Source organism: Lolium perenne, chromosome 6 (genome assembly GCF_019359855.2).
Source record: "Lolium perenne isolate Kyuss_39 chromosome 6, Kyuss_2.0, whole genome shotgun sequence".
Classification (NCBI taxonomy): domain Eukaryota; kingdom Viridiplantae; phylum Streptophyta; class Magnoliopsida; order Poales; family Poaceae; genus Lolium; species Lolium perenne.
In genome coordinates this window covers 140675963-140746077 of record NC_067249.2, presented here as the reverse complement: position 1 = coordinate 140746077, position 70115 = coordinate 140675963, and the positions used below count along the sequence as shown (strand labels likewise).

Genomic DNA, 70115 nt, shown 5'->3' with positions numbered 1-70115 from the left:
CCGCTTATCCGATAATTTTGCAAAAAGAGCTGGCAATGGGATTCCCAGTCCCAAATTAATTAACCTAAATAGACACTCCTCCATGGTATGCGATTGTTGGACGGCACCCGAAGGATTCGGTTAGCCATGGCTTGTGTAAGCAAAGGTTGGGGGGTGTCATCATAATAAAACTAAAATAAAAAGGCACTCCTTCATGGTATGAGATTGTTGGCAGGCACCCGAGGATTCGGTTAGCCATGGTTTGTGAAAGAAAGGTTGGAAGGAGTGCCACATAAACATAAAAATAATTCATGGGAGCCGCTCTTGGAAGTCCGGTTGGCGAGGTAGTTGGTGTACCCATTACCATTCGTTGACAACAACAAACACCTCTCAAAATAATTTTACTCCTGTTTTAAAAATGAAAAGCTCTAGCGCATGTTAATCCCTGCTCCCCTCTGCGAAGGGTCAATCTTTTACTTTTGTGTTGTGTCTCCATTCTTTCTTTGAGCACTATCTTGAGAGCACAACTGTCATTCTTAGTATAATATGCTTGTCTCAAAATATGATTGATTGTGGTATAACTTTGATGCTTTTATCTTTGACAATCACTACTTCTATTCTGTCTATGAACTTTAGAGGTGCCTGAGCATTTATGTTTTGCTGATCAAACATGGGCAAGCGAGATACCACTTCATCATACTCTCTTATGAACATTGCAATCCTGCTTATATACATGATTCATGATGCTTATTATTAATTGTTGGTACCTCTCCATGATTGACATAGCTCTTAGATGATCTTATCTGTATGCATCTCATTATGAACTGCCTAAGTGTTAGCCATATTATGAGAATATATACATCATATGAACAAATGTGTTCGTGAAATTTCTTTTATCGCTCAGTTGTTAACTGAATTGCTTGAGGACAAGCAATAAGCTAAGCTTGGGGGGAGTTGATACGTCCAAAACGTATCTACTTTCCCGAACACTTTTGCTATTGTTTTGCCTCTAATTTGTGTATTTTGGATGCAACTAACACGGACTAACGCTGTTTCAGCAGAAGCGATACAGTGTCTCGTTTTTGTGCGTAAATCCAACTTTCGGGAAAATCCTCGGAATTTATGCGAAGGTCCTATTTTCCCAGAATATTGGCGGAGCCGAAGGGCAAGCCGGGTGGGGGCCCGAGGGCCCCACACACTAGGCCGGCGCGGCCCGGGGAGGGGCCCGCGCGGCCCTAGTGTGTGGCGGCCTCGGTCGGCCCCTCGACGCTCTCCTTCGGACTACTTATTGCCTTCGACCTAAAAACGCACGGGGAGAAGTCGAAGTCGCCAGAAAGCCTCCAGAACGCCGCCACATCGCGAAACTCCGTCTCGGGAGCCAGAAGTCTCCGTTCTGGCACTCCGCCGGGACGGGGAATTGGAGGAGATCATCGCCATCATCATCACCGACGCCTCTCCATCAACCAGCCATGTTTCCCCCATCCACGAGTGAGTAATTCCCCCGCTGTAGGCCAAAGGGGATGGTAGGGATTGGATGAGATTGGTCATATAATAGCATAAGATTGTTAGGGCATAGTGCCTAGTGTCCGTAATTGGTACTTTGATGATATTGTTGCAACTTGTTATGCTTAATGCTTGTCACTAGGGCCCGAGTGCCATGATCTCAGATCTGAACATGTTATTATTTCATCATGATATTCATTGTTTATGATCTTACCTGCAAGTTGTATACACATGTCGCTGTCCGGAACTAATGGCCCCGAAGTGACAAGAATCGGGACAACCGGAGGGGATGGTAGTGATGTGAGGATCACATGTGTTCACGGAGTGTTAATGCTTTGCTCCGGTACTCTATTAAAAGGAGTACCTTAATATCCAGTAGATTCCCTTGAGGCCCGGCTGCCACCGGCTGGTAGGACAAAAGATGTTGTGCAAGTTTCTCATTGCGAGCACGTACGACTATATATGGAGCACATGTCTATTGATTGCTTTGTACTTGGACACCGTTTTATTATTATATGCAAATGCCCTGCTATGATTGTTACATGAGTTTCTCTCATCCATGCAACGCCCGTTATCCGTCCCCGTGCCTACAGTATTTTAATCCTGCTGTTTACTATAATCACTACTGCTGTCTCTGTTACTCTGCTGCTGTTATTTCACTACTACTACTGCTATAAAACTGTTACTACCGATAAACTCTTGCGAGCAAGTCTGTTTCCAGGTGTAGCTGAAGTGACAACTCCGCTGTTAAGGCTTTCAAGTATTCTTTGTCTCCCCTTGTGTCGAATCAATAAATTGGGATTTACTTCCCGCGAAGACTGCTGCGATCCCCTATACTTGTGGGTCATCAATTGGTTCTCCCCAGATCCTCGACAAAATCTCCTCGCCTGATTCCTGCGACAAATGCATCTATCGCTCTCTCGTCAGATATATTCTCTGCCGAGTTTTTGATGATATTCCACCTCTGGATATATTTTCTCATTGATTCGTCTGGCTTCTGTCGACATGCCCGCAATTCCTCTAGAGAAGCGGGTTTTTTGCAGGTGGATCGGAAATTCTTGACGAATATGTCCTCGAAGCTATCCCAGCTGTCGATAGACCCTGGAGGAAGCTTCTTGATCCAAGATCGCGCGGCTCCACTTAAATGCACTTGGATGCTTTGCATAGCTGTTGCTCTGGTTCCTCCAGTTAGCTTCACCGTCTCGAGGTAATCAACTAGCCAATCCTCTGGATCTTGCAGGCCGTCGAATTTCTTGAAGTTATCAGGCAACTTAAATCCCGAAGGGAATAGGGTTTTTCGTACTCTCCTTGTGAAACATGGCAAACTGCACATATCCTCGTCGTTTAGCTCTGGGGAGTGCCGATGTTCCCTTCTGCTTTGCCGTGCTCTGTCCACCCTGGCTTGTGCTGCCGTGTCTCTTGCTCCACTTGTTCCTTCGGGAGTCGCTGCTGTTGCTGCCGCAGGTCGTGGACTATTTTGCCTTGCTGTTCCTTCGGGAGGTGTTGATGCAAACGCCGTTCCCATGGCTCCAACTCCTGCCATTGCCATGTTGTACAATGCCTCCCTTGGATCTCCTGGAGGTGGCCTGTACGCAAGGATAAAGGCTTGTGTCGCTGTATACCCAGCTTCTGGTGTCTTGGGAATAATATTCCCTCTTGTGTCTATCGACATAAAAGACATGTCGAGGTTTTGAACCAAGTGCTCTCTTTCTCCTTCGGGTATATGTTGCAACCTTGACCTTGCTCTGTTTCGAGCTTCCCTGTGGCTATCTCCCGAGGTTCCAGATTGTCGACTCAACTCTGCCCTTCGCCTGCTTGACGCAGAGGCTGCCTCCTTTCTTCTGTTCAGGGCAGCTGTCTGTTTTTCCAATTCCCTCGCGGCCCTTGCGAGCCTATATTGATATGCTTGCAATTCTTCTGGCGTGGCTGTTGTAGCCATTGGTTCTGAGCCATCCATAGCTCTTGCGGCTCTGTCCCATGCTGCTTGCGGGAGTTGAACTCTATCACGAGGCTCAGACCCGATATATTTGTTGCCTAGACCTCGTCGTAAATCAGAGGGATCGACGTATGGATTTCCCAAATCGTCGAAAGCCTCAGATGTTTCCTCCTGATCGCGGCTTGGCTCTCTGATGGCATAAATCTGATGGTATTTTGTATTCAGGTCTGTGCTGGGTTTGGTGACACCATCATAAAGATTGGTGAAGACCTTGCCCGCTGTAGTGGATTTGTCGATGAAGTTGAAGCTGTCGACACTGCTCGAGCCATCGCTTATATAGGAGTCCGCAGATGACTCGAAGGACATGTCACTGAAGATCTTGGCGAGCTTTTCGCTTGCCCTGGTGCTGATGAAGCGTGGCGATGAAGTCTCCTCTTCGCCTGACTCAGTCGACGATGTTGAGTTCGAAAAATCGGAATCGACCGCCGAAAATCCCGACGAGATCGGAACTTCGAGACGATACGCTCCCTCTTTCTCGACGCGAGTGGAATCTTCCGAACGTCATCTCCATAGGCTCCTCCAGATATGCATATGCATCCAAACGGGAGGGTGGGTGAGGCACAAAATCGACAAGACCAGTTGCGATCTGTTTACCTCGATCCATTGCGTTGCTTGCAGTTGATGAAGTCGACGATCTTGAACGTGCCATCGAGACCAGGTCCTTGACACCTCTAATCCCCACAGACGGCGCCAATTGACAAGGGATTAACTTGTCAATGCCTACGGGTTGTAGACTAGGGTTTAGTTGGAAGTAGAGGGCAAGTAGATCTCGAAGGTTTCGGCCGAAAAGTACTCAACGATTATGAAAACTAGGGTTTGAGAGACAATGATTTGATGATCTCTTTGTCCCTCGACTCCCCCTTATATAGGAGGCGGAGCCGAGGGATTCGTGTTGTACTAGTTACAGAATCCGAGAGGGTTTACAACTCATCCCGCAAGATTACAAACATCATCTCTACTACAATTCTAACTTTCCTTAATATCAACTTGGGCTTCCGAATCTTCATATTCTTCGGGTCGTGGGCCTTCAGTAAACCCAGGGTACTATCTTCGGCAGGCCCATTGGGGATGCCTATGTCACTAGGCACTATGCCATAACAATCTTATGCTATTACATGACCAATCTCATCCAATCCCTACCATCCCCTTCAGCCTACAGCGGGGGAATTACTCACACGTGGATGGGGGAAACATGGCTGGCCGATGGAGAGGCTTTGGTGGTGATGATGGCGATGTTCTCCTCCAATTCCCCGTCCCGGCGGAGTGCCAGAACGGAGTTTCTGGTCCCGAGACGGAGTTTCGCGATGGCGGCGGTGTTCTGGATGTCTTCTGGCGATTTCGTCTAACCCCCCGTGTGTTTTTAGGTCGAAACCCTTAAGTAGTCCAGAGGGGGGCACCTAGGGCTGCCCGAGGCGCCGCCACCATAGGCCGGCGTGGCCCAGGGGCCTGCCGCGTCGCCTGGTGGGGTGCCTGCCTTGTGGCCCACTCCTTCCGGTCTTCTGGCTCCGTTATTCTTCTGTGAAAATAGGCCCATTGGAATTAATCCCGGGGATTTTCCTGAAAGTTGAGTTTCTGCACAAAAACGAGACACTAGGGCAATTCTGCTGAAAACAACGTTAGTCCGTGTTAGTTGTATCCAAAATACACAAATTAAAGGCAAAACAATAGCAAAAGTGTTCGGGAAAGTATATACGTTTTGGACGTATCAATCCCTTAATTGTTCATGATGTAGTCAAGTCTCCAATGCCCTCCAACAAGCACCTATTATCAAGTTTTGGATTGTTGGTCCCCAACTAAGTTGGGTCCTAAGAGGTTAGTCACAATAGGCTTGGCAACGCAAATGGTTCTTTTCTTGACACCACTTTGAGCACCAAAAAAATTGGCAAACACATTTCCACCCTCATCCTTACGAAGAGAACAAACATCATCAATGGTTATAGAGTTGGATGAGGTAGCAATAGTGAAAAAGGAGGAGATGTGGCCCTTCTCACGGCATACGTAGCAAGTTTTTTTATTCTCCTTCTTCTCACTAGATTTCTCCACAATGGGAGCGTTGTCTTGATTCTTCTTAGGAAGTGGCATTTATTTAACTTGAGGTTGAATACGAGTTTGATCTTGAGGCCGCTTCCCTTTTTTGCTTCTTCTTCAAAGGGTAAGATCTAACATGGTGCCCTTCAATATTGCACTTGAAGCAAACAATCTTGGCCGGGTATTTGACTAGTACTTGCCCCTTCTTCTTGTTGTTGTTCTTGGAATTTTTCTTATTGTTGGATTTTAATCCAAGTCCACTCTTATCATTGGGGGATTGTTGCACACTCAACATCGTGTCAAGTTTGCATTTCCCTTCATAACTCTTTACCAAGTCGTTCTTCAAAGAAGTGACTTGGGACTTGAGATCTTTGATTTCCTCTACATGGTTAGTAACAACACAAGTACTAGAGGAAGTAGAACCTTCATTGTTAGAGAAACAAGGCAAGGAAGATAATTCATCACAAGATTTCGCAGTATTATGAGTGGATGAATTACTAGGACTAGCACATGGCAATATAGCATTTTGAGTACTAGTGCTAGTATCTACATGAGGCTCACAAGGTGTTGCCTTTGATATGATAGCCTCATGAGCTAACTTTAGCCTATCATGGGAGGCTAGAAGATCCTCATGGGAGCTAGAAAGCTTTCCATGATTTTCTTCTAATTTCCCATAATTGCTAGTTAGCAATTCAAGTTGAGCCCTTAGCTCAACATTCTCCTTCAAGGTAGATGCTTCACAAGAAGTAGAGTTAGTAGCACAAGCATCATCACAAGACATATCAAGAAGAGAGGGTAACATAGCATGCTCTTTTAAATATGAAGCTTGTAGTTTCTCATGTGGCTTGGTGAGGATAGAGTGTTTGCTCTCCAAGGCCTTGTGGGCCTTGTCTAGATGATCTATATCCTTAACAAGTTTATCATGACCAACACCAACTTTGGACTTTTCATTTTTAAGTATTTTTAATTGAGCAATAGCATGGTCTTTTAAGTATTTCATTTTGAGACACCTCAAGTGTTTCAAGTTTCTCCTCAAGAGAGGCTACGGTCTCTTGTTCTTTTTTAAGATCATTCTTTAGGGATGCTACATCATTGGCATACTCTCATTCAAGAGCACCCATTTTATCAATGGTGTTCTCACGCATCCAAATAAGTTTTTGGCTCTCAATAACGGTAGTCAAGATTCCAAAGAAGTGAGAGATAGTAATTTTATCTTTGCAGAGAACCTTGAATACACTCTTACCCTTATCGCGTAGAGAGACAACCCAATCCTCTTCTTCATACTCATCCTCATCCGTATCACCACGAGAAATATCAGGTTCCATGGTAGGAGATACCGTGGAACCCTTGGCCATAAGGCATATATGAGAATCGTGAGATAAAGATGAGGAGTTCCTTGAGGCTCCTTTCAAGATCTTGTCTTGACCAATAGAACCCTAGATTTCCTCTACATTGTTAGTCACACAACAACTAGAGGAAATAGAAGCATTTTTATCATGGCCACAAGACAAAGCAAGCATATCGTCATGAGATTTATTCAACCAACTTACACATGATATGCAAGTACTATCAACACAAGCATGTAGATGATTTATAGTGCTAGATGTGTTTATGTCCATAGATGAAGCATTGCAATGAGATAGAGATGAAAAATCATCAATAGTAAGATCAATATGAACATTGCAATTTCCATCACCACTCACCATATCATTACCTTGTATCTTGCCATACATTGGTGAAGTGGATGAAGATGAGAACTCATCACGGCCAGAAGTGGAAGCAATGCAATCATCCTTAATAATATTGGACACATCATATTTATCTTGAATCTTTGTCCATAACTCATGAGCGTTCCAAAAAGGCAAGTATGCAAAAAGACCTACTTCTCTCAAAGCATTCATAAGAACATTAGAAGCTTGAGAATTGAGATATAAATTTTTCTCATCCTCTAAGGATAGATTTGTGAATCCATACGAGGAGAAAAACCTATATCTACAATTTTCTCCATATGAGGGTCAATATCCCGAAAATTACTAAGCGTGCAAATTTTCCAAACATCATAATTTGTGTGCATCTAATATAAGAGTGTCATAGTGCACTAAACCTCTAGCCGACATCTTTACTCTCAAGGCGGTGAAGCCTAAAATGAGATATCGGGCTCTGATACCAATTGAAAGGACATGGATGTCGCCTAGAGGGGGGGGGGGGTGAATAGGAGGTTTAAAACTTTTATGAGATGGGCTTAACAAATGCAGAATAAAATTGCGTTTACTTTGTAAAGCACAAAGCCTATATACTATGGTTCACCTATGTGCACCAACAACTTATGCTAAGCAATACAAGCAACTATGTGATAGCAAGATATATAACTTCAAGCATGATTGCTATCCCAAAGTAAAGTGCATAAGTAAAGAGCTCGGGTATAGAGATAACCGAGTAACGAGGGAGACGATGATTTATCCCGAAGTTCACACTCTTGCGAGTGCTAATCTTCATTGGAGAGGTGCGGTGGCTTAGTGCTCCCGAATGCCACAAATGGACTCACCTTGAGGTGTGGTTGCTCGATGCACACCAACGCCACAAAGGCCTCACCCAAGATGCGGTAGTCACACCACACACCGAGCGCCACGAAGGCGCCTCACCTTATTCTCCGGTGACCCTCACCACAAAGGCCTAGGTCACAGTTCCATTAAGGGATTTCCTTCGAGGCGGAAACCGGGCCTTACACAAAGATTGGGGAACACATTCACAACTTAAGTGGAGGCTCCCAAAAATTCACCACAAAGGCCTAGAATCCGTCTAGGGTTCCAAGAACCCAAGAGTAAAAGGTCCTCACTTTCACTTCCATGAATCTTCGTGGAAAGCTCAAACTGATGCACCAAATGTAATGGGAAATCCTTCACTCCCAACTTCCACCAAAGCTACAAAAGCTTGTGGGGGAAGAAGAGAGGAAGACCAAAGGAAATTTACAAACAACTCCAATATCAAGATCTAGAGGATTCCACTCACAAAGAGAGGAATTTGATTGGTAGAAAAGTAGATCAAGATCTCCTCTCTCTTTTCCCTCAAATGGGGGCAAGAATCATGGAGGGATAGAGAGATAGAGAAAGCTTCTCAAGTTCACCAATGGAGGAGAGAGAGATTAAGAGAAGCAACACCCCAAGGAGGAAGAAGGGGGTATTTATACCCCCCATAAAAATCGAGCCGTTGGGGCATAACAGGCCGGAATTTCCGGCCTAAGTGAGGGCCGGAAATTCCGCACCCACCGGAATTTTCGGCCTAGAAAGTGAAATTTCCGCGAGGGGGGGGGGGGGGTCCAGGGGCTCATTTTCGTAGGTCCTTAGCCTTTTTTCGTAGGCCGGAAATTCCGCCCTGGAGAATACTGGCAGCAATAGCAAAACGAGAAAGACCATAACTTGAGCATCTGGATTCCGATTTTGATTATCTTGGGCTTGTTTCGAAACTAGTAATAAGATCTACAAGATCATACAGGGAACCATCATAGCACATCAAGGGAGGATATAAATAAATGATGAAAGGTTTGACCTATCCAAAAAAGACATATCGGTAAAACCTCCAACCTCGGAAATGCAATAAGTTGCCCATGCAAAAACCATTCTCGATGAACTAGAGATTGTCATTATAATAAGCACAAGATCTAAACCATCACATGGATAAGATCCAAATAACAACCAAGAAATATGATATAAGGTTGCAAAGGTTTGAGCTCTCTCCAAATGATATGATCGAGTTACTCACTCGAGAGCCCTCTTGATAGTACGACAACTAAACTATAAACCGGTCTCCAACTAAACCATGATACCGGTGAGAAAGAAACCCTACCAAGAGCAAACCTTAATCTCGCATTCCACTTGAGCTCGATGATGACGGTCTTGACTGCAACAAGATGGAATGCCTTTCTTGATTGTGCTTGCTTGACGAAGTCTTGTGGATTGCTCTCCCCCATAATCCATCATGTGAGAGCTTCTTCTTCGGTGTATATTCTCATATCCATGATCACCATATGGATGGCAAGATTCAAGCAAATAATCTCTTCGAGATGGCTCGTCTTGAACTTGCACTTCATTTCTTCATTCTTCATCGTTGGTGTCTTGAAGTTAAACTTGAGGGCTCACTTCATCTTCATCTTCAAGACATACTTGACACTTGATCTTCTTCATTTTCTTCTTATTGCAATCTTCAAGCCAACATATGGTTCAAACATTGCCTATGGATAACTCCTACAAATATAACTCAATGCGAACATGAGTCCATAGGAATTGTCATTAATTATCAAAACCACACATGGGGGCTCCATGCACTTTCAAACATCCCCCAAAACTAGGTTCCTCTAAGATTGTTAAATGTCCATCCCCTATATTGCACCTTGTTATGGATTTGTAGAAGTACATCAGTTTTAAATGCGCTTTCCGTAAAAATGGACTTCTATATATGAGTTCTAGGAATTATGGCATTCTAGTGTAATATGTGTTCCAAACAAGACTAACCCATGGAATGTCCAGCCTCTTATAAAACTTAACTATGGACATTATTCTAAACCAGGGCTTTATTTTAAACTCCAATGTTTAGAACGTCAAAACGTCCTTTATTTTGTAGCCTATAGATAGTGGGACATTGTATCGAAGTTGGCCTTTTATCATTTGTATATATCACATTCTCCCGATGCAGAGCCTTAAATATTTGATCTCGTGATGTTTGATAGTACCTTGCACATCTAAAGAAGCACATGCAGGATATAGTGATGGAGGACATGACAGATTCAACCATTTCCAATTTTCCCCAATTACACAAGTTCTTGTTTCCCTCTTTGATGTTCAGGAAATTTATAGGGATTGATTTAATAACAGGAAGCTTCATGTGGTTGAATTCGGAATTGATCCAAAATTATCTCTGCGGGGTTAGTTCATAGAGTTTTTCAATTTGAACCATGACGGTAGAGTCAAAACATGGTAGTTGTTTCACATGTCCATATATTTAAACCACATGTTTACATTTATAAACGAACATCATATGTATCTTGATATCCAAGCTGTCACCAAGAGAGTCCGAAAGTAGATGACGAGATTGACTACAACTCTTTCCATACTTAATTAGTTTGAGTATTATCGATTTGACTTGACACGATGAATTCGCGAGGATACGAGGAAGGATCTGTAAGGCCTGTATCAAATAGGTCCAGACTAGCTCAGTGTTGGAGTGAATATAATAAAGGGAAACCTAGTTTTGGGGGATCCACCTTTTGCATGAATTTTGTGTCACCATAGTCTTCATCTACATAGGGAAAACTTATCTACAACTAGCAAGGAAGAGCAATAAGGAAGAGAGGGGCGACGCCCAAAGATTCGTTCGGCTGCCAATGGGCCTCCCCGCCATGGCCACCCCCGTTGGTGCCACAACTCTTTTTGCCCGAAATGCCGCATCTCCATATCAATCTCCATTACCAACCCCAAAACATGAGCTCTTGTGTTGTAAATTATTTCTCACATGCGTTGTGAGATTACATAAATTATATGCTCAAAGATAAATATTTTGAATACATACATTATACACTCACAAAGATTGATTATGCTACATCTTTCAAAATAATTCTTTCCTCCTACAAAAGTTTTTCCAATATAAGCAAACAATCGGATTCACCATTACATGGAAAGGCATAAAGTAACTGCTCCTCCTGCACCTACCAGGATTGGCAAGCCTAGGCATTTATCATATTATGCAGTCTAAGTTTCAACATGAAATGTTAAAAAAAAGTACCAACTTAGAGGATGTTGCAGTTCTCATATAACCCTAATCGTTTGAACCAACAAAACATTGTTGACATCACCACACATAATCACCGTTTTACCCAAATTACCACAACAGATATCAAGAATGTGTTGCAAGGAAGTTTCATTAATTACCCAATGCTAAAAACTTCCTCATCCGTAAATAAAAGGTTAGAGGCTGGTGGTGTTGGTGTATTTATGCACACCCTAATTTCAAATGCTAGACGGTAGTAGATTGACCTTGTGCACATAACAAGAGAGAGTGAAGATTCTCACAATAGCATCTCCTGTATCGTGAGGCTTTCTGTCATTTGAGAAATATACCTCACGCGAAAGGTAATCAAAATGACATAAAGCCTTCATCAAATCAACACAACTATCACTAGAGCCTAATTTAGCATTATTATGTGAGAAGGATCACCTTAGGCATACCAAGTTTGACTGCACATAAGACAAACCTAACAACTCTCTTATTTTTGATCTTGTGTATACTCATAGGCAATTAGGATATTTTCTGCGATTATAGTCTTCTAATTAGATCCTAGCTCTTGGCGTATCTTTTAGAAGAGCATGAACGGCAACGATCTTATCAACTGGACGGCTCAGATCTGCTCACAACTTCCGAAACGACCCCTTCTCTGGCATCTTCCATCCCCTCGTGCTCCGAGCCGGAGGGTAGTTTCGTCAATTTCGTCCTCCTTCGTCCTCCGGCTCTCATTAAAACAGCAGAAAACATTTTCCATTGTTCCATTAACTCATTTTTCTCCGCATCAATATATTATCCTCACCCGTTTCCGCTCCGTCGCCTCCGTCGCCTCATCTAGGGTTTACTTTTCGTCGTCAGCGCCACGGTTGTTGCGGTCTCCGGCGAGCGAGTGGCGTGCTACACCGGCGAATCGGCTATCAGAGATATGGGATACGACGCCATGGCCAACGACGCGTCTTCCCCGGCGGTAGCCCGCGAGGCCAAGAAGAAGCGGGTAAGGGGGAGTTCGATTTGGATTGAGGTATTCCCGATTGGATGGGTTGGCGTGCTGATCCGTCTCTCTGGTGGTCATATCCTGCAGGGGAACCGGTCGGCGAAGCTGAAGCAGAGTAAGCTCGACGTGCGCCGGGAGCAGTGGCTGTCGCAAGGTCCGATCTCGCACCCGATTCCGAATTACCTTTTCTTATCTTGTCGATTTCAGCAGTTATTAGTCTATTCAGATGGTCTCGCTTGAAAAGATGGGATCTTGTTTTGAAGTTAGTTCCGTATTTTATTTTATGTTGCGCTTGCTCTTTTTAGTTGGTGTATTCTGCTTACGGGTTGTTTATACTAGTAATTTTTCCGTTTTAGGGATTTTAGGCGACCTTTTTCTGGCAAATTTTGTTGTCGAGTGAGTTTTCCTAGGTGCTTTGATCAGCACATATCGTTTTCCCATTTTCATGGGTGTTTCACTAGATTTTGTAACCGGGGTTTGAAAGTTCAGTCATGTGGTTATCAATATCATTCACTCGAAACCTTATCAATCTATGCCAAAAATATCTGATCAATGTGCTGTTTTACACTTTGTCTAGTGAAGGATGTGAAGGAGGTCAAGGCAGTGGCTTCCCCAGCAGCAGCAGCAGGGGCTAGCTCTGGGTCGCCGATCCTTGCTTCTCCGCACCCTCCCCTCCCTCGCCGGCGTGTCGAGACACCTACCAGGGCAGAGGAGCCAGAAGAGAACAAGGATGAGCATGATGTGGTTAACCAGGAGGCAGGCAGCAGCGATGTCGACTCTCCGGTGCACAGTCATGTTTCATACAATTCCCCTGGTTGTTCTTCTCAGCGGAAGCATTGTCGCATCTATAGCCCGAGCAGTGGCAGCAGTGCATGGTCCAGCTCCCGGAGTGTGAGTGATGCTGAAGACGAAGGAACTGGTGGTGGTGACAAGGATGATGATGATGATGTTTTAGATGATTGGGAGGCGGTTGCGGATGCATTAATTGATGACAACCATAACCACCAGAATTTAGGTCTAGAGAAACCACCGGTTGCACCCGTGGCTTCTGTAGAGCCTGCTCATGCAGCAACGAGGCCAGAGCCAATCAAGACCCAGAGAAGAGCTTGGAGCCCAGATGATGATACCCGTCCACACACTCTGCCCAGTCTCTCCAAGCAGGCAAGCTTCCCAACTAGCATGGGGAACTGCTGGGTAGGAATGGGAATAGGTGCTGCACAAAAGGGTATCCTCTCATTCCAGATGTCCTGCCCTATATGCTATGAGGATCTTGATCCAACAGACTCTAGATTCCTCCCATGTCCGTGTGGATTTCATCTCTGCCTATTTTGTCACAAGAGGATTCTTGAGGCGGATGCACGTTGCCCTGGTTGCAGGAAGCTGTACAAGTCTGCGCCTTTAAACGGAGAAGTTGGAAATGGACAGGAGACAGAGAAGTTAGCGCAGCTGCGCCTGTCCCGTTCTTGTAGTATGGGTCCGCGATACTAGATTTGCAGAGTTATTACATAGTTAAATGTCAATAGTTCCTTCTCTTTGCATGGTACTGTTGTGTATGCTACTTATGTTGTTTGTCTTCCCATATAAAGAAATGTGAATACCGGCATAGGTGTTGAATCTCATTAGTGTTTTCTAGATTTTTTAAGTCCTGTGCCTGTTTGTTTGTACGTGATGCATATGTTACTGAGAGAACACTTTGTTACTTCTGGCTTGAGAGTTCATAAGATCTATATAAGGTGTTTGCTATTTTACTCATTAATTTTGTAATTATTGCTTTGGTTCCTCTATCTTATGCACCAATGTGAAGTGTTTGATCAGTACCGACTCTTGAATTTGTCTGGCAGTGTGACATCTTGGGACAAATATATCTTTTTACGGATTACGTGTCGTTTTCTATAAGATATCTCCAAGCTAATGTTTCAGGTTGCTCAATAACCACCAGCAGTTTTTTTCTTATTGTGCCCTTTCAAGATATCTTAACAGCGGAAGAGCCGTGCGACTGTTATGGTATGTGATTATTTGAGTATGGTAACATTATTACGTATGGAAGTATGTAACCACAAACCTTGTTGTTTAAATCCATATATGTTCATTAAGCTTTGGTTGGAAATATGAGAAACCTTGTAAATAAGATTTATGTAAATGTGATGACATATAGGTATATAGCATGGGTGGTAGCCTGTTTCGGTATACTTTGTCTTATTTTTTTATAGCCTTGGTTCTTTATGTTGGTCTGGATTCTATAGAAAGCTTTTGCTCACCAAATTGCACTGTATTTTACATTTACATTTGAGATAACTATGTGATAAGGAGTTGATGGTTCTAATGAGTTTTAATTGGCATTTAAAGAAAACATCAGTTAAACTACACCATATTGAAGCTGATACTTTCCTTAGCATATCTAGTATACTATAAATTCTGTCTAGCATGGTTTTTGAGTCGCGATTCAAAAGTGAGTCGCCAAACCCTGTGACTCATGTATAGTCGACCAAAAAACATTGTATAGTTGCCATAAGTCGCTGTATAGTCGCGAGTCGCTGCCATTTTTGGAAAACGACTCGGCGACTATACAACTACTCAAAAACCATGCTGTCTAGCTAATATAATATCTTTGCTAGAGATTGAGAATAGCAAAAGGTGCTCTGCATAACCAACCGAATGCTGTAGATGGATATATTCAAATTACTCCACTATGCAATATTTGCAACTGAAGTCCATGCTTGCGTAAGCTGATTCAAGTATTCAACAGATTTTATTTCCTAATTGCATGTTCATGTGAAACTTAACAATTTTGAGTGTTGTTCGAATGCTATTGCAGTCTACCTGCACTTGGTTAGAAAGACCCATTGTAATGTCCCCAGTTTTATATATTTTACTATAAATTTTAAATGCTTAGACTCTGCTCATGTATATTTTGGTCAGGGGCCTCCTTTTTCAGTAGACATATTTGGTTGTCAGTGATTATAGTTCACTATAAATTTTAAAATGGTTAGGCACTGCTCATGTATATATGGTCAGCACCTCCTTTTTCCAGTAGACTTATTTGGTTGCCACTTGCTAGTGATCATAGTTTACTAGGAGTGCTACTTTCCGAGGAGACTTGTTTGGCTTCTCACCGAAATGGGGCTTCTCACCTGGCTTATTGGATATTATGTTAGTATGTTAACTGTAAGTGTAGAACCTACGGTTGGATTTGCATCATAGGGATATTCAGCAAAGCTTTGCCCCACATCACAGATCTTTCTCTATTTAGTAATGGCTTACAAAATAGTAAGTACACTTTGTAAGTTCTTGTCTTTGTCATCTCTGAAGCTCGGATGAATCTGTAGCCATGCTACTATGGTTGAGCTTTGTTCTTCCAATTTCTTGTGATAGACCCCTTCAGTAGCATGCAAAATCTGGCATAACTTGTATGCCGGATATTTAGGTTTATATGGCTTTACGGTCGGATTTTGTGCTTTTGCGGCCGGTCCTGCTCGCATGTGGTGACGGCTTTTAGGGCTTTTTTGCTGTATGTCGGGCCTGGCTGAAACCTTGCCTGGAACGGTGTATGATTAGTCACTCCAGACCCTTCGAAAGCCTGAAAAGTTGCATGCCTTTGTGGTTCAGAACTGGTGGTATATCTTCCTGTTCGATTACTGGCATGTTGGAACATTCTGTTTCGTAATTGGTTTACACTGAAAACTTAACTGTCAATGCCGGACACTTGGAATGCTGGTGGCTACAGTATGTGGCGCGTTGCAGGATGTCGTAACACACTAACATGTGTGGCATCCTCTTTGATCAGATGTTGTATGGATGCGCTTAACTGCTTGCTTATCTATCTTCTTTGAAACACGCTGCTCTTGAATCGAAGTATGGCCTGCATTCCTAATTTCAAGGCTGGATATGTTATGAAAGGCAGAGCCGGAAAGTAGTCGACATTATATCTGGATTCCTGTTGTAACTGCATGATTCGGGAAACCCCAGGCCTTGTATGTCTTGCAGATTTGCGTATTGTCAATCGTTAATTGACTCTTTAGCCTTCTTCATTTACCCAGCCGCGTCCCAGGATCAAACATTTTGATTAGTGTTTTGGTTGGGGTGCGCCGGGCCAGGGCAGTAGTGCAACGCCCAGGCGACGCGTGAGGGCCCCAGCAGCAAGCTACTGTGGTGGGCCCTCCCCCACAAAAAATAAATTTAATATCGTTGTGGGCACATGGCCCACATATCAGATATTAAACTGATAAGAACAGATACTACACTTGATCTTAGCCAAAAGGCCGAGAAAGGTATGAGTTGCAACTCCGTGCTGCCCCTCCTTTTATAGCCTCCTCGCCCTGCGCTGCTTCTCTCGCCAGGCGAGGTGGGACTAAACGTTGTTGCTGTGCTAGCTCGATTAGATCAGCGAATCGACCCGGCGTCCAGGATTTGGGCTCAAATGCTGCTCTCCTCAGCCGGGCCGGACGGCCCACGTAGATTATCGCCTAGCAGCGGATTGGTTCGACTGGTCAGGCTTCTTCTTTTCATTGTGAGGGATTCATGTTCGAGTCTTCGAGAGAATAGCCAGTTTTCATACTGTGCTTTTTACTCCATGAGGAACGAAATATGCTCTTTTCTACTTGGCAGCCTGCCGTACTTCTAAATGAACTAAGCGTGCGAGTGAAATTCACGCCGAAAAAATCTCTTTGTTTTGTCAATACAGAGAAATTACAACAGATCTTTTCTAGTTTTGTGTTTAACCACTGCTAGGGTAGAATTAGCATGCCGAATAAAGATGTGACAAGTTTATTCGAGATTCGACTTAAAAAACAAAGACTGACAGGTCAACACCGAAATCACGTCATCCAGTCTAGTCTAAGCTCTAGATCCGCCAAGATCATATTTCTCTGTCCATGTAGAACACAAGCTGATACAGCAAACCGGTGCCACTGCCACGGTATCTCCGGAGCATCGGGTTTGCCTGAATGCAAAGCGCCTAGCCGAGCCTCCGCTTATTCCATTTTGATTATTTGCCAGCTGAAAGACTACTTTCAAAAGACTGCACCTCCTCCTCGATATAGGCTTTCTTCCCGCTTTATAAATAAAGCTGTAACAGCCAAACCGATACAAGGTGGATTGATGGAGAAGAGAACCTCTTATAAAGTAGATCAAATAAGAAACAAAAAAGAACATAGAAAAACCCAAAGACAAAAGGAAAGAAAGAGCATACTGTGAATAGTGAATACGATTCCAAAGGAAGGAGTAATAACGAACAAAAGAAACAAAAGGCTATGAAATAGAGAGGCCCAATTTCAATTCCACATAACCACCTATTCGCTCCAGAGAGCAATTCTTTCCAACTGAGTTTTCGATTGCCTAATTAACATAATTATTTGATGTTTATCACCTGCTTAAAACAATTAATCCAAATCCATCCTCCACTATATAACAGCTCCAAAATTGCAGCCTAATTTATACATTCTACTAGAACAATAACTCTCAGGCTAAGGTATGTATTAAGTCACACTTTGTCGCATGCTAAACTAGGACCTAGATTTCTTCATCTCTGCTTGCTGCTGCCGCTGCCAGATGTACCTTCTCGTCCCTTGATGAACCCTACTGCTTATTGGGGGCACTCTTGTATATCATATCACCAAGCTGATCCTGCCTTTCAGCTTTTTTGTCTCTTCAGCCCTGACAATATAATGAGCTGCAAAACAAGATTAATTTGTCAACCACCGAGACACGTCTACTGTGAAGGCATAAGTGCACTCGTGCAGCACCGAATATATAAATAAAAGCACATACCTGTTGGGCAATATTGACTAGATGATTGTTGCCTCGAGGTGACTCTACCAAGATATTTTGTGTCCCAGGCTTTGTCCGAGACTCTTGTTTGTCAGCTAGACTGACCAGACTGCTGCTCTTCTCAGGGACGGCACCTTGAGAAGTGGTGTCTACAGACACATTCTTGCGTTTCCTGCGCTTGTTGCCTCGAGGCGACTCTACCAATTGATTTTGTGTCTCAGGCTTTGTCTGAAACTCTTGTTTGTCAGCTAGACTGACCAGACTGCTGCTCTTCTCAGGGACGGCACCTTGAGAAGTGCTATCTACAGACACATTCTTGCGTTTCCTGCGATTGAATGTGTATTTGATACACCTGCCGCCTTCAGCTTGCACAGAAACACCAGAGGATGACTTCACGCTTTGTTCTTTCTCCAAGGAGCTGGTGATTACAGGACCAACTCTGTCTGAAGCTAAATTGCAATTTTCATCTGCTTTCACTTCTTCCTGATTTCCTAAATTAAACTCTGATGTTCCACAGTTTGGGTGGTCCACACGTAATGCACCTGCATTACGTTAAGCATAGTTAGAGTACAGCCCACATAATAAGAGGTATAGCATGTAAATACAGAGGGTTTCTAAGAGGTACCTTCACCATCAACTTGACTTTTGGTTGACTGAAGAGCTAGCAGTGAGCTGTCCACAGCCAGAAATTGATCAGTATTGGCACCACTCGGGTTAATCAAGTTTTCAGTGGCATCACTTGGATGCATCAACTTGTCAGCGGCATCACTCAAACGCATCAACTTTTCAGCGGCATCACTCAAAAGGTAAACATTGTTTACCTTTGGTGTATCAGAGTGGCCTTCTATCCTTTCAGAGCGCTGCTCACTCTTAAAAGTGGTATCCTCACTGGTTGATCTTACCAGATTGTTACCTGGAGCACTTTTGGATTCCGAACAACCAGATTCAAAAACCCTAACAGTCTTAGATCTTTTTCTCCTTACTATTTGCAAGTTGCTGACCGCATGTACATCTATCGGTCCAGGGGAGGCCATAGAAAGATTAGATTCAGCATCCTTCCCACCCATCAGCAAGTCATCCTTGAAATTAGTTAACCCTTCACCACTATGTCCAGTAAACAATTGTGGAGGGGAAAGCTCCTGTTCGAGTGCCTGAATTAGCAGCAAACACCCGTTTACTTCAGGGGTATCAGATGGTTTATCTTCTGTTTTCACATGCACATCAGAACTATCATGCATATAACTAGGCCTGCTCCGTTGACCTCTCTTGCCCTTGCAGTTCCCCAGAAACTTTGTTTGAAGTATCTGTTCCATGATGGATCTTGTCTGTCCTGTGTTCTTAGCATTGTCGTTCTTTCCAGTTTTCGAACGGTTATTCGATGCGCTAGCCTGCTTCCTGTTTGTTTCAGAGGAATCTGCACTAGGACTTCGCTGTTTAAGAGCCCGAATACGCTGCGTACAACCATTACGATACAACTCAGATTTCTTATTTCTTGCTCTAAATGATGACATGTTTTCCTTAGCATCAGTGGGAACACTGCAAATGGCATCCAAGTCATTATTGTTCTTTGATGACACACTTCTGTTATGGAGATGCCTCTTAGAACGAGAGATCTTGCTTTTATTTGAATCAACCTTATCGCAAGTTGGAAGGATATTCATTCTTTCCTCTGCTAAAGTTTTCCGTGTCTCCTCCAATTCGGTATTTGCTCTCTGCAGCTCAACTTCAAGGGAGGCGGCGGTATTCTGAGCACCATGTAATTGCTCCTGAAGTTCATTGATCGTTCTAACATGTGCCAAAGATTGTGATTCTACTTGTTTAATCTGCACAAAAGCATAAAAGTTAACATCATGCATAACTTGAAAGCGAGACAAAAAAGAAGGCTACAGCTAGTTTAACGTGTAAACATATTCGAGCAAATAAGAACTTATAGGAAAATCTTAGAAGCAAAATAACTGGACAAGCATAGCTACACATGTCAGCATCAAGAGCTGATGGAATGTCAATCCAATCAACAGGTGTAAATCACTGTGTCACTTGTCAGTGTCAGTAAGAACTGATTTTAGAGAAAATGCGACATGTGGCCCATGTGCAACTGGCCAACCCAACCATGAATGTTGGGGAACAGATTAACCTTCTTTGTGCTCATTTTACAGGAAATGCTAAAAAAAAATATGGGAGATTTATTCGATTAGCTGAAGGTAGGTAGTGCAACACATGTATCACAGTCTTCTCCATCTGCTCAACAATGCGAATGATTTACTCACTATGCTGAAGAAAGAGCAGTTATTGGCATACGATATAAATGGAGTTATGGAAGATAACTAACTTGACAAACTTAATGATATTTTTGATAGGATTCATATCTTATATAATATATCCATCAATGAGTGGAGAAGATCAGTGGTAAATTTCAGGATATCATCCTTGTAAATGGCAATCGCTAGTAGGACAAGCACATCGACCTTAACGTGTGAAATCTCATTCTCCCACGTGATTGACACAGCCATATATTGCGTAATGCAACAGAAATAATTTATTCTCAAAGGACACCGCAAACATCAGCAAGCTCACCACAACTATCAATCAGGACTCATTGGTGACGACCACGATCAGTCATCAGCTCATGACATTTGTAAGTTGTAACTCTGACAGGCTTGGTTTGGCCAATTAACATGTGCCCTATATGTACCCTAGGCAAGACGGTTTGGGTTTTTATGACTTCTTAAATTTGTTAAAAAGTGAAAGCATAAATTTTGTTTACTATTACTGGCTGAATGTCCAAATAATCCTCCCGAAGTAATAAAAGAATGCAATCATGTGGCACAACAATCTTCATGCAACTTGGGTAGAAGATCAGGGTTAGTGCCCATGGACTTCAGGCTGCAGGCCTAGATTCCAGAATACCTTTTTACAACCATGATTGCATTCACATAGAACGAGATGGCACCTTTTCAAAGGTTCTATGCTACCAGGCAAGGATCAGGAAAAATAAAATTCAAATCGCAAAATCGCTTAGGTGGCCACTGAAGTTCCAGGTTATGTGAATACTATATTCACAAACTTTAAAGTGCCACCACCTATAAAATACTTCAGAGTTTCAAACAGATCAGGTAAATTGGTAGAAGATTTAACTTTCTCCATCTTTTCACGGTTTCGCCACAACAATCTGAACAGGTCACAAAATTACTACGTGAACCAGTAGAAAGGACTGGTAGATAGTCTATACAGCATATCACCAATATACATGTATGAGTTAAAAAGTTACTAAAACTGTCTCATGTCACAAACATTGTAACCACGGAGAAGTATGATTTTTTTTGTAACTCCCAAAACCATCGTAAAAAAAATATTGCCGCAACAGGATAATTAGCTTATAACATTAAATTTTAGTGAGTGGAGTAGATTATACAAATCCAATCAACTTATTTGGGTTTTATGGCCTGTAGACCTAGCTCCAGGCGGAAGTTTTCGAAGAAAGAGCCCTCCCATGGGCGGGCGGGCCAAATGGGGAACTGGAACATCAGCCCTTTCATTATGCATAAATCCTTGGTTGCGCCCGAAATCGCCATTGCAGACTAGATAGTACATTATAAATCAGTTACAACAACAGCTGACAGATATAGCACCTTAAAGCACAGCAACTACAACCCAGGGAGAATCTATGCTCAGGGAAAAAAAATAAAGTTCACCAGTTAAGACACAGATCAGAGGTACAATATGAACCTATGATCATTCAAGCTGGCTAGTAGTGGACCTGCCTCAGAAACAGACGTCTATAATTATCTAAACACATACAAGAACCTCCAACAACAATAAGAGCAGCATGCTCTTGAGGCTTGGACATTGTGTACCTGCTGATCAGTCAAAACTAAACCTTGACTGCTGCTCAGCGACCATATTCACTTTCTAAAGCGAAGCGCAGGAGGACTGAAGGAGAGGCGAGCAATGGGTGGAATTCAAACGGATTTGAATAAACTACTGCTACAACCCGACATGAAACCCGCTGATTGTCTGAAAGACTGCAGCCCCCCAGATTGCCTGGAAGGCCGCAGCAACCCTCTCAGAAAGAGAAAAATCGGCCCTCCAGATTGTCTGAAGATCGCAGCAACCCACTCAGATAGAGAGAAATCCCCTTTGGAGTTAAATTCTGCAAGAGGACCTTGACCCAAGATGCATAAAAACGAAATCGGGCCAGGCTCCAGCTTCCCTAATCTGTTCAACAGGGCGAGAAAATACCCTCCCACGGAAGCTCCGAAGCACAGGCACATCGGAGAAAACTTGGGCTGGGATTGGGAAACCGAAATTCCGAATGGCACCCAAACCCATGAACCAGAATTCCGAACGGCGAGCGCTCCCCCAAAACCTCCCCTAAAACGCGAAAACTCTGGCGGCGCACCCGAATTCCAAATTATCGGCGAAAACAACTGAACTCGAACGGAAGCAAGCACCGACCGACCCAACAAATCCATCCAACCAACGAGCAAGCAAGCAGACCAAAACAAGCGATTCGAAAAGGTGGGGGGAGGCGGCCGTACCTTGTCCTCCATGATGCCCTTGAGCCGGCAGAGCGTGGCGACGCCCTCCTCCTTGGCGGCCGCGACGTCTCCGGCGAGGGCCGCCGCGCGGCGCTCCGCCGCCAGCACCCGCGCCGCAGACTCCTTGGCCATGTTCAGCATGACCTCCGCGTACGCCTTCCGCAGGCCCTCCACCTGCGAACGCAAGAACAGCCCCGTCAGCGCCGGCGGCGGAAAGGTTTGGGTTTGGGGAGCGGGGAGCGGGAATTCACCTGCGAGTCCGCCATTTTTGGGGCGGAGGGGGAGGCAGAGGTGCTGGGGGCGGCGGTTGCCATAGGTGGGGAGTGAATGGGATGGGGCGGAGCGGTGGTGGCCGCGGCCGCTCTTCCCCGGCTTTTCAAGACTGGCGTTTGCTGCTGCTGGCGTTTGCTGGTTGGGCTGGTTTCCATTTTTGCGCCCCCCTTGAGTTTTTGGGGGCGGAGGCGGAAGCGGAATCCCAACTTCCCTAATGTTCTCCGGATGCCGGACAGGTCCCTCCGGTTTCGGTATATTGCTTTGCCTGGGCTGGTTGAGTGGTTCGTGTACAAGGGCATGGTTGCGATGATTGCAAAACACACCGAAAATGGGAAATATAATGCTACAACTGAAGAAAGGGCAGGTGAACAAGTAGAAATTGCAAGAAAAGCAAGGAAACTTATATTGGATTTCAAGATCTTGTTGGCTCCGGCCAAGATGGCGTCGTAATTCAGCTTCCATATTCATCTGACCAAGCAAGGCATGCGGCTTACACATTGGATGTATGGTTGCCACCCGAGATCGTCCTCTATGAGAGGAGGGGTGTCGAAAGTGAACGAGGTGATCCATGGGTGGATCAAGGTTTCGCTAACCCAATCCCGAAGTAACACATCGGCCACTTCCAACAAGGACCACACGCCGCCCATGAAGAAGGGAGGCGGTGGAGCCAGATCTGGACACGAAGTGTGGTAGGATCCATCGGAGCATGTGGCCCGCTGCTTACGGTCAGAGCGGCGTAGGGAAGAGCATAGTAGAAAGAACGGTGGATCTGGAAGGATGAGGGGAAAGAAGAGAGAAGGAGGAAGCTACACCAGGGAGGGAGCATTAGAAGAGGAGAAGGTAGTGGCGGCGGTACATGGAGAAGGAGTTTACGAGGTGGCTACCACCATGCCTCCTCGAATTGAACTTGGGCCGCAACAGGACATCGCCGCAAACAACACACGAACTTTGATCCGAGACAACATCTCATGATGGCGAGAGGACGGAGGAGGGGTGGCGGCGGTGTTGTGGATCTAGGGTTCCAGCCGTGCAACCCCACGCGAGGGACAAGTGGATGGGAGAAATAAGGGAGAAGGAGGAAACTACACCCGGAAGAGATCATAGGAAGAGGAAAAAATCAGTGGCGGCGATACACGGGGAAGGAGTTCACGAGGCTGGTGACACCATGCCCTCTAATGGAACTCGAGCCGCAACAGGACATCGCTGCAACCAGCACACGGGCTTTACCCTGCGGCAACCTCTGGCGATGGTGAGAAGATGGAGGAGGGGTGGCGGCGGTGTTGTGGATCTAGGGTTCCAGCCGCGCAACCCCAAGCGAGGGATAGGTGGAGGGGAGAAAGAAGGGAGAATGAGGAAACTACACCCGGGAGAGATCATAGGAAGAGGAAAAAATCTGTGGTGGCGATACATGGGGAAGGCATTTACGAGACCGGTGACCCCGTGCCCTCGAATGGAACTCGAGTTGCAATAGGACATCGCTGCAACCAGCACGCGGGCTTTGCCCTGCGGCAACCTCTGGCGACGGTGAGAAGATGGAGGAGGGGTGGCGGCGATGTTGTGGATCTAGGGTTCCAGCCGTGCAACCCCACGCGAGGGACAAGTGGAGGGGAGAAAGAAGGGAGAAGGAGGAAACTACACCCGGGAGAGATCATAGGAAGAGGAGAAATCAGTGGTGGCGATACATGGGGAAGGCATTTACGAGGCTGGTGACCCCATGCCCTCGAATGGAACTCGAGCTGCAACAGGACATCGCCGCAACCAGCACACGGGCTTTGCCCTGCGGTGACCTTTGGCGACGGTGAGAGGATGGAGGAGGGGTGGCGGCGGTGTTGTGGATCTAGGTTTCCAGTCGCACAACCCCACGGAAAGGACGGGGGAGGAGAGCAAAAAAGGGCATCTAGGACAAATTGCTTGAGTGGTAAAAGAAGGCGCCGATTGTTTCCACATCGTTTTACTCCTCTCACGCCCTTATATATAGTGGTGGATCGAAAACTCTTGATCCTGTTTGTACTCGTATTCCCATAGACCTCCTCATCAATCATCATGTTCTTGCCGAAATGGGTGAAAAGACCACCTCGGTTGGAATTCCTCATTAGTCATCGTGCCCTTTTATGCAATATTCGTGTGAATGTTAGGCAAATTTGAATATTCTACAAGAATTTTTTTGCTTTCACTTGTATGTGTGTTGGCATGTACTCCCTTGGCATGCCCTTATACATCAGCATAGAGTGCAGACCAATCTTATTTTCATGTGGGCTAGCACCATACCCTTGCACATAAGGCCATGTCCATTGAGAAACACCTACGCGGAGACTTGAAATTCAAATCCTCATCGTGCATAAGCATCCAGTGCTAGGGTAAATTTTTCTATGTGCTTTCTAAGGATCAGAATCCTAACAATGCATCAGTGGCAAAAACAAACGTCATGAGAACTATCAAACTTGTTAGGAATTTATTTTCCTAGAAACCTCCAACTAAGCGTCTAGGTTGTAGATGCCCAAAGGGTGAAATGAAAAGCTTGAAAATTATGCAAGACTAACAAGGCATGCCTGTGTTTGTGGAACAACTCAAGGACTTTTTTGCTTATAGTCAAACAAAAGTTATTTCTGTTTTTCTTTTTATATTTTGATATCTTAACGGGTTTCTTTCTAAAAATGCCATCTTAATGGGTTTTCATGGAAATCTAGTACGAGTTTCCATATGCTTTAGATGTTACCATATCTGCATTTAAGGAAAATGTAATCTTTTGGTATACTTCATAAATAGGCAGTAAGATTTTGGTGCCAAGACAATAACTGATTTCCAATTTCAAATCATTTTTATTTAGTACTATTATAATACTACTAGTAAGCGTGCCCGTGCAACGCACGGCTTAACAATGATTATCTCAACAAACACTTCCACGTGGATTTGTTAAGACAGTTATTGTTACACTTGTCTTAACACTCATGCAAGGACAATAGGAGCAGACTCCATCTGTTAGTGGTTATAAAGCTTCTCTCATTTTCAACAAATACAAATGAAAGTCCATAAAATGTTTCAAAATCTATAAGGTCTTGCCATTTGTTGTCATTCGCATCAAATACAAATGAAACCACATAAAAGATATCAAAATCATATTACTCATAACTACCATCCGAGTGAAGAAAATGCTTCTAAAAATATGTTCAACGCTTAATTACTAAGCTATAACGTTCAAAAATATAAAACCACTAAGGTACTTACATTTAGTGAAGCGCTTTGAAGATTGCATAAATCATTTTTTAGAACCTGAAATGCCCCTTTTCATGAATTTGTTTGATAACCACGACTTATTTAATAGACTGTTTAGAAATGTAACGCTACATATCATGCAGGACAGACATAATCTTACAACAGTTGCAAATACTGTGGTATTGCATCTCAATCTATTAATACTTGCACAGAAAGGAGCAACACACACGTAAGTAACCCAACACCAGGTCTGAAATTGACGTAGCCTAAAACTTCTCAAACCTACAATATACAAACACAATCATGTAAGTTCCAAGTAGAATCCATGGCTAAGATCTGTTCTAGGCAAAAAATAAAAAGATACTCTTCACGTTGTAATCTACCTCGCTAGTACTTCTTATCTCATTCAAAAAGAGTATTTACATAACAAGTTTGCTGACGCCTCCTTGTTGCTCTACTGGTGAAGCTTGTCCTATTGTCATATTGATTTCTTCAAGTTCTTTGAACCTGCACGAATTGGCATATACTTGCAATCAAATTCTCCTAATCTCTATGCCAGCTCCGCCACTGCAAGAAAGAGAAAAACATGTACAACACCACAGAACTGCAAAAACTACAGCTTTTGTTCACGCGCATCATAGTATCTAGAAACATTTAATTTGTTTGAGATGAACTTGCCATGCATATGCACACTGAAAACAAAAACGCTAATGAAAAAAGGGTTGTGCAAAAACTAAGTTTATTTAGCATATACAGTAAAGCAGAAATCTGTACTGCAACTCACAGTAAAGTCTGCTGACAGAAATCGGAAGGCAAATACTGATATGGTTCAAAACTTTTCAAGAAATCCTCTGTGGGAATTAACATGCACAAGAACTCGTACTATAATTGCTAGCAACAAGTTCACTTAAGATATAGCCAACTAAGCTTCAATGTGTCAAGAAGTATATACCTGGAACAACTTCCAATATGTTACGGTTCTTTGATGCCTCATCTCAAAACTGGCGGAACCTACCAGTCTGTAAGCAGATGAAATGAGGTTTAGCAATAAATACTCAATACACTCTAGCTCTTAGACATCTATATATTGGTCAATTAATTAGACGAAGTATGTACCTCTAGGTAGTGAGAAAGGACTATCAATGTCTTGAGCTGCTCCTCCATTTGCTGAAATAAAAGAGCATACAAGTCAACTCCACATAATGGCAGCTCATTCAGGAGATCCAACACAAATGCTACTAACAGATGCACAACCAGAAAGACACAGTATAGATATCTCATATATTATACATCTGTAAGACAAATTTGTGTTGTGTGAAATTTCAATATTTCAGAAATCAGAAGGAATACTTTAAAACCAAAAACATATTACTCTGGATGATATCTTTGATGTGCAAATGAGCATATATACTGAATATAAAGATGCTTATTCAATGAACTATAATCCTACAGTAATTTACAACATTTTGCACACTGATATTATATATGTTACAAGGTCAATGTAACAATCAGCTTTCAGATGAGATGAAGAATAAATGACCTACAACAAAAATTCAGAGGAAGGAAGCGGTGGATCCATATCCAGGACCAACTCATCTTAGCAGCCAGCTACAGCAATTTCAGCAAGAGCGAACTACACCCAAAGCACAGACACACGGTTAGTAATCAGCAGCCAAAAACACACGCACACACAGCTTAGTAATCAGCGGCAACAGCCAAACACACATCCGAGGCAGAGCACGCCATGCTCTCCCGTCGATCTCCTCTGATCCTCACTCCCCTCCCCCTCCTCACAGCTGGGCCCCTAGCTCCTCCTTCCCCTCCGGCTACATCGCCCCCACCTCCCTGTCCTACCTCCCCTGCTGGCGCTCGACGGCGCCCTGCGCGGCCTAGAGCTTCCGAGGGCCCTCTCCCCGCCGGAGGCTGGCGACGCGAGGCCTATGTCCATCTCCGCTTCCTCCATTAGATTCTCTGCTCGATCCAGCGAGGCTCTGGGTTAGATCGCTCAAGGCGGCGAGGGCAGGCGTGGAATGAGGAGATATAGAGGAAGGAGGGGAGAAGGAGCTTACCATGGAGGACCGTCGAGTGGGATGTACCGCCGGCCCTGTACCAGCTGTCGGGGAGGGGCGGCGGCGGCCGAAGCTGCGGTGTGGCGGCGGCGGCGAGATTCCCGTGCCCGAGGAACGGGGAAAGGACGTTTCTACGATTTGTGCTAGGGGCTGTGGATTTGGGGACGGGTAGTTTTCCTCTGCGGACGGAGTGTTCCGTGGAATATTCCTCTGGAGGTGGAGAATGGTCAGTCATTGTAAAATGCTAAGTGCACACAAGATTAACGCTGATGGTCTGATCGAAACTACGGGGGCTAATCGTGTGGTGGTAATCTTTCCGTGTACAATTGACGGGGTGGCTTTAGAAAAATTCTTGTTGGCTCTTTTATTAGTAGTGGAGATTAATACGGAGTAAGATAAATCCAGACTACCTGGCGCATCCAGCGGAGGTGCCAGCAAAGAGCAAGCACAGCCGTTTCGAAAAAAATGCGGCGCTAGGCTCCTGTGTGTTGACCGCCGTTGGTTGCTCCGTGTCACGCAATGCAGACTGGCGCTAAAACGGTGGACCCCACACATAGGGGAGGTAGTCAGGCAGGCCCTTCCGTGTGTGACGGGCTAGGCCAGCCCACGTAGTCCAATGCAGGCCAATGGGCTTCTTTAGCTGAAAAAGCCCGATGAGGCCCATCAACGTGCACGGCCCACACCCATGCATCTTCTTCTTTGCCAAGAAATGGTACCGCTTTAAACCACCAGCCCAGATCTCACGGCGAAGAAATCCCCCAAAACCCCCACCCAGAACAACCCCCAAATCCATCCCCAAAACTAGGTCAGCCATGGCCGGCGGCGGCGGGCAAGCGGCGGTCTCGTTCCTGACGAAGCTCGCCAAGGTAGCGGCTGGCGTGGGCGTGACGGCGTCGGCCGTCTCCACGTCCCTGTACACGGTGGACGGCGGGCAGCGGGCGGTCATCTTCGACCGCTTCCAGGGCGTGCTCCCCACGGTGGTCTCGGAGGGCACCCACTTCCTCATCCCCTGGCTCCAGAAGCCCTCCATCTTCGACATCCGCACGCGCCCGCACAGCTTCTCCTCCAACTCCGGCACCAAGGACCTGCAGATGGTCAGCCTCACGCTCCGCGTCCTCGCCCGCCCCGACGTCGACCGCCTCCCCGAGATCTTCACCTCCCTCGGCCTCGACTACGACGAGAAGGTGCTCCCCTCCATCGGCAACGAGGTGCTCAAGGCCGTCGTCGCCCAGTTCAACGCCGACCAGCTCCTCACCGACCGCCCCCACGTCTCGGCGCTCGTCCGTGAGGCCCTCATCCGCCGCGCCGCCGAGTTCAACATCGTCCTCGACGACGTCGCCATCACCCACCTCGCCTACGGCCATGACTTCGCCATGGCCGTCGAGAAGAAGCAGGTCGCGCAGCAGGAGGCCGAGCGCTCCAAGTTCGTCGTCGCCAAGGCGGAGCAGGAGAGGCGTGCTGCCGTCGTCCGTGCTGAGGGAGAGAGCGAGTCCGCACGCCTCATCTCGGAGGCTACCGCTATTGCCGGCAATGGCCTCATCGAGCTCAGGAGGATCGAGGCCGCCAAGGAGATCGCTGCGATGCTCGCACGCTCGCCCAACGTCTCCTACATCCCTTCCAGCGAGAATGGCCAGATGCTGCTTGGGCTCAACGCCGCCCGGTGAACATAATTGCCACTTATCCTTGAGTTGATTACAACTACCCTTTAGTATGCATCGACATTCGTTATCGTTTTATGATTTCATCGGAGACTTTTATGATGACATTGTGCTCACCAATGTCCACTTATGGAGGAGTTATTGAACAAATGCTGTAGTAGTATTTTGGTTGCCAAGTAGTATGCTATATTTGTTCTTATTGTAAGGTCTCGAATCATTAGGATCCTTTTAAATAGTATACATTGCAGCGTATGGCAATTGCTCAGAAGCTAGTTGGTCATTGAATTGTTGAATCCATATGTTGTGTTCTGTCTTGGTTTAACTTCTATGCTTTGTTCATGATATGCTTCTGGTTAAGTCTTACACCACTGTGTTCTACAGAGTTACTGTTTCTGCACTATGCTGTTTTATTTTTGCCTTGTCTTTGGTATAGTGTGCTTTGGGTCAAGCTGTGCAATGTACAGCCAAATATTGCACTCTGTTTTCGAAAATGGGGTGAGCATAAGCTGCATTGGTATTGATGACTACAATACCACAGCTAATTGCACTTAATCTTTTGTTTGGTGTGGGGTTCCTGGTTTTACTGTTCGTGAACCACTAGGAACTATGTACGGCAAGGGGTAGCTTGGTCTAAGTTTTCTCTTATTTGAGTCTACAGCTAATTGCAGTTAATCTTTTGTTTGGTGTGGGGTTTCTGGTTTTACTGTTTGTGAACCACTAGGAACTATGTAAGGCAAGGGGTAGATTGGTCTAAGCTTTCTCTTATTTGAGTATAAATGGCTAATGTTCATTATGGCAATACGATTAGTGCAAAATTGACAGTCTGACATCGGATACTAGCTATGTTCCATTTTATTCCCTATGCTTCCGGTGTGCCTGATATTTCCCATTTGTTTGAGTCCAAGTCACTAATATTCATTACGGCGATAGGATCTATGGAAATTTCATAGTCTGACATAGGAAGCTAGTTCCATTATGCTCATGCTTCTAGTATTTCTTAACCAGGTTAGGCTGAAGTACATTGTCCAATGGCTTAAATTTCGTGACCCATATCTTCTATTGTTGGTTCTAGAGTTCTGGAATGCTTCTTCTAGTTCCTGTGGGGTGTTAATTTAGAGAGCTGTACTGAATACTTCTGATGTTGTGGTTCTTCTTAACCTGATATAAATTTATAGAGTAATATGTTGACACTTGGTAATATTGTTTTGCCTTCTCTTTGGTATAGTGTGCTTTGGTTCAAGCAGTGCAATGTACAGAAATATATTGCACTCTAATTTCGAAAATGGGGTGAGCATAAGCTGCATTAGTTTTGAGTACTACAACACTACTGCTACTTGCAGCTAATATTTTGTTTGCTGTGCGTTTTCTGGTTTTACTGTTGGTGAGCCACTAGGAACTATATCCAGCAAGGGATAACTTGGTCCGAACTTTTCCTCTTACTAGTGTTCATTACAGCAATATGATTGTAAAAAATTGATAGTCTGAAATTGGGTGCTAGTTCCATTATGTTCCCTATGCTTTAGGTGTGTCCGAAATTTCCCTTTTATCTGAGTCCAAGTCACTAGTGTTCACTACGGTGATATGATCTAGTTCCATTATGTTCCTGATGCTTCAGGTGTATTTTCTTCTCTTTGGTATACTGTGCTTTGGTTCAAGCTATGCTATGTAGAGCAAAATATTGCACTCTAATTTGGAAATTGGGGTGAGCATGAGCTGCATTGGTATTGAGTACTGCAACACTAAATCTGCTTGCAGTTAATATAGTACTGTATGTTGTTTGGTGTTGGTTTTCTGGTTTTACTGTTTGCGAACCCATTATAAACTATGTCTAACAGGGGATAGCTTGTTCTATTGTTTTCCTCTTATATTAGTCTAAACCACTAATGTCCGTGGAAAATTGGTAGTCTGACGACATCCATTGCTCCCTTATGTTAACTATGCTTCAGGTGTGTCCGAAATTTTCTTTTTCTTTTTGTCCCAAGTAACTAATGTTGATCAGATAGATACGGCCGGTGTAAATTCGTTAGTCTGACATTACCTTCTCTGAAACAACGAAAGTGTGTCCGAAATTTCTCTTTTATTTGAGTCCAATTAACAATGTTCATTAAGGTGATATGTCTGATACTGAGTGCTAGTTCCCTATGCTTTAGTTCTGTCTGAAGTTTCCATTTTATTTGAGTCCAAGTCACTAATTTTCATTATGGTGGTATGATCTGTGGGAATTAGATAGTCTGACATCAAAGGTGTGTCTGAAATTTTCTTATTGTTTGAGTCTGTCACTAGAGGTTCATTAGGGCTATATGATCAATGGGAATTAGATAGTCTAACATCAAAGGTGTGTCTGAAGTTTTCTTTTTATTTGATCTATGCCACTGAGGTTCATTATGGCGATATGATCAGTGAAAAATAGATAGTCTGACATCGGATGCTAGTTCCATTATGTTCGTCCAATGGCTTATTCTTGTGACTCATGGTCCGTTGTTGTTTCTAGCTGCATGATTTACTGTTCTGGAATGCTTCTTCTAGATAGCTGTACTGGAATACTTCTGATGTTGTGGTTCTTCTCCAGCTAAATTAAATTTAGAGTAGTGTTTTGACATTTTGGTATTATATAGGAAAAATGCCCGTGCGTTGCACCGGGAAAATTGAATATACAACCGTTCTAGCAAATTGGTTGTGCTAGCACTTCTTGTCACCAGTGTCCATGTCGATAACTTTTTCTCTTATTCATGACAAACATAATAATGCATAAGATTATATTGCAAGTCCCTCGCTGCACCGCACTGTTAATCATGTTAGACCCAATCTTTAAATTTTACTGTATTAAGTTATTACTACACACATTATATTTTTGATAACGGTTCTGCAAGTACTGAAAAGATATGCTCGCCAATCTAGGGAACACCGTAACCCTAGCCTTATTTTAGTTTTTTCCGCATTTTCTCCTCTAACATAGCAGGAAGCGCGCTTCGATCTCTTTTCTTCTCTGAATTTTTTTCCAATTTTAGGCTGGAGTACATCGTCCAATGGCTTAAATTTTGTGACCCATATCATCTATTGTTGGTTCTGGAGTTCTGGAATGCTTCTTCTAGTTCCCGCGGGGTGTTAATTTAGAGAGCTACTGAATACTTCTGATGTTGTGGTTCTTCTTAACCTGATATAAATTTATAGAGTAATATGTTGACACTTGGTAATTTTGTTTTGCCTTCTCTTTGGTATAGTGTGCTTTGGTCAACCTGTGCAATGTACAGAAATATATTGCACTCTAATTTCGAAAATGGGGTGACCATAAGCTGCAGTGGTTTTGAGTACTACAACACTAGTACACTACTGCTACTTGCAGCTATTTTTTTTTTGTTTGCTGTTGGTTTTCTGGTTTTACTGTTGGTGAACCACTAGGAACTATGTCCAGCAAGGGCCGAAGTTTTCATCTTATTTGAGTCTAAATCGCTTGCGTTCATTACAGTGAAAATTTGGTAGTCTGAAATTGGATGCTAGTTCCATTATGTTCCCTATGCTTTAGATGTGTCCGAAATTCTCCTTTTATTTGAGTCCAAGTCAGTAATGCTCACTATGGTGATATGATCAATGGAAATTATATAGTCTGACATAGGATGCTAGTTCCATTTTGTTCCTGATGCTTCAGATGTATTTCCTTCTCTTTGGTATAGTGTGCTTTGGTTCAAGATGTGCAATGTACAGCAAAATATTGCACTCTAATTTGGAAAATGGGGTGAGCATGAGCTGCATTGGTATTGAGTACTGCAACACTAGTACACTACATGTACTTGCAGTTAACATGCTGTTTGGTGTGGGTTTTCTGGTTTTACTGTACCCATTACGAACTATGTCCAACAGGGGATATAGCTTGTTCTGTTGTTTTCCTCTTATTTTAGTCTATAAACCACTAATGTTCATTACGAAGATATACTCAGTGGAAATTGATAGTCTGACATCCGATACTAGCTCCCTTATGTTACCTATGCTTCAGGCGTGTCCGAAGTCCCTTTTCTTTTAGTCCCAAGTAACTAATGTTCATCACCTAGATACTGTCGGTGTAAACTAGTTAGTCTGACATTACCTTGTCTGAAACAATGAAGGTGTGTCCAAAATTTCTTTAATTTGAATCCAAGTCACTATGTTCATTATGGTGTGATATGTCTGATATTGAGTGCTGGTTCCCTTATGTTCCCTATGCTTAAGGTCTGTTGAAAATTCCATTTTATTTGAGTCCAAGTCACTAATGTTCATTACGGCAATATGATCTGGAGTTAGATAGTCTGACATCAAAGGTGTGTCAGAAATTTTCTTATTGTTTGAGTCTGTCACTGAGGTTCATTAGGGGCTTAAGGCTATATGATCAGCGGGAACTAGGTAGTCTGACATCAAAGGTGTGTCTGAAGTTTTCTTTTTATTGATCTATTTCACTGAGGTTCATTATGGCGATATGATAAGTGAAAATTAGATAGTGGGACATCGGATGCTAGTTTCATTATGTTTCAGGTGTATTTCTTAACCAGGTTAGGCTGGAGTACGTCCAATGGCTTATTCTTGTAATCCATTGTTGTTTCTAGCTGAATGATTTATTATTCTGGAATGCTGCTTCTACTTCTCGTGTGATGTTCGTTTAGATAGCTGTACTGGAATACTTCTGATGTTGTGGTTTTTCTCCGGCTGAATTAAATTTAGAGTGTAGTGTTTTGACATTTGGTATTTTTGTTTTCCCCTTATTAGGCGCTACATGTGGTTTTGCAGTAACTTATAAAGAATTATTTGGAGTTGTATATCAAAAAGGCAGAAGTTTACCTTTCCCTTTACAAATCTTAGTTAAGTTTGCAATATTTGGTTTGATATTTAGTGAGAGGGATCATCTTATAATTCTACTGTCGCGATCTAAGCAAAATAAGATGCATAAAGGATTAACATCACATGCAATTCATAATATGAGATATGATATGGCCTTTCTTCTTGTGTTTTTGATCTCCATCTCCAAAGCACGGTGATGATCATCACCAGCATGGCGTCAAGGTCAGTGGCGCCGCTTCATGGTTGTTCATCACTTATAGCAACTATAACAACTACTTGTAATAAAGCTATTACACGATGAATAGACACGCATGTCTTAACAAATTTAAAGACAACCATGTCGGTTGCCATAATACAATAATGATCATCTCATACATCAAATATAGTCACAATCACATAGCCATATCACATCACATGCCCCTGCAAAAACAATTTAGACGCCTCTAAAGAGTGTTTGCATGTTTTACGTGGTTTGGGACTTTCGAGTAAGATCCGATCTACCTACGAACAAGAACCACAACGCTGATACAAGTGTTGTCAAGTGCAGATTGTAAATTGGATCTGAATTATGGTGGGAGAAACTGACACCCGCTGAGCAAATTATGCAATACAAGTTGCATGTCAAGCGTGAAGCAAGTCTCATGAACGCGGTCATGTAAGGTTAAACCGGGCCGCTTCATCCCCCCAACCCGCAAGATGCAAAGTACAAGAAAAGCAAGAGACAACAAAAGCATCAACGCCCACAAAACCATTGTGTTCTACTCGTGCAACAGTTCTATGCATAGACACAGCTCTGATACCACTTTAGGGTTCATTGCATGAAAAACAAAAAAATTCTACCGCAAAGACGAATAAATCCACCCAATCTATAGAAAAGCCAAGATCTAATCTATGAGATCGGAGCAACGAGAAAGAAGAGACACTAACCCTCTAAGATCCAAAGCCTTAACGAGATCAGATCTCGTGGTTGATGTAGACGATCGTTCCGGTGCTGCAATCCGGCAACACTTCCGTACTCGATCACACGTACGGTGTCGATGACGTACTTTCTATCCCCGTTCCAGCGGTAAGCGGAGGTGGTAGATCCCCTCGGAATCTCAGCAGCACAACGGCGTGGTGGTGGTGGTGGTGGAGGTGAAGATCCTGCAGGGCTTCGCCAAGCCAGTGCAAGAATAATGAGGAGGAGGAGAGGTGGCGGCTAGGGTGGGAGAAGGGATGGGATGCGCCCCTGCCCCCTCCCTCTTTATATAGGGGAGGGACGGCCCGGGTTGCCTTGTCCCCTCCTCCAAGCCCTAGGGCCGTCACACCAAGAGGGAGGGGGAAACTTACCCCCCAAGTATTCCCCCTTTAGGGTTTATCCAAAACCTTAAGGGGTTGGCCTGCCTGGGCCTTGAGGTTGTGGTGCGCCTGGCCCATTAGGGTTGTGCTGCACCCCATCGGCTCATGTGGCCCCTCCAATGTCGTGGGCCCATAGGTGGCCCCTCCGGAACCTTCTAGAAGCTTCTCGGTCTTCCACCGGAAAATTCCCGAACTTTTCCGAACCCCAGAAAATAACTTTCCTTATATGAATCTTATTCTTTGGACCATTCAGGATCTCCTCGTGATGTCCTGGATCCCATCCGAGACTCCGAAAAATATTCGGTGTCCAACTCATATTCCATATCTACTAGTATACGGCATCGAACCTTAAGTGTGTCACCCTACGGTTCGTGAACTACGCAGACATGATCGAGACTCCTCTCCGATCAATAACCAATAGCGGTACCTGTAGATCCATAATGGCTCCCACATATTCACCGATAATTTAGTGATCGAATGAACCATTAACATATGATACTGATTCCCTTTGTCGCGCGATACTTTACTTATTCGAGGTTCGATCATCGGTATCTCTGATACCTAGTTCAACCTCATTACCGATAAGTACTCTTTACTCGTACCGTGGTATGTAATCCCTTGTGACCTTGTCACATGGTTGCAAGCTAATTGGATGACATTCCACCGAGAGGGCCCAGAGCATATCTATCCGTCATCAGGATGGACAAATCCCATTCTTGATCCATATGCCTCAACTCATACTTTCTGAATACTTAATCCCATCTTTATAACCACCCATTTACGAAGTGGCGTTTGATGTAATCAAATTACCCATCCGGTGTAAGTGATTTACATGATCTCATGGTCGAAGGATTAGGTTACTATGTAACGAAAGCTTATAGCAAGACGAACTTAATGACTTGATCTTATGCTACACTTATTATGTGTGTGTATACATTATATCATTCTTCCAATGACATAACCTTGTTATTAACAACATCCAATGTTCATGATCAGAAAACCATGATCATCTATTAATCAACAAGCTAGTTTTAATAAGAGGCTTACTAGGAACTCTTTTATGTTTACATAACACACAAGTATTAATGTTTCTGGTTAATACAATTATAGCATGGGATGCAAACATTTACCATAAACACAAAGATATAACAATAACCACTTTATTATTGCCTCTTGGGCATATCTCAACACTACAATCTCCATCGATCAATTTCTCCTCTAAGCGAGGGGAATCCATTAGATCTATATTTTGGAGTCATTTGTTTATTGCCTCCATTATTATTCCATAGCATTTGTTGCTTTGGTGGGATTTGAGTGTGAAGGATTTGCGCACTCTTGGTTTTTTTTTTTTGCTTTTGCTTCCTTGCATAAGTGTTGAGCTCTCCATTACGATTAGTTCGAGTGAGAGGCCGCGAACTTGTTACTTTTGGAGGGGTTACCTCCTAGTTGGCTTGGCGGTTGGTCCTCCGGTGACCTCTTTGTGGAAGATTGTAAAGAGGCCCGAGCTTCTACTTCGTGGAGGTTGTGAAGCTTGCCATCTCCGGAGTGGAGGAAAAGCTAACCATAAAGGAAAGACATTTGTCCTTCGTGTTATTGGCTTGGAGAAGAAGGTGAGCCTTCGTGGCGTTCGGGAGACCTTCGTGGTAACTCGCATCTCTCCAACGTGATGCACCTCACTTCGTGTGGGGAACACAGGAATATATCTTCGTCTTCGCATGCCTCGGTTATCTCTATATTCGAGTTTACTTTCCTTGTGATAGCCATCGTGCTTGAAGTACTTATATCTTGCTATCACTTGTGTTCATATATCTTGTGTCTATCTTGCTTAGCTTGAGTTGTTGTTTTTGCACTTAGTTGAGCCTAACATATTTAGGTTTTGTGCTTGTAAAATAAACGTTAGTTTAGTTCCTCATTCTTACAAGCCAAATCCGTAATAATTTTTAAAAAAATACCTATTCACCTCCTCTAGGCGACATATCGTCCTTTCAATGGTATGAAAGGATAACCAGGATAATCTACCATATGAGCAAACAATTAACCCTAACACTCTAGACATGTCGTGCATGTCAAATAGGAGCTTTGTACTACCGTTGTACAAATAGATCTATGCATATTAGACCGGATAAGAGTGGATTTGGAACATACCGCCATTGTTGAACCTCGGTGAGCAGAACTTGAACCGTGTATTAAGCCGTCCAGCTCGGCGTCGATGAAGGCTTGCTCGATTATGGCTTCGATTTTCCGCTCTTCTGTCGTCATCGTGGTGTTCTTGGATTTACCGGCGGCAGGGCAACCATCGGTGAAGAGAGGAGAGAGGAGGGTGAGGACGGCCAAGTGAGAGGGAGACTGAGCGGTGAGGGGAATTATGCCGCACATTCTCGATACGTCGCGTGGACTCCCGCTTTTCTCCACGCGTTCATCCGCATTTTCAAGTTGTGTGTGTCAGCGCTTGTCTCGCCACAGAAGGCCGAATAGAGCGTGCCTATCATGACTCTTTTTTTTTTGCTTTCAGGATCAATGGATCATGATGTGCGGGCCAAACGTTTCACGTGGGCAACCAGACCGACGAATTTTGGTCCGCCAGCTACGGAAAAGAATTGCGAGTATCCAAACAAACCCCTAGGATCGGAGAAATTTCTAGGTTCCCAATGGACGACTCCACATGACAAAAATATACACTACTCCTTTCATTCTTAAATAAGTGTACGTTAAGGCATGTTACACCAAATTTGTTAACTTTGACCAACTTTCTACAAAAAAGTAGTAGTATTTATGGCACATGTAGTTCAATAATATAGTAATTTAATGTTATATATGTTGCCATTTTTGTGTATAAAATTGGCTGAATCATAAATTGTTTGACTCCCAAAAAAGCAAAACGTCACGAACGGAGGGAGTACATCCGTTCCAATAAACAAGGCTTACATTATTTTCGAAAAGTCGAATAATGTAAAGTTTAACCGAGTTCATATAGAAGCAACATGCAAGATACAAAATTAATATCATTAGACACATCATGAAATATATTTTCATACGATACCTTATGTACTGATGGTTTTATTTCTAAAAGTTTAATCACATTTTACTTGGCTTGATTTTTCAAAATAAAAAACTTATTCATCGAAATGAAATGGAGAGAGTATTCTCAAAGACACCACACATTTAACATTAGTATGCATGTTTCAGAGATAAAATATATGCCACCTTTTTCACTTACTACTGACGTTGCATTTTTCAAAGGAAAATGATTCATTGCCCCCGGGGGATAAGGCTCTCCCAACCCCCGGGTCCCCAGCCGCCGGATCAACCATTTTGATGGTTAGATTTGCATGTAGCAAAAAAACACCTTCGGCAGCAAAAAATCACCCCGGCAGCAAATGACTGAAGAAAAAAACGGTTCGTTCAGAAAAAGAAAAATAAAAAGGCTGGGCTCGCTGGAGACCTCCCCACGTAGTAAAAAAATGTGATAATGTAGCAAAGATGAAAATCGTCAGAGACATCGTCGGAGACAACGTAGCAAACATATTATCACGATGTAATGCTATTTTTTTTGCTATAATTGTTTTATTGTTTTGCTACTTTAATTTTAAAAATTTGCTACGAGCTTTCCGGCGAGATCTCCGGCGAGGTCTCCGGCGAGGTCTCCGGCGAGCTCAGCCTTTTTATTTGATTTCGTAACTGAACTGTTTTTTGCTAAGCGGGTTATGTTTTTGCTGCCGGGAGGTATTTTTTTGCTACATTCAGTAGAAGCAGATCTGACCGTCCAATATAGCCGATCCGACGGCTGGCGACCCGAGGGCTAGGAAATCAGATCCTCGGAGGACGCCCAGCAGTTCCCTTTTTCAAAGAAAACAGACTTGGACGTAACACGGTCTGGCTCAGCGAAATGGCCCAACTTGGTCGAAAGCGAGGACCTCAGCGTGTACAATGCAACCCAAAATACTCTTTGCTTTTGAAAGGAGAAAGACGGCGTATATATTATATGGCGAGCAGAGTAGACCACAAACGAGGCGATTTACACAAAAATAACCCAAAAGTGAAAGAAAAGCACAGAATGACCCTCCGGCGAAACTATTTCACCAATCTAACCCTTTTGTGTGGCGCCCCTCCCACGGGCGCCACACATGCCCATGTGGCTCCCCTCCTGCTGGCGCCACTGATCCAGCCGACGTGGCCCCCTCGCCGCTGAGCTGGTGCGCCCATCCGACGTGGCAGCATGTGTGGCGCCCCTCCCAACGGCGCCACACATGCACTTGTAATCCCCCAAAATATACTGTGAGACAATTCCTCTGGGACTTAGCCATTTTGCGAGGCTCGATGTGTGGCGCCGATGCCACGGGCGCCACACATCCACTTAAGTGTGGCGCCCGCGCCCGCGCCCAGCCCGACCCTTCTTTCTTCTTTCTCTTCCTCTCTCCTTCTCCTCCCCAACCGCCGCCGCCGCACGCCTCCCCTTCGCCCCCCCACCAAATCAACCAAGGAATCATCAGATCTATCCGGCCAACTCCTTCCTCCTCCATTCCTCAAGGTATTCCCCTTCGATTCCCTCCGATTCATCCAATAGTGTTGGTGGATTTGGTAGATTTGGGTATGAACCCTAGATTTGGTAGATTTCTTGGATTTGGATATGTAGAAATTTATGTTGGTGGAATCTACATTGTAGTCTATGTGTTTGAACCAAAGATTTGTTGGAACCCTAGATATGAAATTTTACATGTATGTGTTGAAATCCTATGTATGTATGTGTTGAAATGTTGGTTGTGTTTGAACCAAAGATGTTTGAAATGGCTATGTATGTGTTGAAATGGGTATGTATGTGTTGAATGTGTATGTGTAGGAACCCTAGATATGTTAGTGGATTTGGATATGAACCCTAGATTTGTTCAAATTCTATGTATGTATGTGTTGAAATGTCTAATATTTGCCTAGCAAATGCATTCAAATGTGTTACATATGCCTAGTATTCTTGATGGAATAACTCATATTTGTTAGGAATGTATGTGTGATGGCTTATTTGGATATATTCTCATGTATGTGTTGCTCATATTTGGTATGAATGGCTCATAATATGTTGTATGTGTTGCTCATACATGTAGGATGGTGTGGCTTCTGGATGAAGAGTACGATAGGGTGCACCGGGCTGTTCATATGACGGAGAAGGGAACGGATCTTCAACCTTTGAAGATTCGTTACCATGGCACATCGGATATACCGTATGACGAGAGGTACACGGAGTTCATCCGGCCTACCGGTCTTCTCCCGTTCATATCCCTTGTAAGCCGTGGGGGCCACTCATGAACCCCTCGGCACTCACCGCCCTTGTCGACCGGTGGAGGCCGGAGACTCACACCTTCCACTTGAGGGCCGGCGAGATGGCCCCTACTCTCCAGGATGTTTCCATGATCCTTGGACTACCTATTCAGGGCGAGCCACTGTGTATGAACACAGCTTCGATGGGTGGCGCGAGCAGATGCAGGTGCTTATTGGCATGGCTCCTCCGCTGCCAACGTAACCAAAGAAGAGAGCGCCCGCCGGCGCGTCTTTCGAATGGATCAGGACTAACTTTGGAGAATGCCGGAAGAGGCCGACGAGGACACTCGGAGGACGTACGCCCGCGTGTACTTATGGTACATGATTTCGAGGACTCTCTTTCCGACGGTGGGGGAAGGCTGGCCCATTGGTGTTGGTCAAGGCGCTAACGGTGTTGGATAACCGTTGGAGTTGGGGAACAGCGGCACTTGCCTACCTCTACCGGCAGGTGATGATTTGCTCTATGTACTATTTTCCTATAGTAGTGTGCTAGACAAAGTACTAACCAAATGTCTTACGTGCGCAGTTGGACGAAGCTTGTCGCAGAATCGGGAGCAGGATCGGAGCGGCGGTATTGGTGGATGCATGCTCCTACTTTCCGTATGGAGCTGGGACCGCCTATCAGTTGGGCGGCCTAGGGTACTCAACGAGAGGCCATGGCCTCATTACCCTCACTTTCCTGATCGGGAGCCCACTTGGGCATACCTTTGGGACAATGTCTCGGAGATGTCGGGCGATCCAAAGATCATGTACATGCAGTACACTGCGGAGTTGGACACTCTTACCGCTGAGTAGGTAACCGATCACTCTTTTGCAATCCTAGTTTTCATTGATTCTACTGGCATGTTCTAAATTCTGAGATATTTGTATGCTGCAGGTGGAATGGGAGCCATATGGTAGCTACTACCGTATTGGCGCGTCGATGACTGACCTCAACCACAAGTGCACGGAGGAGGCGCGGTTCTGGCGTATGCGCTGCCCACTCATATGCATGTGGCTTGTTGAACACCACCAGCCGCAAAGAGTGATGGGACAGTTTGGGCTGTATCGAGTGCCCACCGTGTGGCAAGACACGGACAAGGCGCTTCATAGGTAAACTTACGGAATCATGCGATGGAAGATTCTTGATAGAAGAGGTACAAACTAACTTGTTGATTCTTGCAGGCTTGATAGGCAGCGGCGAGAGGAAGATCACAAATTGGCCGATCCATCATAGCGGCCACATCGCAATGCGTTCCAACAGTGTTTGGAAGCGGCACGGAATGCTGGCCCTGAGCAGATTGTGCCTCACAACTTGGCCGCTTTCAACAACTACCTCGAGTGGTTCCATGAGAACACGCGTATCGAGTTAGTTAAGCACGCGTATCCTGAGGAGATCTTGGACGACCCCATCCAGTTCGATGAGGTTGGGCAAAGCCAGCATGACACCTTTGCTCGCAGAGGGAGACCGACTTCTATTGCTTCCGAGCTGAACTTCGTGGTATTCTATTCTCTCACTAACTAGTACATCATCTACATTGCCATGTGGTCGCTTCAATTGTGTATGCTATGTTTGTCACAGCGGAAGGAGATCGAAAAACAAATTTGAGGAGTGCGAGGTTATGTGGGAGCAGAGCGGGACAGATGACAAGCCTGTCGGACCGTTGCGGTATTTCATTAAGGTATGATCACCAACTTTGAATGTACGATACTATGATGTGGTGGATTTGTAACCATGAACGGGATGACGCAGAACACTGCACGAAAGATGCGGCGGTTAGCCAGCTTGCTAGGTTGCCGGGAAGCCGAAATCGCTACATCTTCCTCTTCAGAAGAGCGGGAGGTATGGACTATTTTGTTGCTGTCAAACATGTTCTTCCTAATTTCAACTTTGTAATCTCATGTGTTCGTGTTTGTGAAGATTCCTGAGGATGAGCTAATTCTGAGTCAAGCCATACTTCCAAAGCGTACCTCGAAGCAAGCCCCACGGTCAGCTTACCAGTTGAAGCCAAGGGGCAAGGGTCCAAACCGGTACACTCCGGAAGATTATGTCAACCGAGGAAAGAAGGTTGTCACTGAGGAGGATGAGGGGCCGCGGCGGAGATCAGCTTTGTCGAGGATGAGGAACGACGAGCCGTTCTCTTCAGAGGAGGAGGAGGATGAGGAGGAGGAGGAGGAGCAGGAGCAGCAGGAGCAGCAGCCACGGCAGCGGACGAAGAGGATGGCCATCCGGAAGCAGCCCGCGAGGACGGCACGTCGAGGACGCTACTAGGATGTGCTACGTGTTGTTGTGAACTCTATATTCATAAGTATCGATTTGTGAACCCTATGTCATTTCGAACCATGGTGTGTAATGCTACTTGTTGTTTGAATCTACGTGCTACAATGTGACCTATGAAGTGTTATATGTGTATGTCATGAAATTGCTACTTGTTGTGTCCAATGTTGTACTCGTAACTGTTGGAGTTTGGTAGGATTTTTCATGTTTTTAACACAAGTCAATGTGTGGCGCCCTTCAAACTGGCGCCACAAGTGCTTGTGTGGCGCCCGTGGCATCGGCGCCACACATGCCAACTTATATCAAGTATTGGGTCGAAAACATCCAGGGGCTCCGGACGATAAGTCCTTAGCCGTTTTCGCGAGCCTCTATGTGTGGCGCCCGTGGCATCGGCGCCACACATGCTAGTGTGGCGCCCGTGGCATCGGCGCCACACATCGAGCCTCGCAAAATGGCTAAGTCCCAGAGGAATTGTCTCACAGTATGTTTTGGGGGATTACAAGATCATGTGTGGCGCCTTTGGGAGGGGCGCCACACAAGCTGCCACGTCGGATGGGCGCACCAGCTCAGCGGCGAGGGGGCCACGTCGGCTGGAACAGTGACGCCGGCAGGAGGGGAGCCACATGGGCATGTGTGGCGCCCGTGGGAGGGGCGCCACACAAAAGGGTTAGATTGGTGAAATAGTTTCGCCGGAGGGTTAGTCTGTGCTTTTCTTTCACTTTTGGGTTATTTTTGTGTAAATCGCCCACAAACGACGCGTACAACACCGGCAGACAGAGCGACAGACGGCACGGCGGAGCACGGACACTCCCACAGTCCCGTCCCATCTCACTCACGGCCACGCGCTCACCGTCACCACGCCAGAGAGAGGCCAGAGCTCCATGGCAGGGCAGGGCCCCACCCCTCGTCCATGTCCATGTCCATCCCGCCACCCAAGCCCCAAACATACGCCGCAAAGCCAGCGCGGCACCCTGCTCTGCACTCTGCTCTCTGCTTTGACCACCACCACCACCTCCCCTCCCTCCCGAGTAGAGGCCAAGCTCTCCTCTCTGCCCGCCGCCCGCCATGGATCCGGCGTCCGAGGAGCTCGAGCGCCGCAGCCGCTACCTCAGCTCGCTCATCCGCCGCACCAAGCTCAGCGCCGCGCCCGCGCCCGCTCCCCTCCCCCCTACTCCTCCCCCGGAGCCAGAGCCCGACACGAAGCTCGAGCTGGACCTCGAGCGGGAGCGCTCGCCCCTCCGCCGCGCCAAGCTCGGCGCCGCGCCCGCTCCCCCTCCTTCCACCCCTCACCCGGAGCCCGACACCAAGCTGGAGCTGGAGCCGGCGCCTAGGAGCCGGAGACCCGCGGAGGCCAAGGCGGCGGTGGAGAAGAGGGAGGTGCAAGACGCGGACGGGAAGGACAAGGGGAAGGAGGAGCGGAAGGTCTCGGTGCGGGTCCGGGCGGCCGACATGCCCGCGGCAATGCAGCGGCGCGCGCTCCGGCTCGCCTACGACGCCGTCGCCGCCGCCACGCCGCGGGTCGACGGCAAGCGCCTAGCGCTCGCGCTCAAGAAGGTACAACATCCGCACCTCTGCTCCTTTGGTAGCTACGGCAGTGGGAACGGTTCTGTACCTGCGTCGAGCACATTGGGGCATTGAGGCCGTTTGTTGTTGTGGTGGGCGTGTTACTTCCTCATGCGGATCAATGTAGTAGTAGTGCATATGTGTTTGATTCGGATTTAGGATCTTAGAAACGTACTACTTAGATTACTGGTGAGGTGCTGCTGCTTGCTTTGCTTTGCTACTTGCGTCGGGCACATTGGGCCATTCAGATCGTTTCTTGTCGTGGGCGTGGTACAGAGAGAACGCTGTCATGTTGATGTAGTGGACATGTGTGTGATTCAGATTATGAACTTAGGAACGAGCTTAGATTACTGTCGGTGAGGTGCTGTTGCTTTCTTTGCTTCACTACTTGGATGTGACCTGCACTAGTTGCTTCAGTTGCCACCTAGTTTGACGAGGTTGCAACCAAGTTCGGAGGCATGGTATTTTGTTTGCCCAATTTTGCCACCCATGGGTAGTTTTCGAGCACAAACCAAACATATCCGATGGGTAGTTTGCCCAAACCGCATGCAGGATATCGGGTGTGTTCATCCCACTTAATGGAAGAGAAGAGAAAAACAGTGATATAAATCTATCCAAGAAACATACCCTGGATCAAATTAGAGCTAATTTAGTGAGAATGAATGCACAAGTGCAATGCAGTATCTGTTTAACTACTGCTGGAATGAAACATACCGATGGAAGTGGTACTGGCCGATATTATCTTTCTACTTCTGTTAGAGATAAACATTTGATCGCAACATTTGAAAAAGACCTCACGCCCTGATACTTGAAATGCTACTCAATAGCTAATAGCTGTTTCTCAGTAAAATGTTTAAACCATGTGTAATGGTAGCTGGTAATGTTTATTTTCGACCATGTGTCGTATGAAATTGATCTTCTCCATCTTGTACGTATAATTCACCTTTTCTTTATGTTGTTCTCACCAGGTTTACATTCTTTTTTTTTGTCTGATCCTTATTGTTAGTATTTCATAAGCGTTTCCTAAATGGTCCTTTCACAAGTACCACAAGCATTTCCCAAATGGTAGTATCACATTTAAATGCAGAACCAATTTTCTGCACACTTCATCGCAAGTACTAGTATATTAGAACTGGCATGTGTGGGCAGCTTATGAACGGCCCCATCCTGCTAGATTGTTGAGACTCCTACATGCATTGCTGTGCCATGAAACAGTCTTAATATGTTTGCCTGCACCTTTCTCTGCAGCCTTAAGCACTATTTTGATAGGTTAATATTGGTTTCATTTGCTTTCAGGAATTCGACACCGCATACGGCCCTGCTTGGCACTGCATTGTTGGGACGAGCTTTGGTTCCTATGTCACTCACTCTTTGGGAGGTTTTCTATACTTCTCTGTTGACAAGGTCCACATTCTTCTCTTCAGAACTGCTGTTGAGCCATTAGGCCACCTACGGTGAGACCTGCAATCAGTTCATTAGGTAGTCTAGATGCTCTGTAGTCTGTATTGGAACCTCTAACATGCAGAAGGTTAAGGAGGGTAGGCTGATCTCCGTGAAAATATGTAGAACCAATCTGTTGTAACTTCCATGTATTATGTGCTCATCTGCCATGTAAACCCTAGCACTTGTTAACCTGCAAGGCTGTACTAAGTTTGGCAGTTCTTCGGCTCCTTATCAGGTAGCATAATGCTTAAGCTTGTAACCTTTGCTGACAGCCTTGATTCAGGCCTAAATTTGTGAAGCCGCTGCAGGGCTCCTATCATTGGTCTACTGAATGCAATGCCTACTGTTTGGATCTTTTGCCTGAACGTTTTTTCCAGATTTGCAATGTCTAGTTCTATATCTAGCCAAATATAGTGGAGGGTGGAAGGTATATATATCATTCTTCATTTGGTTCAGTCGAATTCTCATCCACATGATTCCAATCAGAGCATCACATTTCAACTGACCAAGCAAATGAGTAGCAGCTCTACATGTATCTGAACAAGAACTAGCACGCATTGTAAGCAAGTGGCTAATGAAGAAAATACCATTGTTAGCACTGTTCATTTGGTCCAGCTGATACGCAACAATCAGTGCATTTTTCTAGCACTAAAAAAACTGAGGCTCTACACGGGTAATGTGAAAACCAAAGACACTGTATCTGTACGACTAAGCTGCAGAGCAGAAGAATTCTCCCGGGTTCCGGATCGAGGTCGTCCAAGAAGCCTAAAGTAGCACCGAGATCGAGGCCAATCCGCTGAACAGCACCGTCGCGATCACAAGCCCGACGCTGCTTATCCGGCACCGGCCGGCTCTCGACGGATCGCCAGCACGGCGCGCCGGTCGAACAGCTGGTGGCGGCGGCAGCGCCTCCACAACTGCATGTAGACACAACTAGTTAGACGACATGGTCGATCGATCAGCACGCGCGCGCGCCTACAATACGGAGTAATAATTGGTGGGACTAGCTACTAACCTGGCTGGGAGGAGCCGGTGGCGCCGGCGCGGCAGCCGACGGGGAGGCCGCAGCGCGTGGGGAGCCTGAGCGCCTGCTCCCTGGTGACGTTGAAGTCGAGGAGCATCCCGGGGTCGGCGAGCAGCTGGCACAGGCACGGCATCTCGGTGCCCGCGGCGCGGTTGAGGGCCGTGCAGCACGTCGGCGCGGGGCGCTTGGACGACTTGAGGTACGCCGTGCACGGCAGCACCTCCTCCAGGCACGGCAGGAGCGGATCCGGAATGATGCTCCTGCCAGGGGCGGGTGCGGGGGCGGCGGCGGGAGCGCCGACGGCCGTGGCAGTGCGGGGCCTCGGGAGGACGAGGATCAGGGAGAAGAGGAGCACGGCGACGCGAACGGCGGAGCGACGCATCGTGAGCGCGCGCGCGCGAGCGAGCTCTATCTGCCTCCGGGACGACCGATCGGCGCCGTCGCAGGTACGATCGATCCGAGGTTTGTTTTGACTCGTTAAGCCTCTCCGGCCGCGCGCTCCGTGATCTTGGGCGATGTAATGGTGGCGACTCGGCAAAGTGCATGCATGCGCAGGCCGTTACGAACTCACGGTTTATGTTAAGGCAGACGCGACACTCGCTAGTTATGAGTGAAATTACTATACACTAGAACTCGATAAGGCAGCAATGTGCGGAGGGTTTTAACGTGTTTTCCAACTCCTATTTTCAGACATCAGAAAATGACAAAAATAGATTTTAACGTATGCAGTAACGTGTGTATGAAATCTAAAACTAAAGGATGTGTATTTGTGGCATGTATAAAAAGAAATGTGACACTGAGAAAAAACTTCGTCCCAAAACTTTAAAAGCATAGAAGCGTTTGCAAATAAAGCAAGACTAACTTCAACAATGTGACGATGTTTACGCTCAACCAAACTATTTTATTGGTGAGCGTTGTTAGATGTATATATTTGTATATTGTAGTTTCCCCAGATGTTAGGGGGCTTCCTGCATATTTGCACCTGTACATGTACTATATATTGTGGCCTTTGGCCCCCTGGTAATACAACACGCATATTGCTCTAACATGGTATCAGAGCTGAAGGTTTAGCTCCTCTTTTCTCCTCGTCACAGCCGCCACCTCGTCCCGGTCTCCGTTGCCGGTTCCGATCTGGCCGCTGTTTCTTCTTTCCCTGTCGCCGCCCACTCCCACGGCCGCTGCAATCGCTCCCGATCGTCTCCTCGCGCGCCCTGCCCGATCGCCCCGCGGCGCACGCCTACCCGATTGGCTGCTCTTGGAGCGAGAGCAGCTCCCAGATCCGGGCTAGCGTCGATCGATCCGGGCCAGCGCCAAGCCGCCCGACTCCAGCGCCAGTTGATTCCGTCGCCCGCCTCCAGCTTGGCCGCCTCCGCTCAATCTGCCTCCGCTATCTCCTGCACTTGACTTCCGTGTGAAAAAAAAAAGGAGAAAGCAAAAAAAAAAATATGTCTTCCGCTGATCCCGCCCCTTCTTTGGGCCCACCTTCGGTACTTGGTATTTGTCCGCTGCCTTCGTGCATGACTGCTAGCTATTCTTCATCGCCGTTTGCGGCATCTTCACGCGGCTCTGCCCGCGTTTCACCGACTCCGTCTACGTCGGCTCGCCGCTCTATACCGACTTTCGCGGCCTCTTCCCGCGGCTCTGGCCGTGCTTCGCCGATTTTGTCTCCCTCGGCCTGCCGCTCTACATCGACTTTTGCGGCCTCTTCACGCGACTCTGCCCGCGCTTCGCCGACTTCGTCTATGTCGGCCTACCGCTCTACATCGACTTTTGCGGCCTCTTCACGCGGCTCTGCCCGCGCTTCGCAGACTTCCTCTATGTCGGCCTGCCGCTCTACATCGACTTTCGCGGCCTCTTCACGCGGCTCTGCTCGCGCTTCGCCGACTTCGTCTATGTCGGTCTGCCGCTCTACATCGACTTTCGCGGCCCCTTCACGTGGTTATGACCGCGCTTTGCCGACTCTTTCTTCATCGGCGTGTTGCTCTCCGTCGCCCCCTTTGGTGGCCTCTGTGCGTGTGGGTGATAACTCCTCGTCGGCACCTGATTGTACGTCGACCTCTCCAGTCGCGCCCCTCTCTGCGCATAAGATAGCGCAGCTTCACCGCCTGCTTGATGCTTGGGATTCCAGTTTACGTCAGCAGCCTCGCGGTCCGAGTCTCCGCCCTCGTCCTCATTGCACCTACTGTGGCAAGGTTGGCCACACTTCCTCCACCTGCTGGACGCGGGATCCCAGTTTACGTCAGCAGTTCCAGGATCGTCAGCAGGCTGGCTCTTCAGGATCTTCTGCAGTTGCACTCTCTGATCGGGACATTCTCGTGGGGTCTTCGTGGTCCGCTCGCTACTACAGACTCTTCCTCACGGCGCTCGCTGGTTACGTGGATCGGCTCTTCGGCACTGCGCGACCACCACTTTCTACACGATCAGTACGTCCCCGTGGTATCTGGATTACGGAGCTTCCTTTCATATGACCTCCGAGTCTTCTATTCTGTCTGCTCTTCGGTCTCTTATTTCTCCTGTCCGTGTTGTCACGGCTGATGGTACCTCTATTCCTGTTTCTAGTAGAGGCACCCTTTCTACTCCCTCTTTCTCTGTCCCTGATGTTTCTCATGTTCCTCGCCTTCAGATGAACCTTTTCTCTGCTAGCCAGCTCACCGATTCTGGTTGTCGTGTCATTCTTGACGCTGAATCTTGTGTGGTTCAGGATCGTCGCACACAGGCCCTGGTTGGAGCTGGCCCTCGTAGCCGTAAGTCTTCGGGGCTTTGGGAGTTAGACTGGCTTCGTATTCCTTCCGCTGCCACTCCATCTGCCAGTTCTCCTCCGGTTGTCGCCTCTGTCACCGGCTCTTTTCAGCAGTGGCATCATCGTCTTGGTCACCTTTGTGACTCTCGCCTGTCGTCTTTGGTTCATCGTGGCCTTCTGGGGTCTGTCTCTGGAGATGGGTCGTTACACTGTCAGGGCTGTAGGTTAGGCAAACAGATTCAGCTTCCCTATCCTACTAGTGTGTCTGTCTCTCAGCGACCGTTCGATTTAGTCCATTCAGATGTTTGGGGTCCGGCTCCCTTCGCTTCGAAAGGGGGCCATCGATACTATATCTTATTCATTGATGATTTTTCACGGTACACCTGGGTGTTTTTCATGCGCTCTCGCAGTGAGGTGCTCTCTATTTATCAGCGTTTTGCGGTCATGGTCCGCACTCAGTATTCCTCACCCATTCGTGTGTTCCGTGTTGATTCTGCTGGTGAGTATATCTCCCAGCACCTTCGTGGTGTCCTTGCTAACGAGGGCACCCTCGCTCAGTTTTCTTGTCCCGGCGCACATGCTCAAAATGGCGTCGCCGAGCGCAAGCATCGTCATCTTCTTGAGACCACTCGTGCTATGATGATTGCTTCTTCTCTTCCGCCACATTTCTGGGCTGAGGCTGTCGCTACGTCGGCCCACCTCATTAACATTCAGCCTTCCGCTGCTCTACAGGGTGGCATTCCTCTCGAGCGTCTCTCTGGTGTTTCTCCAGACTACTCGACTCTCCGTTCATTTGGTTGCGTTTGCTATGTTCTTCTCCCTCCTCGCGAACGCACCAAACTGACCGCTCAGTCTGTTGAGTGTGTTTTTCTCGGATACAGTGATGAGCATAAGGGCTATCGCTGTTGGGACCCTGTTGGTCGTCGGATGCGCATCTCTCGTGACGTCACGTTTGATGAGACGCGTCCCTTCTATCCTCGCCCCACCTCGGGTACTTACCCGGTGGATGATATCTCTTTTCTTCTTTTTCCGGATGCACCCCTGTTGTCCCTCCTCCTCTCCCTCCTACTTCTGATGCGCCCCCTTCGGCGCCATCCTCTCGTTCGTCTAGTCCACCTAGCACTCCTCGTTCTCTGGCTTTGGATCCTTCCGATGCTGTCCCTTCTTCTTCTGATGAGTTGTCTTCTCCCGATGAGCTTCCTCCTTCACGGCCTGTTCGTCAGCGTCGTGCTCCAGTTCGTTATTCTCCTAGTCAGTATGGTCCCTCTGTTGTTTCCGAACCGACTTCTTATCGGGATGCCGAGCGTCATCCTGAATGGCAGCTTGCCATGGCTGAGGAGATCGCTGCGCTTGAGCGCACTGGCACTTGGGATCTTGTTTCTCCCCCTTCTGGTGTTCGTCCTATCACGTGTAAGTGGGTCTATAAAATTAAGACTCGCTCTGATGGATCTCTTGAGCGCTATAAAGCGCGTCTTGTGGCTCGTGGTTTTCAGCAGGAGCACGGCCGTGACTATGATGAGACTTTTGCCCCTGTGGCTCATATGACTACTGTGCGTACCCTTCTTCTTTGTTGCTTAGCTTGTCGCCGGTGTCTCCCTGACTTGATGTTCAGAATGCTTTTCTTAATGGTGAGTTGAGCGAGGAGGTTTACATGCAGCCTCCTCCTGGGTATTCTGTTCCCGATGGGATGGTTTGTCGTCTTCGACGTTCTCTCTATGGTCTCAAACAGGCCCCTCGTGCCTGGTTTGAGCGCTTCGCCTCTGTGGTGACTGTTGCTGGTTTCTCTCCTACTCTTCATGATCCAGCACTCTTTGTTCACACTTCTCCTCGTGGACGTACTCTTCTTCTTCTCTATGTTGATGATATGATCATTACTGGTGATGATCCTGAGTATATTGCCTTTGTTAAGGCTCATCTTCGCGATCAGTTTCTAATGACTGATCTTGGTCCTCTTCGCTATTTTCTTGGCATTGAGATTTCCTCTACTTCTGATGGCTTTTTTATCTCTCAGGAAAAGTACATTCAGGATCTTCTTGCTCGTGCTGCTCTTGGTGATGAGCGCACGGTTGATACTCCTATGGAGCTTAATGTTAAGCTTCGTCCTACTGATGGTGATCCTCTTCCTGATCCTACCCGTTATCGCCATCTTGTTGGGAGTCTTGTTTATCTTGCTGTCACTCGTCCTGATATTTCTTATCCTGTTCATATTCCGAGTCAGTTTGTCTCAGCTCCTACCACTGTTCACTATAGTCATCTCCTTCGTGTTCTTCGTTATCTTTGTGGCACGATCACTCGTCGCCTTTTCTTTCCTCATACCAGCTCTCTCCAGCTCCAGTGCTACTCGGATGCTACGTGGGCGAGTGATCCTACGGATCGTCGTTCCCTTTCTGCTTACTGTGTGTTTCTTGGTGGTTCGCTTGTTGCTTGGAAGACGAAGAAACAGGTAGCAGTTTCCCGTTCGAGTGTTGAGGCTGAGTTGTGGGCTATGGCTTTGTTGATTGCTGAGGTGACCTGGTTACGGTGGTTGCTTGCAGATTTTGGGGTCTCTGTTATGACACCCACTCCGCTTTTGTCTGACAGTACAGGTGCTATCAGTATTGCACGTGATCCGGTCAAGCATGAGCTGACCAAGCATATTGGTGTTGATGCCTTTTACACACGTGCTCAGGTGCAGGATGATGTTGTTGCGGTTCATTATGTGCCTTCAGATTTGCAGTTGGCGGATTTCTTTACGAAGGCACAGACTCGAGCGCAACATGATTTCTTACTCTCCAAACTCAGCGTTGTGGATCCACCATGAGTTTGAGGGGGGGTGTTAGATGTATATATTTGTATATTGTAGTTTCCCCAGATGTTAGGGGGCTTCCTGCATATTTGCACCTGTACATGTACTATATATTGTGGCCTTTGGCCCCCTGGTAATACAACACGCATATTGCTCTAACAAGCGTGAGGACATGAAACATGATGAGTAATACCCACTTTGTGAAAGAATAAATAGAGTTTTTCATATTCACCAACCCCAATCCGTTTGCATGGTGATAAGTTTCTGGCCAAAGAGATAAAGAACATATATAACTTAGAAATGGGAACGAAGGTGGAGGACTGCAATGCCGAGGTTGCGCTAGATAGGGAGAGTAGGAATGACAACCTTCAGATCTTTAACTTGTTTCATCTGCTTGCCGCGACGAGAGTAGGGAGAGAGGTTAGTATCAGAGATGGGAGTTAGTGAGATCTAATTTTCCTTTGATACAATAATCCGGTCTGTAGTTTATCACTAACGATGAGTGTGGCGGCATACGAATAGGGAGTGGGAAGTGGGTAGTGAGGGTTCCCTGTATTATATAGGAAACGGGGCTGAGAAGTAAGGGCTAGGGTTTGTTTATGGGCTCTACAACAAGTGCAGTCAGCTATGTGGGCCGCATTTGCACAAAGGTTCATATAAAGATAATACACTATTCAGCACAGGTGGGCCGCACTTGTCAGCGAGATGTTGCTGATAAGTCAGCGGGGCGTGCTTGATCATCTCTAGTTTTGGCCCAACTTTTGACACCGCTTGTAATGGACAACGCTAAAATGCCTTTATTCCATCTACCACATCACTAAAGAGCGCCTGCAGCTTATGTACCATGGCGCTAATATCTTCCATAAGGAGTGTAGGATGGTACATATCTATCCGTCACCCTTGTTTGTCGCCGAGAAATCGTACACCCTGGACAAAAAAAATGGAGGTATTTTTTGTGCTTCTGCCCTCTAAAAATCCGTCTGGTGGGGCCTTTTTCTCATAGTGATCTTCAACCTCGTAGTTTTTGCCGGCAGGGAGTTGGAGTTGTCTAGCAGCCCTATGACTTGCGCGCCATGAAGGCCCAATATTGGAACACAAGTTTGATCAAAATAAGTTACACAATCTAGCAGACACTAGCACCGGAAAGTGTTTTTGGCTCTCGAGGTTCAGTGCTCTCGTCGTTTAAAATATATTTTTGCAAGTTATAAAAAAATCTGAAAATAATTCTAGAGATTTTCAATGATACATCTCATAATCATGCAAAATCTCAACCCAAAATTCTATTAATTTTCTGATGGATAAAAAAGAGAAAATTTGATATGTTTTAGAGGTTTGAAAATATACTCACAGATCGGCACTTTTGTTAATTTTGTGTGGCTCAAAATATAAAGTATTTCAAATTTATTTGTTGCACGTTTGTGTGATACACCATTAACTACATACGCATTTTTTCCAGAATTTTTCAAAGCTCAAGAATATATTTTTCTTTTTTTTTAAAAAAAACGAGGGCATTGGTGTTCTGTGTTCATGTGCACTAAATCTCTGTTCAGCACTAGCACACGATACATCTTCCATACATGATCAGAAGCTAGCGATTAGTTGCCCCGAGAAGGGAGTTATCAGTCCAAGACCTGATTGAGCCGTGCAGTTTGTCAGAAGCACGTACAACCCATAACTTAAGCAGGTCTCTGGACACCTTCTGACATCCCTCTACGCGGTACTCTCCTTGTTTCTGGTCCGATCTCCCGTTTCGAACTTGTGACTGTGATCGAGAAGACTTGCCTATCCCAGCACTTCGCACCTGGGCAGTCGTCTTCTCCACACAAAGGTGTGCAGTGCCATGTCTGGACCTCAGACAGATCTGATACAGCCTGGATTCAGAGTTCTGGAAGAGGTAATCTATGGCCTTGGGAAGCAGTTTCTCGTCAACGTCCTGGAGGGATGCATTCCTGTGCACCATTTCTTGCTCCTTCCCATCAATCACCTCAAAAGCAAAGCTCTCAGCTGTAGGCTCTATTCCCTCCGGGGAGTCATGGGGGATGAAAAGAACTCCCAGCTTCAGTAGACTCGATTCTGAACTCATAGTGCTGCTGCTTCCTTTTCTTCCATGTCTAGTAGCTGAATTTTGCAGGCGTTTGTTCTGACCAGAGATATGGAACTGCAGATGAACCACAATAACTTGTTCAGAAAATGTAACAGCCAGCCTTGACCTTGGTGACAGCGACAAATTCGGGTTGCTTCTGCGGCTAGAACCATGAGTGAGCAGAAGATCATGCTCGTGCTCGTTGCAACAGATTGGATTTGGACGAAACCACTGAGTTAAGGTTTTGTGAACATCGACCCAATACAAAGTCTCCCCGTAGGGAGAAGGTGTCCGCCAGGAAAAGTCTTGCGTGGGAAGTCGAATGAGCTCTCTTTTTATAACTTCAGCAGCAACCCTAAAGTGAGGTGTGACTGATTGCATGCAACTGATTATGATTTCAAATATATCACTGCTCTCAGAGAGACGCAGCATGAATCCTAAACTGAAATTTTTGGTGGGCGCCCTGATATCCTGAAAATAAAATCCAACCATTGCCTCTACTCCTCGCTCCTCAAAGCTCATGGGTCGTATCCCCAGATAGTAAAACCTGCTTCCGCGCAATGCCTGGTATCTGAGAGCCTGCCCAGCAAGAAGATGGCGTATCAGAGGGTTGAAGGACATGTACTGCCGTGGGATTGCGCCGAACTCGACGAACTTGAGGAACTCTCCTGCACCCTCTGCGAACCTCTCGAACCTTCGGACATTAACGGGGCTGCTTGACTCGGCCTTGCCATGGGTGATGAAAGATGAGATGATGAATGACTTGGCTGCGTGAGCAAACCTTTTGGGAAACGGGGACTGACTTATCCCCTGCCTGATCGCTTCATCTTCCATGGCGCGCTGCTTGCAGTGGCGCAGCGTTTCATCACACTCCTCAGCAGCACGCTTCAGCTTGCTCCGCCAGCGTAGCATCGGCACGTCAGTTATCTGCCATTTGTTGGAAATCTGTAATGCAGCCTCCATCTTGATGTGCGCCATCTCCAGCCTCTCCACGTGGCTTGATTTCTGGTCAGGCTTGTCGATGAGGAAGGTGGATATCCTGCTAAGTGTCTCGCCGACCACTGCGGAAGCAACAATCTCAGCCATAACTTAGGACTCGCCGACGCCAATCTATTTGTCAAGCTCCCCTGCTAGATATATATACACTTAAGATTACGGTGTGCCTTGAGAGAACTTGAAATTGAAGCATAGATTAAGGTACTAAGGATGGTACAGCATATACTCACCTTGGGCAAACAAGGTGAAACAAGTATCTCCTGCTCAGAAACGATGATGCGGGCACCCAATGGAAGAACTCTTGTTCCTGCTGAAAATGGTGAACAACTCAAGAGAGTTTGAGAGAAGCTCAGCTGCATAGCCTAATTTAGGAGAGAACGATGTGGCCAAGTTGCTAGACATCATAACAGATGCGATTGGGATAACAAGAGGACCTGAAGTCTTTCTATTCTGGAATGGAAGCGAGACGACTTCCGTGTCTAAGTAAAGAATCAAAGAATTCAACCTCTCATTCGCTCGTTCTGAAACTTGACTTCAGACTTGATGGCGACTCGTGCGTTATAGCCGCCCCTTTCTCTCTTTCTTTGACCACACCAATATATATGAATAGGACTTTGTCAAAGATCGTTTAGAAGTTCATTTATTGTAGATTTTCGCCGTTAAGATGTAATATGAAGTGAACACATACGGTTTAGAATGATGAAAAAGAAACAAGATCGAACCCTGGCTATGTGTTTCACAAAATTAACCACTCAAAATTCTTTCCGAAGTTCAAATGCACATGTAATTCATAAAAAAAATGCTAGCCCTGTTAGAGATATAAAACAGCTCCTCCATATCCTCTCTCTGTACGTTTCCCTGTACGTACGTTGTATGGTTTCTAGACTCCTGTAATGCCACGCTTGGGGCTTTTCCGATGCTCCTATAACACGTAGCCCGACCCTCGATCAAGGTACGGTTCCACCCCAAACTTTTACATGGTATCAGAGCGGCTCCTCCGCCTGGCCTAGCTGTCACAAAACTTCCTCGCCGCCGCCGCTGAACTCAGCTGCCGCCGCCACGTCAAGTCTCGCCGCCGCTGCTGCTACACGCAGTCGCCGCCGCCACACCAAAGCCCAGCCGCCGCCGTAGCTCTTTTCTGCCGCCGCCGCCATCAAAACCCAAAACCCTAGACACAAGCCAGAAAACCAAAAACCAAAAACCAATCTCTCCCTGCCGCTACTGTCGCCTGACTGTTGTCGCTTGAGATCGAGCAAGCAAAACCAAAAACCCCATCGCTGCAACCCTTCTGCTCCCTCCACCCAGCTGCTCACCCGGGAGAACTCTCTGGTTTGGAAAGCCTTGGTCGTCCCAGCTCTTCGCGGTGCTCGCGTTCTGGAGCTGGTTGAAGGGGCCGACAAAGCACCGGATGAAGAGATCGAGGTAGAAGACTCCAATGGCAAGAAAGCTACTGTTGAAAATCCGGATTATTCTTCTTGGATTGCTCGTGATCAGCAGGTTCTCCGCTGGCTCCTCAACGCTCTGTCTCCAGATGTTCTTGTTCATGTCATTGGATTGGACACATCTGCCAAAGTCTAGGATTTGGGGAGCTGGCCCATGGGCTTCACCTTTTTCCAGTCTCAGGCGACAAAAAATCTTTCTCACCTCGCCTCCTCGGCTTCTTCGTCACTCTCTCTCCTCTGTAAAAACCCTCTGACAAACTCTGCGCCGAGGTCGCCGGTAGCTTCGCCGGCGGCAATGGCCAACATCCCCATCGACCCTCGTCCGTTCGTCCCGCATGGATTCGAGATTCAGCACGTTGAAGGGAGGGTTGGAGTGAAGAGGGTCGCCGTTGCAAGGAAGCCGAGGATGCATGAGCAGTATGCTATCGCCACCTTCAACCCCTTCCCAGAAGGCCAGGTACATTTTCCTAACGTCCGAAATGTGCTTGAGGAGTTCTTGAATGAGGTGGCAGAGGTTGGTTTTCAGAGTATCCAGGAATGTCCCTTTGGTGCTGCATATGTGCAGTTCACAAATGTCAGTGACAGAGACAGGTTGATTCATACTAGCCCTATCCCCTTTGGTGATGTTGATGTTTCCTTCTGTAAGCATGATGAGGGTATTAACTCGCGTGCTGCAAATTTCAATAGAGATGCTTGGGTACTCATGGTTGGGCCACCTTTAGATCATATGAATACAGAGGATTTAAATGCTTGTTTTCATGATATTGGTACTCTGCTTCTCTGGGAAAGGGACCCTAATAAGAAGCGAAGGGTGGTTGCAAAAGTGAGAGTTACTGATCTTGCTGAAATTCCTAAGAGCATCAGGTTTACTGAAGGCAATAGACCTGAGGCTGAATCCTGGACCTTTTCAGTGGAAGTACTTCAGCACAATTTGCTTGGAGGGGGCCCACCTGATGAGGACTCACTCCCTGATGATGGAGTGGACTCACATCCTTTACCTGCTGACTTGGTTCCTCCTGCTGCTCCCCTAATTCCAGCACAAATTGATGATAATGAGGGGGATGAAGGGGGAGAGGATGGGTGGGGACATTGGGCAATGGGAAATAATTTACAGCAAGAAGATGAGAATCACATGGAAGTGGATCTAGCCCCTAATGCTGCTTTTCAAGGCCTTTTGGATGCTACACAGGCAGAAGAGATGCATCTTGACAACCCTCCTTTGGCAGATTCAAGCAGTGATCTTACTTATTCCTCTGGCAGCTCAAATTCTTCAGCTAATGCTGCAAACCAAGAGTTGGTGATTCATGCTGGTGCCCCTGTGGGTTTGATTCCTTTCCATCAAATGGGTGAAGGTCTTCAGAATATTGCTCTGGCCTATATAGCAGAAGAGGAAGAAGATATTGATGATGAAAATGACAATGGAGTTATTCAGCAAGCAAATGCAGAAAACATCCCTGAGGCAAATAATGAGAATAACTTTCAATTGCTTGATGATGTCAATTTGGTGCCTCCTCATGAAGCTCACCTCATAATTGGAAGGGTGGAAACTTCCTTCTTCTCCATTCCAGATGAACATGATCTTACTAAGTGATTCTCCAAGCAAGGCATGAAAGTTTGGGAGGCCTACTTTGCTCCTAACCTGCACAACTCCTCTGCAAATGTTTCTCCCTGTGAAATACCTTTAAGTTGGTTTAATTTTGTCACTCTAATGCTCATGACACCAGATAAATTTGATTGGGCCAAGGGTTTTTTATCTTCCCAGTTATGGAGTATTATTAAGGAATCTATTGCATATGAACACACTATTTCCTTTGTGATTCCTGATAAATGTGTCACAAATCAGGCTCCTGTGTGCAAATTGTTGGATGAGTCTCAGGAGAGTCCTGAGCATAACCTGCTGATTTCTGGATCTAGTTCCATTTCTCCAAAGAGGAAGAGGAGAGATGGAGGGGTGCCTCTGGTTGAAACTGAGGTAAGGAGGAGCCCCAGACTGGTTCTTTTAAATGATGGATATAGAAATCATGATAACTGTGTTGATAAAAATTGCTTGACTCGCAATGCTGCTCCTCCTTTAATTAATACCAAAGTGGTGAAGAATTTGGCTTCTTCTTTCTGTAAGGTACAGGAAGATGGCCTGGAAAAGAGATTGCTAAGGAAGAACAAATTGGAATCAAAGAAGAAAGCTCCAGGAGCAGCAATAGAAGCTACTGCCCAAAGATCCAAGATAGCAAAAGGGAAAGCACAAGTTAGCTCCAGTGGGAGTAGCAAAGATAAAGGAACAAATGCCACTGATGGGGTGGCATCTCAGGCCAAGAAAAGGCCCCATAAATAGAGTGTCCCAATGTTAGACAGTTATCAAGCTTTTGTGGTAGAAAGGGCTTACCTTATGCATACTTGTAATAACTGTGTGATGTACCAGAACTTGTCCTTGTTGCTTTTGTGGAGATCTTGCTACAATCAGCTTTTTATCATGGATTCTACTATGTGTTGTGTCTTGTGCTTGTCCTGGACTTCTGCTACTTTCATAAATGGTGGTGCATTAGTTTGCAGAGGCTCCAGTCTTGGTACTCATGTATACTCAAATCTCATTATTTCTTATGGATCACAACAGAATATGGAAAATATTAAACTGGAATTTGAGAGGTATTAATTCTGAAAAAAAATGGGTTGCTCTTGCTAGTAAAATTGAGGAGTCCAATTGTGATATCATTTGTCTTCAAGAGACAAAAAGAGAATCCTTTGATATGGATTATATAAGAAAATTCTGTCCAAAAAGATTTGATAAATTTGAATACCTTCCTTCCATAGGAGCTTCTGGTGGGATTATTATCATATGGTGTAGTGCTCTGTTTAGTGGAACTCTGGCCTTTCAAAATGAGTTCTCCATTTCTGTCCAGTTCACTAGTAATCTCTCTAATAACACTTGGATCTTAACAAATGTGTATGGCCCAAGTCAAGCAGAAAGGAAGGCTGATTTTATTGAATGGTTTGCAAATGTTGACATGCCTGATGATATGGATTGGCTAATTATGGGAGATTTTAATTTCATCAGAAAACCTTCAGATAGGAACAAACCAGGAGGTGACATTAATGGGATGCTTATTTTCAATGAAGCAATCAGTAATCTGGGGTTAGTGGAGTTACCTCTCAAAGGAAGAAAATACACTTGGAGTAATATGCAACAATCTCCTCTGCTTGAAAGATTAGATTGGATTTTTACCTCTTCCTCCTGGACTGTTAACTACCCTTCATCCATGGTTTTCCCTCTAGTAAAACCAACCTCTGATCATGTCCCTTGTGTTGTTTCTATTGGCACAAATATACCAAAGGCAAATGTGTTCAGATTTGAGAATTACTGGTTACAGCATAGTGAATTCAAGACTATTGTGGAAGCAAGTTGGAGCATTCCAGTTGGGCATACTGACCCTGCAAAAAAAGTCACTGCCAAATTGAAGAACTTAAGAAAAAGTATTAAGCTTTGGGCAAAGAATTTACCATGCTTAAAGATGCTCATTGAAAAAGTCAACTCTATCATCATCTTACTAGATAATCTTGAGGAGTTGAGAACCCTTTCTCTTGAAGAATGGAACCTAAGAGATATCCTTAAAGATCATGTCATTTCTCTATTACAGAATCAGCAGGCTTACTGGAAACAAAGAGGGAAAATAAAATGGGTAAAGCTTGGAGATGCTAATACAAGATTCTTTCATAACAAAGCAACAATCAATTACAGACATAACTATATCTCTGTGCTAATGAATGAAAGTTTGGCTGAGATAGCAGAACCTGATGGAAAAGCAGATATACTTTGGAAGGCTTTCAAAGAAAGAATGGGAAAATCTGATAATCCTTCTATGCATTTTAATTTGCATGATTTCTATGGAGATGGTATGGATGCAGAAACAAGTGCACAATTGGAGTTACCTTTCACAGATAAAGAAATTGATGATATAATAAAGGATCTACCTAATGACAAATCTCCAGGACCTGATGGATTTAATAATAAATTCTTCAAGAATTGCTGGAATATCATTGGAAGAGATGTCAAAGATTTGATTAAGGGCTTTTATGAAGGAAGTATCAACTTGGAGAGCATTAATTCTTACTATATTACTTTAATTCCAAAAATTGATTCTCCCATGAGATCAGGGGATTTTAGGCCTATCTCTCTGCTGAACACTGTGATCAAAATCATCACCAAGCTTCTCGCAAATAGATTGCAAAAAATTATTCTGCAGCTAGTTCACAAAAATCAATATGGTTTTCTGAAACAGAGGTCAATTCAAGATTGTTTGGGGTGGGCTTTTGAATACATTTTTCAGTGTCACAAATCAAAAGAAGAAATAGTGATTCTCAAACTGGACTTTGAAAAATCTTTTGATAAGATTGAACACAGTACAATTTTTGAAATCTTGAGAGCAAGAGGATTTGGAGATAGGTGGATAAAATGGATTCACTTAATTCTAAGTACTGGAACATCTGCAGTCCTTCTCAATGGTACACCAGGCAAAAGATTTTATTGTAGAAGAGGTGTTAGGCAAGGAGACCCTCTTTCTCCACTTCTTTTTGTGCTTGCAGCAGATTTACTCCAATCAGTGCTAAATACAACAATGAATCAAGGAATTATAGAAAGACCTATACCATCAGATGCTTGCCCTGATTTTCCAATTGTTCAATATGCAGATGATACTTTGATAATAATGAAAGCAAATGCTCCAAACTTGATCTTCCTCAAGGCTTTGTTACAAACTTTTGCTGACTCCACTGGTTTGAAAGTGAATTATAATAAATCCAACATGATTCCCATTAATTTAAGTGAAGAAAGGCTTATTCACTTTGCTGAAACAATGCAATGTAAGAGGGGGTCTTTGCCTTTTACTTATCTGGGACTGCCTCTCAGTATTGTCAAACCATCCATGGAGCATTTCCTTCCCATTGTCCAGAGAACACAAACAAGATTAGGAGGGATGGCTGATTTTTTAAACTATGGAGGGAAGCTACAATTGGTTAAATCTGTACTGGCTTCCATGCCGGTTTTCTTCATGTGTTGCTTTGATGTTCCAGTGGCCATAAAGGAACAAGTAGTAAAATATATGAGACACTGTCTGTGGAGAAAGAAAAAAAATGATGTTCAGGCAAATAGTTCAGCTCTTATGGCATGGAAGAAAATCTGCAGACCCAAAGAACAAGGTGGTTTGGGAGTTCTAAACTTGGATATTCAAAATAAGGCCCTTATGCTAAAGTGTCAACACCCGGATTTTTGAAGTCCGGATGCCTATTATGTCATACATCGCAATCCCAGGAAATTGTTGTTGCGAGGCATAATAGTTAAGTATCACAGTCATCATTCATTACAACCCATAATGTCTTACAACTTGGAATCACATGACCCATATTACACAAATAGTTGATCTACTGATCAACGAACAAACACAAGTTCATAGCGGAAGCGTAAGATACAAGGACTCTCTAGTCCACAGGCCAACGCTTGACGTTAGAAGCTCCTAGTTGTGGTAGACGTCCTGCTGATCGTCATCCTCGTACTGCTGCTCGGCTTCATAGTCTGGCCATTTGAATAGCCAGGGACAAAGCCGTGAGTACTTTATGTACTCGCAATCTAATACTAATGTAAGTACTAACATTACTATTGAGGGTGTTCTAAGCTCTAAGTTTATTTGCACAAAGCCAATTTTATTTCATAAACACTTTTGTAAACAACTCCCCGAATGCTAACTAACTCAAGTGGGAACATTAGTGTCATTCCCACAACTCAGTTGTGATTCAAATTCAAAGTCACCATTCAAGTTCAAAAAGATATAAATTCTGATGACGAAAACAGAATGGCCTTTCCAATTGTCCATATCCGCGGACGCGGCTATTCGAATAGTTCTACACTCTGCAGAGATCGCACACTTGTGCCACAACATTTGATTTCATCCGTCAGGGATAAAACCCTGAATAATCGTAACTCAGTACGCGGATCATCAACCATTAACCTTTCACTTACGCACCCTAGTATAGGCACCTCTCCCCATGAGCTTGGCCTCCCGGTGAAAACCAACCGTTAACCCGGAAGCGCACAGTGGCTTGGGCCGGACATTCACCTCATATTCACGTCATATCATATCATCTCTTTTGTTGTAGAGGCAGCTTTCGGCATAACCCCGATGACGCTTGTTTAGAGGGAACCCATACTAAGACACATAAACTTCCAGTTAAGCCCTACCCATAATCAGGTATTGTGGGGGTACTTAATATTGGGAAGGTATCGCATCCAACTCAATCATCAGTTTTTAACCAAAGTCACCAAGTCAAACTTCAGTGTCATATTCACCTTCAAAATCTTTCAATGGAAATGACTAATCATTCCAAGGTTTTCACCATCATCATTTCATCAACACATGTTCCCATCTAGAGTAGTCATTTTAAATTTAGCACTAGCAACTATGTATGAGGGGTGCTAAGTATTTGCTTTGCTTCTAGGCTAAGTTTGATACTCTTGTACTAACTCCATACTAACCTAGTAAATCATAAATCAAAAAGTACTTTGATAAAACGAAAGTAAATAAAGCTTGTAAAGTAAAACTGGGGAATAGGCTCATAAGCATAAAGTAAATGGGGTAATGCCTTGCTCATGGTGAGCTTTGCACTTTGCAAGAGTATTATCTTGCCTTGGTTGGGAAACTGGTCAAAGTGGTCTTCTTCTTCCTGGAAGTAGACCTCCTCCTCCTCCTGATACTCCTCGGTACTAGCGTCTAAAATACGAATATGGAGTACACAATCATCACACCAAACTAATCTACTAAGCTATGCACAATCATGGTTCACACACTTAAACTAGCATCACATATTACTATTAAATTGGTGGATGGTTTCTTCTTATCAATTAAGAAAAATAATTTCCTCTCATTATCTTATTAAGATTTAATTTCTCTTATGCATAATATGTGACCTAGGTTGACCCAAGTCAACCTCTTCACACTTATCATTTGGAGAAAAGATTTAAATGAGGTGAGCACCTCATACCATTTAATTCTAGCATAACAAGGATTTAATATCACCAACAATTCCTATGGGACCTAAATAACCAGAGTCTCCACTTCACTTGGAATTGGTGGTGACAAGATTTAAATGAGGGAAACTCCCACATAAGATTTATTAATAGTTTTGGACAATATCTTTGACTAGAAAATAGCCATAAGGGCATTTAAATCAACTCAACCATGATCATTCAAAGTAAGCATGGCATATTTTTGTAGAAACAATTAGTATAAGTGAAATGTGAATTATTGGAGGTGGAATTAACTGAAAAGCATTTATGGTTGATTTTTAAGAATTATTATAAGGCAGAAAAGTCCCTGCCTTGTTTATTTTGTCATTTTAATTCTACAAAAGATCTAGGGTTCTATCCAGTGGCATTGTGTAGATAATTTCATAAGGTTTCCAGAAATATAAAGTTTGTAAAATTTGGCCGAGTAGATTTGTCACAATTGAATTTCAAAGTTTGCATCAGATTGGATATTTCATATACTCTGGAAAATTTGAATTCAAACTGGTGGGCTTGCGCGGGAAAAAGGAGTTGGGCCGGCCCACTTCGCGTCCAGCGCGAGCAGGCCGTCTGACGGCGGGTCCCACGCGTCAGTGGGTTTTACCCCAGCGAAACGGTATGTGGAATGTGAGCCGCACGATTAGAAGAGGATCGCACGGCCCAGAGACGTCATCGTCTCCGGCGAGAGAGGAGCTTACGGGCGGCGACGGTGGACGGTGGGCGAGGTCGTCGGAGCTCCGGGGGTCGTCGGAGGGGTGCGCCGCGTCGTTGTCGAGGATGGGGAGGCGCCTGGAAGCAGCGGCGTCTCCAATGGTGGCCTCCTGCTCCGGCGGCGTCCGTGTACTGGCGGCGGCGTCGATCTTGCGATTGGCGGTCTCCGGCGGCTTTTCTATGAAATTGAGGTGGCAGGGGGAGTTCTGAGGAAGAGTGGAGGCGATTGGCGTGCTCAGTTTGGACGGAGGGGTCCTCCTTTTATAGCGGCGAGAGGTGGCTGTGGCGCCCGGCCAGGGTTTGCCATGGTCGCCGTCGGTCCAGGGCCGCGAAGAGCCAAGTGATGGGCGCGGAGTGTTGGCGACGTCCATGCGGTGCTGACGCGCTTGACGGTGATGAAAACGAGGCACTACAGCGGCGGTGAGCTTGACGGGAGCTCGCGGGCAGTGGCGGATGGGCGTCGACGCGTTCGTCACCTGCGGCGTTCCCGCGGGCCAGCGAGCGTGTCCAGGCGTGTCACGGTGAGGTGAGGCGTCGACTGGCGGTGAGCGTGAGGGCTGAGGTGATGCGTGGACGCGGGGCGTCGTCACGCTCTGGGCGTCCAGGGTGCTCGCCATGCGCGCTCTGGCGCGGCATGGGCGTTGCCTGGGCGTCACTGGGCGCGCTGTTTCCGGCGTGTGCGTGCGTCGTGTTGACCAGGGGATGGTACGGGCGTGTCCAGGAGAGTGAGGGGAGGCTAGTGGACACGGTGGTGCAGGCCAGAATCGACCAGGTGAGGAGATGGCAAGGTGAGGCCATGCCATGCCACGGCATGGCATGTTTGAGGTGATTTAATCTAACCATGGCCAGTGCAAGTGGTGAAGTGATGTGGTGAGGTGAGAGGGAGACTCCAGGTGCGAGGAGGTCCAAGTTGGACCAAGTCCAAGTAGAAAAATGAGGCATGGGCTCAAGATTTTACCCTGCCTGCAATGTGTTCGACAAAATGCCCGCAAGAAAATTATTTTCGAAATTTGAAATTCTTTTTGGTGGGTTGAAATCATATATTAAGTGGAGCATTTTGGTGGTGGTGGTTGTCAAAATGAATTTGATATGCAAAATCACATTTTGCATATGATCTTAAATCTGTTTCAAAGTCCTGACTTTGCTTGCTTGTCATTTCAAATTGGTGATGAATTTGGGGTGGTGACTTTGGGCAAAGTTGAAGTGCTTGATGTTGTCTTGGATGAGGTGTGAAGAGTTGACAAAGTTTAGAAGTGGAAAGAAGAAAACCAGGGGCTCAAAGTGGGCATCAGACTAAAAATGGCACAAGTGACCATATTTCATGTGACTTGGAAATTGAATTTGATTTTGGTTTGATTTGAGTTTCTTCACTTCCAATAGTGTTTAAAAGTGTTTAGTAACCATTTACACACAAAGGTGCAAGCCAAAGTGGGCTAGGTTAAGTATTAGCAAAAATGGCATAGGCCTTATGTGAGAGGTAAATGGATTTTTGGAATTTCTTTATATTTCCATTTTATTTGGCTAGGGGTGATCAAGTGATCATTGCTAGGTTTTTAGAGTGAGAGTAACACACAACAAGCATCATGGCAATTGCACACTCAAAATAATTAATAAGGTGATCTATATGCATAAACCTATATGATAAGAAAAAGTTTTTGTTAACCCTGATTTTTGGATTCTTGAAAATCTCCCTTGTTCATTTTATTGAAAAGTGGGATGTTACAAACCCTTCCCCCTTACAAAAGATCTCGTCCCGAGATCTAGAGAAAACTAGGTACTAAAGAGATTTGGGTATTCCTTCTTCATGTCCTCCTCACGTTCCCAAGTTGCTTCTTCTTCGGTGTGGTTACTCCATTGTATTTTCAGGAACTTGATACTCCTGGTGCGGGTGGTCCTGAATGCTTCTTCAAGGATGCGAATAGGCACTTCGCGGTAGGTTAGGTCCTTGTTGATATCAATGGCTCTGTGGTCGATGTTCTTGAATACTTCGGTCTTTTCCGGCACTTCTAGGCACTTCCTAAGTAGTGAGATGTGAAACACATCGTGTACGGCGGACATCTCTTCCGGCAGTTCCAACTGATATGAGACTTCTCCTCGGCGATCCAGAATCTTGAATGGTCCGACATATCTGGGGGCGAGTTTTCCTTTGAGTTGGAATCTCTGCATTCCTTTGAGGGGTGAGACTTTGAGATACACAAAATCTCCGATCTCGAATGTCATCTCTCGGCGTCTCTTGTCGGCGTAGCTCTTCTGTCTGGACTGGGCGGTCTTGAGGTACTCGCGGATCTTGTGCACCTTTTCTTCGGCTTCGCGGAGAATATCGGGGCCGAAGACTTGACTATCTCCGACTTCCGACCAGTTCAGAGGGGTACGGCATTTCCTTCCGTACAGGGCTTCAAAGGGGGCCATCTGTAAGCTGGCTTGGTAGCTATTGTTGTAGGAGAATTCTGCATATGGTAGGCAGTCTTCCCATTTGGATCCATACTCTAGCACACAGGCTCTTAACATATCTTCTAGTATCTGATTGACTCTCTCGGTCTGTCCGTCAGTCTGTGGGTGATACGCTGTGCTGAAATTCAGTCGGGTTCCTAATCCTTCATGTACTTTCTGCCAAAATCTTGAGGTGAATTGTGATCCTCTATCTGACACGATTGACTTCGGTGTTCCGTGCAGGCTGACTATTCTGGATATGTATAACTCAGCTAGCTTTGGGCCTTGGTATGTGGTCTTGACAGGGATGAAATGTGCAACCTTGGTTAACCTATCGATGACTACCCAAATGGAGTCATTTCCTCTGCTAGATTTGGGCAATCCTGTGATAAAGTCCATACCGACAGAATCCCATTTCCACTCAGGAATCTGTAAGGGTTGCAACAGTCCTGCGGGTCGTTGATGTTCTGCTTTGACTCGCTGACAGATATCACACTTGGCGATGTAGCTTCCTATCTCTCGCTTCATTCCGTGCCACCAGAATTGTTCCTTCAGGTCTTGGTACATCTTGGTACCTCCGGGGTGGATTGAGTAAAGGGTGTCATGGGCTTCTTGCAGAATGACTTGCTTCAAGTCAGAGTCCGATGGTACGCAGAGACGTTCTTTGTACCAAAGAACTCCGGCTTCGTCTACGGTGAATCCTGGTGCCTTTCCTGCAGCTATCTGACTCTTTATTCCGTCAATGCTGGCATTTCCCTTCTGGGCTTCTTTTATCTGGCTCATCAAGGTGGGTTGGAGTTCAATGCTGGCGGGGAATCCTTCGCTCACTAGCTCTAGTCTGAATTGTTCAAACTCTTGGTACAGGCTTGGTTGCTCTATTGCGATCATGGAGTTCAACTGACACGGCAGTCTGCTCAAGGCATCCGCTACCACATTGGCCTTGCCGGGGTGGTAGTGAATTTCCATGTCGTAATCCTTGATTAATTCTATCCATCTGCGCTGTCTCATGTTCAGCTCCTTCTGGGTGAAAATGTACTTCAGGCTCTTGTGATCGGAATATATCTCGCATCGATTACCCATGAGGTAATGACGCCAAACCTTCAGGGCTAACACTACGGCTGCTAACTCCAAGTCATGGGTTGGATAATTCTGTTCATGTTGCTTCAGTTGCCTTGATAGGTAAGATATCACTTTGCCTTCTTGCATCAACACACATCCAAGTCCAGTCTTGGATGCATCACAATAGACATCAAAAGGCTTGGTGACATCGGGCATGATCAGTATTGGGGCTGTGGTTAATCTGAGTTTGAGTAGCTGAAAGCTTTCTTCACATTTGTCATTCCAGTCAAATTTCCGGTCCTTCTTCAGCAGTTGAGTCATTGGTCTTGCGATGCTTGAAAATCCTTCAACGAATCGGCGGTAATATCCCGCCAATCCTAGAAATGCTCGGACTTGATCCGGGTGGTTGGGGCTTTCCATTCCTCAACGGTTTTGATTTTTGCGGGATCTACAAAGAATTCCTCCCAGACAAGATGTGTCCCAGGAATCCCACTTCTCTCAACCAAAACTCACATTTGCTAAACTTGGCGTACAACTGATGTTGCCTAAGGGTTTCTAGAACCACTTCCAAGTGTTGCTCATGTTCCTCTTCTGATTTGGAGTAGATAAGGATGTCGTCGATGAAGACAACGACAAACTTATCCAGGAATTCCATAAAAATCTTATTCATGAGATTCATGAAGTAAGCGGGGGCATTGGTCAGTCCAAAGGACATGACATTGTACTCATACAGTCCATATCTGGTGGTAAAGGCAGTCTTTGGAATATCTGTTGCTCGGATTTTCAGTTGATGGTAACCTGTCCTCAGATCAATCTTTGAGAAAACTTGGGCACCGGTTAGCTGGTCAAACAGATCTTCTATCTTTGGCAAGGGATATTTGTTCTTGATGGTGACATCGTTAAGCTTACGATAATCCGTAACCAAACGAGTGGCACCGTCCTTTTTATCCACAAACAAAACTGGTGATCTCCAAGGCGACGCACTTGGTCGAATCAGACCTTTGTACAGCATATCATCCAGTTGCTTCTTCAGTTCTATCAGTTCTGCGGGGTTCATGCTGTAGGCTCTCTGGGCTATAGGTCCTGTTCCAGGGATTAACTCGATGATAAACTCGATATCCCGGTCCGGGGGCATACCGGGTAGATCATCCGGAAACACATCAGGGTATCGACAGACGACCCTGATTTGATCCAGAGTTGGCTTTGCTACACTTTGGTTGCAGGTGAAATTTCTGGGTAGTTTTTCAGATAAGTGTTCTATTAGTATTCCGGTGCTACTGGTCATGGTGAT

The 70115-nt window shown here is 45.4% G+C and overlaps 6 protein-coding genes, 1 long non-coding RNA gene and 1 other non-coding gene across 8 annotated transcripts; 3 read left to right on the top strand and 5 right to left on the bottom strand.

The window, feature by feature from the left end:
• Positions 1-12038: 12038 nt before the first annotated feature.
• LOC127326558 (uncharacterized) lies at positions 12039-14024 on the top strand. Its single transcript, XM_051353405.2, has 3 exons — positions 12039-12272; positions 12360-12426; positions 12850-14024. Exons 1-3 carry the CDS (start codon positions 12204-12206, stop codon positions 13758-13760), a joined length of 1047 nt encoding a protein of 348 aa, XP_051209365.1. The 5' UTR covers positions 12039-12203; the 3' UTR covers positions 13761-14024.
• A 2323-nt stretch (positions 14025-16347) lies between these two features.
• LOC127326590 (U2 spliceosomal RNA) lies at positions 16348-16544 on the bottom strand. The gene has a single exon (XR_007868004.1). It is a non-coding gene; the product is annotated as a U2 spliceosomal RNA (small nuclear RNA).
• Positions 16545-17527: 983 nt separating this feature from the next.
• LOC127326439 (uncharacterized) lies at positions 17528-23035 on the bottom strand. The gene is made up of 5 exons (XM_051353293.2): positions 22828-23035; positions 22577-22750; positions 18664-19861; positions 18039-18580; positions 17528-17940 (listed from the first exon to the last, which is right to left on the bottom strand). The coding sequence occupies exons 1-5, from the start codon at positions 23002-23004 to the stop codon at positions 17902-17904; spliced, it is 2130 nt and encodes a 709-aa protein (XP_051209253.1). The 5' UTR covers positions 23005-23035; the 3' UTR covers positions 17528-17901.
• A 3455-nt stretch (positions 23036-26490) lies between these two features.
• LOC127326472 (uncharacterized) lies at positions 26491-28243 on the bottom strand. The gene is made up of 4 exons (XR_007867892.2): positions 28132-28243; positions 27179-27229; positions 27015-27081; positions 26491-26569 (listed from the first exon to the last, which is right to left on the bottom strand). It is a non-coding gene; the product is annotated as an uncharacterized lncRNA (long non-coding RNA).
• A 631-nt stretch (positions 28244-28874) lies between these two features.
• Positions 28875-30057, top strand: LOC127326560 (prohibitin-3, mitochondrial). The gene has a single exon (XM_051353407.2). It carries the CDS (start codon positions 28944-28946, stop codon positions 29793-29795), a length of 852 nt encoding a protein of 283 aa, XP_051209367.1. The 5' UTR covers positions 28875-28943; the 3' UTR covers positions 29796-30057.
• Positions 30058-44389: 14332 nt separating this feature from the next.
• On the top strand, positions 44390-46860 carry LOC127326450 (uncharacterized). The gene is made up of 2 exons (XM_051353305.2): positions 44390-45054; positions 46360-46860. Exons 1-2 carry the CDS (start codon positions 44566-44568, stop codon positions 46519-46521), a joined length of 651 nt encoding a protein of 216 aa, XP_051209265.1. The 5' UTR covers positions 44390-44565; the 3' UTR covers positions 46522-46860.
• Positions 46861-47078: 218 nt separating this feature from the next.
• On the bottom strand, positions 47079-48042 carry LOC127326476 (non-specific lipid transfer protein GPI-anchored 7). The gene is made up of 2 exons (XM_051353329.2): positions 47522-48042; positions 47079-47423 (listed from the first exon to the last, which is right to left on the bottom strand). Exons 1-2 carry the CDS (start codon positions 47910-47912, stop codon positions 47272-47274), a joined length of 543 nt encoding a protein of 180 aa, XP_051209289.1. The 5' UTR covers positions 47913-48042; the 3' UTR covers positions 47079-47271.
• A 6489-nt stretch (positions 48043-54531) lies between these two features.
• LOC139832510 (uncharacterized) lies at positions 54532-56238 on the bottom strand. Its single transcript, XM_071822284.1, has one exon. It carries the CDS (start codon positions 56222-56224, stop codon positions 54644-54646), a length of 1581 nt encoding a protein of 526 aa, XP_071678385.1. The 5' UTR covers positions 56225-56238; the 3' UTR covers positions 54532-54643.
• Positions 56239-70115: the final 13877 nt, after the last annotated feature.

Excerpts from the sequence above, each read along its gene's own strand:
- LOC127326558 (XM_051353405.2), top strand. The coding sequence starts at position 12,204 with ATGGGATACGACGCCATGGCCAACGACGCGTCTTCCCCGGCGGTAGCC. Across the intron at positions 12,273-12,359 it reads GCGAGGCCAAGAAGAAGCGG|GGGAACCGGTCGGCGAAGCT; the intron begins GTAAGGGGGAGT and ends CATATCCTGCAG. Across the intron at positions 12,427-12,849 it reads GGAGCAGTGGCTGTCGCAAG|TGAAGGATGTGAAGGAGGTC; the intron begins GTCCGATCTCGC and ends CACTTTGTCTAG.
- LOC127326439 (XM_051353293.2), bottom strand. The coding sequence starts at position 23,004 with ATGGAAACCAGCCCAACCAGCAAACGCCAGCAGCAGCAAACGCCAGTC. Across the intron at positions 19,862-22,576 it reads AGGGCATCATGGAGGACAAG|ATTAAACAAGTAGAATCACA; the intron begins GTACGGCCGCCT and ends GCTTTTGTGCAG. Across the intron at positions 18,581-18,663 it reads AAGTCAAGTTGATGGTGAAG|GTGCATTACGTGTGGACCAC; the intron begins GTACCTCTTAGA and ends AACGTAATGCAG.
- LOC127326560 (XM_051353407.2), top strand. The coding sequence starts at position 28,944 with ATGGCCGGCGGCGGCGGGCAAGCGGCGGTCTCGTTCCTGACGAAGCTC.
- LOC127326450 (XM_051353305.2), top strand. The coding sequence starts at position 44,566 with ATGGATCCGGCGTCCGAGGAGCTCGAGCGCCGCAGCCGCTACCTCAGC. Across the intron at positions 45,055-46,359 it reads TAGCGCTCGCGCTCAAGAAG|GAATTCGACACCGCATACGG; the intron begins GTACAACATCCG and ends ATTTGCTTTCAG.
- LOC127326476 (XM_051353329.2), bottom strand. The coding sequence starts at position 47,912 with ATGCGTCGCTCCGCCGTTCGCGTCGCCGTGCTCCTCTTCTCCCTGATC. Across the intron at positions 47,424-47,521 it reads CACCGGCTCCTCCCAGCCAG|TTGTGGAGGCGCTGCCGCCG; the intron begins GTTAGTAGCTAG and ends GTCTACATGCAG.
- LOC139832510 (XM_071822284.1), bottom strand. The coding sequence starts at position 56,224 with ATGGCTGAGATTGTTGCTTCCGCAGTGGTCGGCGAGACACTTAGCAGG.